This window comes from Podarcis bocagei (genome assembly GCF_964188305.1).
Source record: "Podarcis bocagei genome assembly, chromosome: Z".
Lineage (NCBI taxonomy): Eukaryota > Metazoa > Chordata > Lepidosauria > Squamata > Lacertidae > Podarcis > Podarcis bocagei.
This window is the reverse complement of record NC_138140.1, coordinates 48,922,360-48,994,146: the sequence shown is the minus strand read 5'-3', so window position 1 is coordinate 48,994,146 and position 71,787 is coordinate 48,922,360. Positions and strand designations below refer to the sequence as shown.

At 45.8% G+C, this 71,787-nt stretch overlaps 1 protein-coding gene across 3 annotated transcripts; it reads left to right on the top strand.

The window, feature by feature from the left end:
• The first annotated feature begins 41,745 nt into the window (after positions 1–41,745).
• ZIC3 (Zic family member 3) lies at positions 41,746–63,613 on the top strand. Of its 3 annotated transcripts, XM_081179030.1 has the most exons (6): positions 41,746–43,989; positions 45,488–45,651; positions 47,023–48,862; positions 51,672–51,843; positions 61,459–61,540; positions 61,922–63,613. In XM_081179030.1, the coding sequence occupies exons 1-3, from the start codon at positions 42,795–42,797 to the stop codon at positions 47,206–47,208; spliced, it is 1,545 nt and encodes a 514-aa protein (XP_081035156.1). In that variant the 5' UTR covers positions 41,746–42,794; the 3' UTR covers positions 47,209–48,862; positions 51,672–51,843; positions 61,459–61,540; positions 61,922–63,613. The 3 variants fall into 3 exon arrangements, with proteins under 3 accessions (XP_081035156.1, XP_081035158.1, XP_081035157.1); XM_081179032.1 differs by lacking the exon at positions 51,672–51,843; XM_081179031.1 differs by lacking the exons at positions 51,672–51,843; positions 61,459–61,540.
• Positions 63,614–71,787: the final 8,174 nt, after the last annotated feature.

Sequence of the window (71,787 nt, the reverse complement as noted above, 5' to 3'; positions counted from 1 at the left end):
AAGAAGAGCCAGTGTGGTGTAGTGGTTAAGAGCGGTAGTCTCGTAATCTGGGGAACCGGGTTCGCGTCTCCGCTCCTCCACATGCAGCTGCTGGGTGACCTTGGGCCAGTCACACTTCTCTGAAGTCTCTCAGCCCCACTCACCTCACAGAGTGTTTGTTGTGGGGGAGGAAGGGAAATGAGAATGTTAGCCGCTTTGAGACTCCTTAAAGGGAGTGAAAGGCGGGATATCAAATCCAAACTTCTCCTCCTCCTCCTCCTCCTCCTCCTCCTCTTCTTCTTCTTCAACATTGCAACTCTACTTCCTTCCTGCTTCCTTGCAGGATCAATGACTCCACTCAGCAGCTGTTGAGTGGAGACATTAATCCTGTGAGGTGCAGGTTGGAATGTAAGTGGCATTCCTACAGGATCTGACCCTGTATGATCCCAATACACCCAGACCCTTTAAAAACTCTATTTTAACCATATGTTTTGAACCCCTTAAAAACAAAAACCCTTAGCTATCCCCATAGTTTGGGGAAAGTATTCACAATTAGGTGGGTGGTCTCTGGGGCAGAAGAGGGTGAACTGGCCCCATTTGGGGGTCATAAATCAGAGGGTGGATCAGGGGGGGGGGTCTGTGCACAGCCTAGAATAACACCCTCCCAAAAATCAAAATCAGCACACACCACTAGACTATTTCCTAACATGTCAGGGTAAATATTATAGTTTTCCAGCTATTTATCTTCAGTGATATGTGAATTATCTCTCCTCCCACCCATGATAATTTGAATATATTTGCAAAAGCTTGAGGGAGTTGAAACTGTTCTACAGAAAGATTCCCCCCCTAAGTCATAAAGAAATGTGTCCTACCCCTATCAACCCCCCCAACCCCCCCCCCACCGTAATTCTTCAACTAGCCAAATATCTCAGGGAAATAAGGTAGTCAGATAGATAGACTTTTATGTGATATCAACATTTGCATATTTTCCCCTCACTGTCTCTCAAAGAGAAGCAATGATGTGGACAGAATGGTGATGCTTCATCTCTTTCTTTGGGGAATTTCTTATATCATACAGTACTAAAAGAATTTTTAATTGGACTCATTTTATTTTATTATTATTTTAAAACATAACCCGGCAATGCGCATATGAACCCCCATGGTTCCTCAAGGCTTCAATAAGCTGCCAAATAATATTATGGGAGTTTATAACTGGATTAATGAAAAGCATGTAACAAAATTATCATCATGAGGAGAAATTATCCTATTGGGGACTTCTGCTCAAATGGGGAAAACAAAATTTGTGATAAGATGTAAAGAAATCTCCCTCGCATAAATTGTCCTGACTTTGTTAGCTCAATAAATAAGCCAGCAAGGCGTTCCTTCCTGGGGTACCATTCAAAGTATATGTAAAGATTCAGGAACACTAGGCATAAAACAGCATTTCCCCAACCTGGTGCCCTCCTGATGTTTTGCTATACAACTCCCATCAACCTTGACTGGGAGCTGATGGGAGTTGTAGTTCAAAAGACCAGGAGGGCTTCTGCTAGGTTCCAAAACTGTGTGCTAGGAGACAGTGCCAATGCACAATGAGAAATCCATAAATTTAACTGTATGGCTTTCTGGGCAAGGCAGGGGAGCTGTCCAGCAGGCTCCGTCAGGGGCTAGTACTGAGCAATAAGGGAGCTGTCCAGGAGGTTAGCTAGACTAGGAGCAGGTCCAGGAAGACTGTTGCACCAGCAGCTTCCAGGCAGCATTAGAGGTTGGACACTTGTAACTCCCCAAATATTGTTTGACTGAAACACCTGTGGTTCCTAGAAGCTGTCAGAATGTGACAGAGGCCACACCCCGGGAAACAACTTCAGCTGGCTGGCTAAACCAGGTGAATGGATCTCAAACCTTCTGTGAGTTAGGGACTCTCCCCCCCACCCCCCGCATGTGAAAGCAGGCTCTGGTGGATTGAGCTGATGAGAGCAATGGTGGATTCAATGGTCAAGAAGGCAGTTCTGCACATGCTGTAGAGGAAAGTGATGGGCAGATGGGACTTGCCAACAGCTATGTGTAGTCTAGGACTGTGCTGTGCATGTGCCATTTATACCAGTTTACACTAACATTGTAATATTGGGTTGTATGGGGTATTAGGGAAGGGCTAGTACCTCTGGTTGAGGCACATTGTGCTCCTTCTGGGGTAGTTTGTTCACCTTTGGTCCCTACCATGGGGAAGGGAGCCCATCTAGGCAGAGGAAAACTCTTATTGTAAACCTCTGCAGCCTTGTGGGGTATCTTTGAGAGTAGAAAAGTCAACCCTACAGAAATCCGAAGTGGAGTCCTTAAGATGCTTGGATGGCACCTTGAATTCCTGCAGCCAAGTCAGTGCCAAAGGTGTTACTCTGCTTTCCTTTCAACCTCCTCTGTGAGGCCAAGGTTTTGTCTTCTGGGGAGCCCAGGGCCTCCATGCACAATGTCCATGCTTGTGCCCCAGAGAGGTAACTTTGGTGCTGCAAACACAACGATTCGACTTCACCACTGGAGGTGCACTCTATTGTCTCTTGAGACAAATGGATGCCTACAACAACAGCTCCTGAGATTCTGGCCATTGGATATGCTGGCTGGGTCTTATGGGAGTTTGAGAGATAAAACCTGGAGGGCCATAGGTTTACCACCCTGACTACCTCAGCCTTCTTGGTGTTCCTCAGCTTACCACTGTTACAGAACAGTTTCTGTTGAAGATGTTTTTTGGCATGGATGGGTGGGATTATACTGGCCCCATGCTGAAGTTTTTACCATGTAGATTACCAGCCTCCCATCAGTTAAAACAGCTGTTGACTGGAGTGGTTTGAGTGATGTCTCATGGATTGGAGAACATGGCCAGGACCTTGAGATTCCTCTGTGTTAATTGCATCAGAGATTCCTAGGCTCCCACTGTCTTACTGAGAACTTCTCTTGTAGATTCATTTCCATGCTTAGACACAACTGTCACATTTGCTCATTTTCAGAACACTGGAACCTCATGTGCACATTAAGTTTTAAATGTATTTGCAAAAGGTTTAGTCCTTCCTTTCCCTTTTTATAATTATATTGAGCTGGACCTCAGCTAACCCCACAGATCTTTCAGTCTACATCTGTTTTAATTTCTTGTTTGTCTATTGCAGTGTGAACTGGGTGTCCTTTAATATCTCCCTTGCCACTCATCCTCATGTTGGAAGCAAGCAAAGTTCTCTGCCTCTCTGCCTAAACCTGTGCATCCATTGTCCTTTGTCAAAGGCTTATTTTCTCCTTTACTGACATCCTCCTATATTTGCCAGGTCTTCTTGTTTGCACTTAACCAAATTGCAACCATCCTTTCACCTACCTTAGCCTACCTTGTCATTTTTAAAGCACTTCTTTAGACTTCTTTCTGCCATTGCAACACTTCGTTGTACAAAAGTTTTGCATCTTTTTGCACCCCTGGTGTTGGGATGTGATTAGATGCTAGAATATATATTTATTAGATATTTTCCTTCCTCATGTCTATAAGTTTAGCAGAATGCCATCCCTTTGCAGCTTAAAATGGAAGCTTATATAGGCTAGTTTTAGCCTTTTAGTTTAAGTAATCCAGGATGCTTTAAGGCAGTCTGGATTCTCCTGATACTTCCCTCCTTTTCTCCCCCTTAAAACAATAACCACTCACAAACAATTTTGAGAAAAGGTAAAAATTATGTTCACTCACTCGCTATGTTTCTTGAAGAATAACAGATACCACAGCTTTGTTCAGGCAGGCTTAAAATAGTAATTCAGTTGCAAAGACATACTTAAGTTTAGCTTAAAAATGGAGCCTGAACTTGGAGCTCAGACATGCAGATGTTGTCATGTTGCAAGCATGGTGAAGAAGAAGAGAAAGAGGGTTTGCCCAGGCAGGCAGGAGGGATATATAGCTAAGCCCTTTTCCTCTTAGGACATACGGGGAGTGTTCTCACAGAGTTCTCTCTAGCAAATTTACAGGAATACACTGTGAGGCTCAACAGCTACATGCACCTATCTGGCAAAACATGAATTGTTGGTTTGACTGCATTTAAATATCCCACAACTGGCAGTTGATTCATTAGGCAGAATGGTGCACTGCCCCACTAACCTCAGACTCTCCTCTCAGACCCTACCTTCCTGTTTCCTTACTTACAACCAGTGAGGGAGCAGCTGTGCCTACCATTCACTCTGGTTCCACCTACTATTGGTCTCCCCATCTTTTGCCCTACCAGTCCCAATGGGCACCAGCCACCACTACTCTGCCACATATGATGCCACACACACCCTGCCACTCTCCTCTGCACAGTTTTAAGAGGCTGAACACATAGTGAAACTTTTATTTGTGGGTGAGGAACAGGAGGAAGAAGCTGTTGGATGAGGGGTGGATGACCTGTGGCTTTCCAGATCTTGATGGCTTATGACTTCCATCATATGCTGGGTGGGTCTTATGGGAGCTGCAGTCCAGCAACATCTGGAGGGCCAGAAGTTAGCTGCACCTACACTAGATCAACTGCTTACTAGCAAGCAGCCCGGTAGGGTTAGTGAGATGCTGCAAGATCTCTATTTTCTCCTGGTGGCTTCTAAACATCAGAAGGTGTCATGGTAAGGATAGAGGAGAGGCCGGGAGAAGGCAGAGCCTGTCTCCCCAGGGAGGAGCAGGCAACTCTGAAGCTGGTAGCATAGCATAACTGGTTGACGGTGGTAAGAATAAGTCTCCCCTCTCTGCCTCACCATGCTGAATCCAGCTACTTATGTCTGGCAGTAAATGGCAAAAATACTTAGAAATAGTAGTTCCTAGGAGTCAGGACCCATTGACTCCCACATGCAGGGGACCGGGAGTCCCCCTGAAACTTTGATGTTCTGTTTCACACCAATGCCACTTGTTTATCATTTCTTTTAAGTATTCTATAACATCCATTATATTCCTTACATTGCCTTTGAACTGTCAGCCCATAAAAAATCCAGCCTGATCTTGATGAATTAAGTCCTTTAATACTGATTTCAACCAGTTTGGCAAAATAGATGCAAAATATCCCTAAATCTAAGTCCTTCATCCTGGACCTGACTATATCTGAGCTATGTGCGTCATGGAAATACATTCCAGTCATTCTACCCCTCTTGCCTCAGTTTTTAAAAATCCTTCCTCTGCTGTCAAATTTAACATTGTAAGCTCCATAGGGATCTGTGTTCTTGTGCAAAGTGCAGTATGTAATAATGTGTAGTAATGGAGAAGGACCACAACTCAGTGATAGAACATCTGCTCTGCATGCAGAAGGTCCCAGGTTCAATCTGCTGCATTTCCAGGTAGTCACCTGCTAGGAATCCTGGAGAACCTCAGTCATTTGGTCTGAACAATAGTGTGCTAGCTTGACCAAGGGTCTTGCTTGGTCTAGGGAAACTTCTTCAGTTCCTGTGTTGGTGATGGCACCATTATCCATACTTGTGTTGATCTTACTCGCTGAATACTATCACCAAATTAACATATCTATCTCTTGGTGATCTTAGTTCCCACCTTTGCTTAGTTTGTAGCTCAAGTTTATTTCTTCTTCAGGTCATAAGGATGTAATTACCGGATGTCAAATTAGAAGTTCAAGTTCTTCAACCAGAATGAGAGCCCAATGATTGCCAGAGGTAGTCCCTCCTAGATACACATTGACAAGAAGTAATTTTTTAAAAAAGAAAAGAAAAAAATGAGCTGGGTTGTAGTCTTTCCCACTATAAGTTTTAATTCCCTCAAATTCATCTTCAAGTTGGCCATTTTTCTGTCTTTAGACTGAGAGGTAGAGAGAGTGCGAGTGAATGAAAGTGATGACAATGAATAATTCATCGTGACAATGTCACCTCTGGTCTTGTCCACAGCTTCTCTGTAAATACAGTAGGATTTTCTCAAAACCCTATTAATTATTCAGAATTATTTGTGATCCATAACTCATTCTTGAGCATATGTTTTCTGGTTGTTTGATTCTAAAAGTGGAGTACCTTCCAAGGAAAGATCAGGAGTTTCACTTTATACCAGGGATTGAGAACATGCAGCCTTGCAGACACTGTTGGATCCCAATTCCCATCAGCCCCAGCAGTCAGGGGTGGCGGGAGCTCTTCTGACTCTCAGTGCCTGATGAAGAACTGGAACCTGAGTTTCTGCTTCTGTCAAATTATTTAATGCATATATCTGAGTGATACATAGGGAAGGCACAGCAGGTGAATGGCATGGCTAAGTGCAAGCTGAGGTATTCTTCCAACCAGCTACATGTTCTGAAGATCAGGGTGAGCACAAAACTTTGTGTGGCAAATGAGAAGTGTTTCAGCTCTGGGCAAACAAATGGAAACTACTGCAACTAGGCTAGGGCTGTGGGGTTGTTCATTTCAGTGCTGGTGTCTCTGTGTCCTTGGCAACAGAGGTGCTGCCTTAGCATCCAACTTACTCTCTGGTGCTTCCCCTCTCCTTACTGACAGGAGGGACCAGTGATGGTCCTTTTGGAGGTGCCTGATATCACAGGGGCAGGACACCACTCTGTGACAACCTGCTTGAATCTTCTGCAGGATCCAGCTCCTGATTTACTTTGATCCCTGGTCCCTTCTGCCAGCTCCAACATCTCTTGAAGCCCCAGTTTTGCCTACCTCAGTCCACTCGGGCCCTTGCCTAGGTTGTCTAACTCAGACTCCCTGATCTCTAGTCCAACAACAACTGGAGGGCCACAGATCCCCCATCCTGGCTTACTGCATAAGAAAAGCTCCACCTCTTTCCAGGAAGGGTCAGCCAGAAAGCTGCAACTGAATTCAAAGCCTGTTCCCCAGTATGAGCAATTTGTCTCTAGTGTGAATACACTACCTAAGCACACATTCCTTTTCCCTGGTTACTGGGAGGGGCCGGGGCAGGTGTGAAATTGAAGTAGGCATAGGTCAGGGGTCAGCAACCTTTTTCAGTCGTAGGCTGGTCTACCGACACATTCTACACATTTAAAAACATGCTGATTCCCAGACCGTCCGTGGGCCGGATTGAGAAGGCGATTGGGCCGCATCTGGCCCACGGGCCTTGGGTTGCCTACCCCTGGCATAGGTCATGGTCCAAGAAACCAAAGAAGCTTCTTCATTCTGAGAACTGCATTTCTGGAAGGGATATGAGCAGGGTATGTCTTTAGTTGATGCCCAGAAGGTACAAAGAAGTAGCAGGAAGACATTTTGGATTCTCTCCTTTTTGGGATGTACCGGAAAGATCTTCTGTTCAGGCTGCTTAGGCAATGAGGTAATTGGAAGAGCTCTCCACAGCTTTCCTTGATTGAAGAGGACCAGGAGAGCACTGTGGAACAAAGATGTAAGTTTATGTGCGCTGCTGAGGAGGGTCCTTTCTCTTTCAAGGGGGTGGCTCTACAATGCTCCAGGGAAGAGCAGGCTCTTCTGGATCCAGGCCAAAGAGCTCCGTTCAGGGATGCCTTGCTATACAACAGTGAGAGGGTGCTGAATCTGGAATGGCCTCTGGTGCCCAAATCTGATATCACCTCCTAGCTTGAAAAAGGTGCAAGGGGGTGAACAGGGGGAAATGGCAGGTTGATCTACCATCCACTGTCCTCTGTGGGAAGAATCCCCATGCGTTTTTTATATTGTTGATGTTTTTTAAAATGTAATTGAGCATTGCTTGTGAGCCAGTTTGGTAGGAAATATGTGCAAAGGTGGGATATAAATCATTGCAACAAACTAATTCCACATTAGGCTGTTGGTTCATCTGGCCTGCTGTTGCTTGCAGTGGCTGTCCATCAGAGGTCTTTTGCATCACCTGGTGTCAGATCCTTTTAAGGAGGAGACTGTAAGCAAAGCAGCCACTCCACCACCTAACAATGGCCGAATACATATACCAAGTCAGATCTTTGGCCCATCTAGCTCAATGTTGTCTGCACTGTCTGGCAGCAGCTGTCCAGGCTTTTAGGAAGGCGCCCTTGCCAGGCATTGAGTCTGGGACCTTTTTCATGCAAAGCAGGTGCTCCACCACTGAGCCATGCCCCCTCTTCTCAAAGTACATGCTAAACTTCAGTCTCCTTTGCCCTGCAGTGAATCAATTCTGATGCATGGGTCTGATTCTGTAAACCTAAGCAGAAGGTCACACTTTGAAAAAGAGACAGAAATGCCAACAAGGAAAAAAACCCCTCTCTCTATGTGTAATCCCATGGAACACAATCAGTTCTGATGCTAACTTAAAAGCAAACAGAGGAGAGATGTATCAATAAATAGATCTGAGCTACTGAGGGACGAGATCAGATGCCGAAGCCAAAAGATCTGAAAATGAGATTGTGTAAGAGTTATGATTCATGCACACTCAGTAAAAGAAGGCGAATGATAACAAATGAATTTACTAGTTCACATTCTGGTTACTGGATAAGACCTCCGTGTGTGGTCAGTCTTTTGGTGGTCAGGATTAAGGAATGGATGAAATATACAAAAGATTCAGGGCATTATATATAGCATAACTGCACTGTGTTGTAAGCTCTGAAGGAGTGCAAGTATAATATTGTTTTCATTTTAAAAAAACGTGCTTGTTTTCTGCTAAGTATTTGTCATGTTTCTAATGCATGGATCCAGAACTGATCAATAACCAACCAAATTTAATAAGAAGAACTGTGTTCTTGTGGGAAAGGAGGCTAGTTGCCATGCCAACCATTGATCATCCCTGACAAGCTGCCCTACGAATGTACATCATGAGTTGGGGTCCTGATGGTGTGGGCTATCCTCTAGCCTGTCTGCAGGAAATGGGTTCCTAATTTCAATCAAGCTTTTTCTCCCTGGGAGATTTATAAGGTGTCCATACCCATATTTCAGACTGCGTCTGTACACAAATTTGACCAGGGATCCCAGTTACCTTGAGTTCTCCATCATGCTGCTTCTTGTGCATATTTGAAAGCAGCAATGCTTCTGAATGCCCGTTGCTGGAAACAGCGGGTGGAAGGACTGTGCCCTTGCGCACTGATCCTGCTAGAGAGGGCTTCCCATACACATCTGGTTGGCTTCTGTAGGAACAGGATGCTGGACTATGGAGAACCATTCACCAGGTCAAGAGGACTCTTCTTATGTTCTTATGTAGTTCTTAAGAGCCTTCTTAAAAATAGAGAGTGAGCCTTGTCCCCCCACTTTTTTTTTTAAAGAACATCATAGTCCTAGTTCCCAGAAACAAGAGATGAAGTGGAAATCTTGTGTCTGGACTGTACCACTTCAGTGTGCGACAGGGAATCACATGACTGAATGCTTCTCCATAGAAAAGGAATTCCATTACACATTTTAAAAAATTATGTGCAAAGATGTTGAGATAGAAATACATGTAGCCAGTCAATTAAAAAGCTCCCATCTTAACTAAAGGAAGGAAGAAAGAAAGTGTAAATTGTGTAATTCCCTAACCAGCTAGTCAGAGAGGTACCATATTTTTTGCACCATAACACTCACTTTTTTCCTCCTAAAAAGTAAGGGGAAATGTCTGTGCGTGTTATGAAGGGAATGCCTACGGGTGGCATGCCTACGGATTTTCCTCCTCTAAAAACTACGTGCGTGTTACGGTCGGGTGCGTGTTATAGAGCGAAAAATACGGTATATGGTGTTAATGTCACAAAGGGTTGTTTTTAGACAGTTATCGCTGCCAACAGGTCCTCTCCAAAGTCCAGGAGTTGCAGGCCATTTCTAGATTTCAAGGTCCCAAGCCATTAGAAAAAATAAAAATGATGACACACTGAAAACAAATAAGGCACCAAACCACATGTCTTATTTGCTTGAATTTGCAGCTGTAAATGAAAACCAGATTGTGAATCTTAGAGAATGTAAAAAAATGAACAAATGTTTAATTTGACACCCCCTTTGGGCTTGAGACACTAGAGCACATGACCCTCCTGCCCATGGGTGTAGCCAGGATTTTTGTTAGTGAGGGCAGGCCTTTTGTTAGGGGGGGCTAGAACCTCAGTTTCTTATGTATTTTTATTGATTTGTATTGATTTAGGGGGGCAGCTGCCCCTCCCTGCCCCCTGGCTACGCCCATGCTCCTGCCCATCTCCCATTTGCACTGATTGCCAACCTAAATAGTATTTATGAAACATATTTCTAAAGGTTACACATTAACATACACACAGTCGTTGGGCCATAGCTCACTGGTAGAGCATTTGCTTTGCATGCAGAAGGTCACAGTTTTAGTCCCCTGCATTTTCTGCTGGGACTGGGAGAGGGTGCTGTGTGAGAAACCCCCGGGGGAGCTGCTGCCAGTCAGTGTAGACACCAAGCTTGTTAGACCAATTATCTGACTTTGTATAAGGCAGCTTCCTGTGTTCCTGTACCAGCTCCTGAGGCAGACAGGGGAAAGCAATTCCGAATTGTAACAGTGGCTGGAACAGTGAGAGAGATTGTGTACTCTCAGAGTCTCCCATTGCAAAAAAGAAAAATGTCATGAAGGTAGGTGAGGTAGGTGGGGATTTAATTCATAAGGAACCACAGTGGTTGTATCTCTGTACCAGAATGATCTGCCACAATCAGAAACGTAGATTTTCGACTACTCCCCGCCCAATCCATCAGCCTATCTCCAAGACACACTCAGTTTGAAACACATTTCGAGGTTTTGTGAGTTTTAAACCTTCTGGTTTCTGCCAGGCGCTGTCCTCGGTTCAGACAAAGGAGGTCAAATTCAAATACGGAGTGGAATTGAGGGGTATCTCGTCTCTCTCTCTCTCTCTCTCTCTCTCTCTCTCTCTCTCTCTCTCTGGGGCACACAACCAAAATGTCCGCTATTTTTAATTTAAGGGATTTTCACTGGAAAGGCTGTGGGGCAGGAAACCTCCTGCCCTACCCGCCACAGATTCGTTAAAGCCAGTTCCTCCACGTTAACTGAATTACATAAATACATACTTACCGGTTTGGATGCTACTGGAGGATAGAGAACAGTGGTCATTATTATTACACGGTGGAAGAGTCCCAGTAGAAGAGTTGACAGAAGACCCAGAGAAAATTCGCCTGTGTGTATTTTTGGTGGATGAGGGCGCGCAACTACTAAAAAGCGCAAAGTTATGAACGTGTGAATGGCTGATAAGGCTATCCGTAGCTATTAGCCACGATGGCTTGGCTTTGTTATCTTGCCACTGTTCGGAGGCAGTAAGCTTTTGAATAACAGCCTCCGGGAATCACAAGTGGCAAGAGCTCTTGCTCCCAGGTCCTGCTCGTGGGCTTCCCATGGGGGCATTTGGCCGCAAAGTATGAGAACAGGATGCTAGAATGGATCGGACTTTGGTTTCACGCAGCTGCAGGGCTCTTGCGTTCTTAACGACTGTTCATTTTTACTCAGCAGCAAGTCTCGCTGAGTTCTATGGGGGTAATTCCCATGTATCGGTAGCCTGGCAGCTGGGATGTACGAGCAGGTGTGCAGGAGCGCACAGGCTAGGAGAGGCACGTCCCTCGGAGACAGGTGGCTAAGAATGGGTGCGTTGGAGAACAGGAATGGGTATGTGCTGAATACATTGGGAGAGGCATGCCGCCATCTGGATGTCCATTTCAGCTAAAGTTAATGGGAGTGAAGTACCGAAGTGTGCTTGTAATGAAGGAACTGGCTCGGGCTGATTTATGCCAGAACGCGCCTGCGCCGAAAAGAATCCCTAGCGGGAAAGGCAGCTGTGTGGTGTTTAAGGCGCCACAGAAACGTCGACCAAATTGCGTTTACCAGAGGCAGAAAGTTGAAGGGCGGAGTGCTTCCTATGCCGTCTAGGCTTTGCACACACCCCTCTCCTCCCTCCCGAGAAAAACAAAACAACTCAATGATTCTGGTTTGGGAAAGTGAAGTTCTGGCGGGGAGACTTTTGACTCTCATTTGGACCAGGCCTGAAGGTCTGCGTCCCCTCGATTGGCGAATGCGGCATAAGGAAGTCTCAGGGATGGGCACTCCCCCTCCCCCTGGAACAGTGGCGTAGCGTGGGTTGTCAGCACCCGGGGCAAGGCAAGTAATTTGTGCCCCCTAACCCGTGGATTTGCGCCCCCTAACCCGTGGATTTGCGCCCCCTAACCCTAACCCCCAGATGTTGCGCCCGGTGCGGGCGGCCCCCCCTGCACCCCCCACGCTACGCCACTGCCCTGGAAGATCTTCTCATGGTCTTGGGAACGACGGAAGCTGCCACTTAGCTCAGAATTGTCTACTCTGACTAGCAGCGACTCTCCAGGGTTTCAGAATGGGGTCTCTCTCATCCGTACATGGATGGAAAATGAACTTAGAACCTTCTGCATGCAAAGCAGGTGTTCTAGTACTGAGCTGTGGTCCTTCAGACAGCTGGAGAAGTTGGCTGTGAGTGGGGCGTGTGGGATCCCTGCTTCGTCCAGACAGGCCGTGACGCAGGAGTTAACCCGGGTCTGCTTCTCGCTACTGCTTTTGACGAACTTCCGCGAACTCCTTAAGGAGCGGATTCACGCCAGGAACAGAGGAACCACCTTCAGCTCGACCACCCACATCTCCCTGGCAGTCTCAGAATAATATACTGGAGGCATCATGGGTGTAGCCAGGGAGTGCAGGGGGGTCAGCTTCCCCACCTCCAAATCAAGTAAATAAATAAAAAATATTTAATTAACTGCCCAGTTGCATCGCAGATAACTCGTTTCCTCCCCGTAACATACATCCTCCCCTCTAAAATAAATCCTGGCTACGCCCCTGGAGTCATAGAGGGACCATGATGCACTTCTGAGGAAATGGGATGACCTTTCTCTTATATGCTAGATTTCTCAAATAATGGTTTGTTTCTCATTACCGCTTCCACCCGAGGGCAGGTAGTCTATGAGTGTGCCTGTATGCGCGCGAGTTACGCTAGTGCGCGGTGGGCACTGACACACAAACCCCAGCCTGCGGCGCCGCCTACGCGCGGCTCTGCCTGTCTTCCTCTGGCTCTGATAATTTCAACTTCTGTGTGGTAAGCAACAAGTAATTCATCGCTAAATCAAAACCCGGATCTACATCCGGATTAAGATCAAAGGCGCTCTTTTTTTCTTTTTGGCAGGGCAGAGAAGCTAACTCCTCTCACACAGTCTCTTAAACCTTTTAACCTTTCCCTCGTTCTTCAGAACCTGACTTGTAAATAGCGCGTGCGCGTGAATGCAGTAACGGGTAAACTTTCCCTCTTCCCTTTATTTGGGGTGCTAAAAACAAGAAAAGGGACGCGGGTGGCTCTGTGGTCTAAACCACAGTGCCTAAAGTTTGCTAATAGGAAGGTGGGCGGTTCGAATCCCCGCAACGGGGTGAGCTCCCGTTGCTCGGTCCCTGCTCCTGCCCACCTAGCAGTTGGAAAGCACTGCAAGTAGATAAATAGGTACCGCTCCGGCGGGAAGCTAAACGGCGTTTCGGTGCGCTGCTCTGGTTCGCCAGAAGCGGCTTAGTCCTGCTGGCCGCATGACCCGGAAGCTGTCTGCGGACAAACGCTGGCTCCCTCCGCCAGTAAAGGGAGATGAGCACCGCAACCCCAGAGTCATCCGACTGGATCTAATGGTCAGGGGTCCCTTTACCTTTAAGAACAAGAAAAGTTGACAACTTCCCCCAAGGTGTGCGTATGTATGATTGCAATATATATGTGTGTGCATATGTATAATGTACATGTCCTTCTTTCCTTCCTTCCGTCCATCCATCAGAACTGGAGGGGGGGGAATCTCATTTTTTAACTCATCGTCATGGATGCTTTAGCTGAGATTCCTGCATTGCAGGGGGCTGGACTAGATGACCCTTGGGGTCCCTTCCAACTCTAAGATTCTATGATTCTTCGACCGAATAGAAATCTTTCTGTAATAACTCCTCGATTTCTGATTAGCCGGAAGTGAGTCCCACTCAGTTCCTGCAGATTTCCACCCTAGTAAGCATGCTTAAGACTGCAACTTTATTCATTGGTGGTCACTTACACTCTTCAATGTTTTATGGAAAGTCTTCGTTCTTATTTCTATGGAAACAAAAATGCCACAGGGAAGGAGATGGAACCCCCCCCCCCACACACACTGTTAAACCACTTTGAGATTGTTTTTGGAAGGGTGTTTGTTTGTTTGTTTGTTTGTTTGTTTGTTTGTTTCCTTCAAAAGTGACAGACTCAGAAAACAGTAAGAAACAAATGGATGGCAATAAATGGTACGCTTCTAGGGAAAATGTTTGGGAAGGATCGCAGGAGATCCATTTCCATCCCATTTTAAATGTGTGCGTTTGATTGGTTGGGGAGAAATATTTTGAAACCGGTAAATCAACCAGGAAATCCTCAAAACACACTAAGATTGGAAATAGGAAAGGAAGGAAACGCACGCACTTCTGAAGACTATTAAGAGAGTTTTGAGAATGTTTTTTAAAAAACAAAAAATGGTTAAGTTGAGTAGTATTGATTGACTGGGGCGGGTGGGGAAGAACTGCAGGGTCTTTTTACAATGTGCCGGAAACTGACATTTGAAGACACAAACACGCGCGCGATGAAGAGGACAGCCTCCTTTGTATTGTAGTCTACAGCCTCTTTCCCATATCTTCCTCTCAAGAGGAAGAGACGCAGCTGAAGTCGCAGCCGCGCAGTCTTAGAAAGTGGGGCGTGGTAAACACTGTCTTGGAGATTTTCGTTGATATTCTTCCTAATAGCCCACTTGAGGAGTGGTGAGTCGTGGCCTTTGCTAGAAACAAGCAGGAAGACATTTTAGGCGAGAGAGAGGGTGGCAGCGAATGGGGCTTCTTCATACAAAACGTGGATGTTGTTGTTTAGTCGTTTAGTCGTGTCCGCCTCTTCGTGACCCCCTGGACCAGAGCACGCCAGGCCCTCCTGTCTTCCACTGCCTCCCGCAGTTTGGTCAAACTCACGCTGGTAGCTTCCAGAACACTGTCCAACCATCTCCTCCTCTGTCATCCCCTTCTCCTTGTGCCCTCCATCTTTCCCAACAACAGGGTCTTTTCCAGGGAGTCTTCTCTTCTCATGAGGTGGCCAAAGTATTGGAGTCTCAGCTTCAGGATCTGTCCTTCCAGTGAGCCATAATTCAAAGCCAGAAGAAGAAGAAGAAGAAGAAGAAGAAGAAGAAGAAGAAGAAGAAGAAGAAGAAGAAGAAGAAGAAGAAGAGGAGGAGGAAGCAGCAGCTTAGATAGGGATACAGAGATCTCTTGCTAGTGCAAGTTTTGGTGCAACCGTTTGGAAGAAGGGAGGAGGGGGGAGCTTTTAAAAATAGTGTTGGGATTGGAACAAGTTCTTCCGTTGGGGTTAATTCCAGCCTTCCAGGTCAGAAAGGTAAAGCTCTCCGCCCCCCCCCCGCGCCGCCACCCCTTTCTCTCACGCACACGCCCAACACATTTGATAGGTAGAATATCCATCCATTTGGTGTGTAAATGAAAAAGAACCAACATTGCCTCTTATATGGTGGTTTTGCTGGCTGATTATAGTTTCCATAAGGTACAACTTGCGTTTATTCAGCCAAATTCCTGTACTTTTGACATTTCTTTTTAAAATTTCCTTCTTCTTCCCCCACCCCTTCTACCTTGCCTAACATCTTTTCTGAGGAAGAGTTCTGGAGAACTCTATAAAGTTTGCCACTATCTTGTGGAGTTTTCGTTGGTCCTAATAAAGGCATCGCTCAGCTGTGAATTGGGGGGGGACCCTTCTTGGAACAACGCTGCTACCTTTGCTTTTTATATCTCATATATCAGTCTACTCGACTGATTTCAATGATACTTTCTCCCAAAAAAGTGAGTATAATATTGCGGTTTGAGGTTAAGAATAACATCTGGGCGATCATCCGTAAACATGCGATGCAACCGGATCTTATGCGTGTTTACTCACAATTGAAATCCCAATGAGTCCAATGGCATTTGCTCCCAATTAAATGTGGAAAGGACTGCAGCTTTACTCCAGGGAAACGAAAACTGATGGGTTTTGCCACTTGAGTATGTTTCGAGGGCAATTCTGGCACCAAACTTCATTAAAAGCAACTAGACTTACTTCTGAATATTCAGATATTTGGGTTATAGTTTTGTTGTTGATCTTGACAAAAATGGATAAATAGGTATGTATGTGACTTTATGTATCTATGAAATAAACACCTTTAAAAAGAGAGAGAGACTCATAATAGATACGTGTAGGACTGCAGAGATGTCGTGTATGTGTAGCGGCGTATGAGCATGTAACTGAGATTCACTCACACGCACACACCACGCACAACCAAGCACTCACCCAGAAACAGATAGATTTTTCTGCTGGCCGCTAGTTAACCTGTGTGGATTCTGCGGTGGATCCTCCACTTTTCCGATCGGGCAGAAACTCCCTGGCATCCAGGAGTAGGGCAAAGGCCAAGGGCTTCTGACCCCTGGGGCATAGCAGCATGCACTTGTCTTGGCAAGGTTTCTCCCCACCAGAGCAACGCTTCGAGCCACCCTGGCACTCTGCTCTCCCGCGTCGCGTTCCGTGGTGACGTTGTGGCCTGTTTCCAAGCCTCTTCCCCCGAAGAGGCTTGTGGGTGGTGCCAGGACCTGAGGGAGGTGGTGCCGGCGGCGCTGCTGGCGCCCTTCTAAGAGGTGCCAAAGCAGGGTTTTCCCTCAGCCGCGCGCGTCTTTGCATTCTGGAAGGGCCTTTAGGACGCTGATGGTTCACTTCACCGAGACAGCCCTTTCTCCAGCTCCTGGTTCCAGCTGGCTCAGATGACCAGTGCGCATCTCCCCCCCCCCCGCCCGCCCCGCAAGGCACTTCAAGGCACTAAATCCAGGCCATGGCGAGGTCAGGATAGATAGAGGACCATATCTCATCACCGAATCGAGACGTTTTAATTTTATTTTATTTTATTTGCTAAGAATGGGGGCGGGGGAAGGGGGGTGCCCTTGGGATTATTGTTTATTTTTTCCTGGATGAGTTCTTGTCTGATTGGATCAGTCCTAACAAGTAAGATCGGGGAAGGGGAGGGAAGGATCAAAGGGTGGGCGAAGGAAATGCGGACACCTCCTTGCAGTTCCGAAGGGTCTGCAGCTACAGTGTGGGAGAACTCCGGCTTTTAAAAACAGCTGCCCCTTTCCCTCCCGCCCCCCGCCCCGCAACCCGCTGCAATCACCACACCATGAAAAAGGTGGCAGTTTCCCCATTCTGACTTGGAGGACTGGCAACCCCAGACCTGCAGGGGGTCCCCCCCACAAGACAGTGCGCGCGCGGGGGGGGGGGCAACATGCTGGAAAGGGGGAGGGCGGAGAGCAAGCTGGCTTTTTACAAAAGAGAGTGAGAAATTGCGCCTGCACATTTAGGCTCATATCGCAGGTTCTATTAATGCTAGAAACTTACTTTAAAAAAGAAGGAAAGGAAATAAATAAATCCGGGAATTATGGTTCACGGGGGAGGGGTCAACTCATCTTTGCCCCCACCCCGCCCCCGCTCAAGGACGCCAGTTGTAGGACACACAATCCTGTATAATTAATTATTATTTAGCCCCAGTTCCATTCATTCATTCATTCAGTAAGAGCAGGGGTCCACAATCAATGCGGCCCTCCAGAGCAACCACAAAACCGACCAGTCTGAACAGTCACGAGTTTGTGCGCGTGTTTATCTGGACGAAGAGAAAGAGGAGCGCATTTTGGAAGAGGGTCCCCTGTATTTTAGCCATGCCTTCCCCATCAGAGCCCCCCTTCCCTTAAAGGGGTAGCAGAGAGAACGGGGAAAGAAGGTGGGATTTCAGGCTGGAGTGGGGGGGGGGGAGAGAAGAGAAATACAGCCTCTCTCTCTCCCTCTAAACATGCTGAGGCGTGTTCCATAAAAGCACAGCGGGAAGGGTGGCTCGGAGGAGAGGAGGACGCGGATTGGCTGCGGAAGCCGTTGATGGACAGCAGCTTACTTTGGCAAAGAGGAGATACGCCAGCTATCCCAGCGGGGCATCTTTCGGAAAATCTACCGGCGTTGCCTTTGAAAAGCGCCGCGCTTTCTAGGAAAAGGAGCTTGGGGGGGGGGGTTGGGGAGGGTGAGTGTGAGTTTCTTTCCCCGCGACGGCTTTCTAGTGCGTTGACATTTCTTTAAAACATAAGGAAGATCAAAAAAAGAACTCCGATGTGGCCCAAACACAATGTTTTAATTAGTTTATTCTGAGCCGTCGCCTTTTATCCAGTGTCTGCTGAGCCCATCTACCGCTTACGTCTCCTCCTCTCCCCGTCTCTCTCTTCGACACCCTTCCAGCGCCAAAACCTTTTAATTAAAACAACTGTGTTTACCTAGGCTGAGAGACAACGCCTTTAACTTTAGTGTGTGAGAGAGAGGCGGGGAGGCGGGGGGGAGAGAGAGAAATAAATAAGATTGGCGAGCGAGGGTGTGTGAGATGCGGATTCTGGAGAGCTGCAATAGAAAGAGACGGGAAGGAACAAATGAAAAAGTGCAAGAAGACCGTGCGCGTGTATGCGCGCGCGCTGTGGGATACATCTATATCCAACTACTGTACTGTATCTATTCCTGCCTCAGTGCAAAGCAACTCCCGCCGCCGCCGCCGCCCCAACCCTCTCCTGTTCGTCCTTCTATCGTGTGTGTTTGTGCGCGCGCGCGTGCTTACTATTTATAACACAGAATCTAGGCCGACGGGGAAAGGTTTTTCGAATTCAAATTCCCCACACACACTCCGCAAAAACCCTTTCAAGACCACCCCTGGCTTTTATTTTTTTTATTTATTTCACAAAATTTATTTCCCTATATAATTATTAAAGGGTAAATGGTCAATGTATGAGGATGGAAGCGATACCTGGAAGTTTGCTATCCAGGATCCTGACCCAGCTCAGCCCCCAGCGCGCGATTATGTGATGTAATATTATACTAATGTGGAACTAAACTTTCATTTTGTTTATTTTTAATCGACAGCTGTTTTGAACTATGCTGATCTTTGCGATGTATCTCACCGAATAATAAATAGCCTGCTATGTTGGAATGTTATTTTGTGTGGTTGTTTTGGGGGGCGCGCGCGCGCGTGCGTGCGAGTGAGTAAGTAAGTAAGTAAGTAAGTGACAGAAGTCCCTGTTTCTTTTCATTTTTGTAACTCATCACCGTCTCTCCCCCGTTATTTTAAAGTATCAGGTGAAGGAAAGTTTCAAGCACTTTCCTCACAGTATATATTAATTCAAATCGCACTGGGAAGAAGAGGGGCAAGTAAAGGTTGAGACCCAGAAACTAACCCTCATGGCAGCGAAGCAAAATACACCGTGCTTCGACGAGAGCAACAAGTTAAACACACACACACACACACACACACACACACACACCAGAAAACGCTGGAAGGCAGCTTTCGGATTACACAGGAGTCCTTTCCAGGGAGAGGTGGTTTCAGAAGACTTATTTCATTCATATATGTAATATGTAAATTGTGGTGCATCTCATCACACACACACACACACACACACACACGTGTGTGTGTGTGTATGTATATGTATATACAGTATATGAGAAGCACCACAATTTACATTTACTACACAGCACCGTAGTCCCTGCCTATACACACCTGCTCCTTTGACTGAAGTGCCAATGCGATTCTGAAAGCACCAAAGTACTCACAAAGTATCTGTCTGTCTGCCTATCCTATCTCTTAGGATCGTAGAGTTGGAAGGGACCCCGAGGATCATCATGTCTCCAACCCTGCAATGCAGGAATATGCACCTGTCCCTTAAGGCGATCGAACCTGCAACCTTGGCGTTATCTAACCAACGCTCTAACCAACTATTATTACCTGCCTATCTGCCAATCAAATTTTGCGCTGTGTACCCCACTTTGTAGAAGAGGAAGGTTCTCTGTGTTGCAAAGATGGACCTGGTTAGCTAGAACCAGAAAACCCGAAGTTCCTCCTGCTCAGTTTAATGGCGCCTTCAAATTCACCACCTAGCGCTGACCTGGTCTCTCTGCGGCCTCACGTTAGGGCGGGCCTTTCCTGCATTCGTTGGCCTCACATACTCCAGTCGAAATCCGTATGACCCCCTTTGGTCCAGCTCTCAAACCTCGACGGTTCTGGGTTTGGAGAAGTCCTACTATTTTTACTGCAGGGAGAAGCCGCTCCCCAAATCACAATAGGTTGTGGGGCAGACGAGGGTGCCCTGGGAGATCTGGAAGTGAAAGCCCAGCGCTTCTCCAGCCCGGAGGAAGGGTGGTTCCAATATAACGTGAGAGGAGTAAGGGAGGAAAAGAAAGAGGAAGGAAGAGAAGGGGAGACAGGGGAAGAAAGGAGGAAGGGAGAGAGAGAGAGAGAGAGTAGGAAGAAGGAAGGAAGGAAGGAAGGAAGGAAGGAAGGAAGGAAGGAAGGAAGGAGGGAGGGAGGGAAGGAAGGAAGGAAGGAAGGAAGGAAGGAAGGAAGGAAGGAAGGAAGGAAGGAAAAAGAACGAATGTGTAGGGAGAGGAGGAGGATGGAGAAAGAGAAATAAATAAGTTAGAGAAATATAAGGAAGCAAAGAACCCGAGCAGCCCCCGACACCCAAACTAAGAGTGAAATATCTGCTACTGATTAAGGAGAATGAAATAAGTAGTCCGATTTTTCAAACCGGTTTGGCACACAAACGTTTTAAAAACGCTGTTGAACAGCACTAGAAAGCATTTTTGTTAATATTCGATTTTAGACGCGAGGGATCGTCCGTCTGTCCAGCCATCTGCTTGTCTCAGGGAAGTGCGAATGAAATGCAAAACGCCACAGTTAGTCTCCGGGCACACGAAACCTTAGGATCGTCTTAGTCACTTTAGCAGAGAGGGGAATTGACTGGGGTTCGCCAGCACAACTGTTGAGGAAAGGGTCCTTTTGGGGGGTGGCGGTGGAGTTGGAAGGCAACGGAAACCATTAGGCAACTTGTGACATAGAATGGGCGCTAATTTCTGCTGCTTCCCAAATGAACTTTGCTTTTGCTGAAGGCCAAACTGGGTCTTCCTGGATCTTTCTTTCCCTCCCCCCCCATCATTAATTACATCTAGGTGTGCAGGGGTCTGTTTAGAATTCCAACCTACTATCAATGCAGGAGGTGTCCCCCCCCCACTCCTTTGATGGGGGGAAACTGGAAAGTTGATTTCCTTTGTAACCACGTAATGACAATAATAACAACCACAAGACAAAGAATTATTTAGCTGGTTTTGGTGTAGGAAAGAAAGGAAAAGAAAAACGTGTGCCCAGGCCTGATTTTTGATTTTGGGAGATATATTGCACACATTTTCAATTTTCCTCTGCTCAAAATATCCGCCACCCCCGCAAAAAAATAAAAATAAAAAATACAATAGGTGCTCTTCAACTAAGTTCTGTGCAGAGTACACCTACTGAAATTAATAGGCTTAAATTAGTAACGTCCATTAATTTCAGTAGGTCTGCTCAGAGTACAGCTGCAATTGCATGCAACCTTCATTCTTCAAATGTGAAAGAAAACAAAATGTTGGTTCCATTGGAGTTTTGGTCTCCTTTTATTTTCATCATTCCATTTAAAAACATCTGGATTGCTAGGATGATTCCTCATCCCGCCCCAAGATCCGTAAAAGTATATATTGCTTCACCCCCCCAAAAAACCCCCAAAACCCCCAATGACGTAGCTGAATCTCAGGGCTTCTTGGAACTAATTAAATATATATTCCGACAGATCCCTTCGACTGTGGGAAGGGGAGGCAGGGGGAGAGATAAAGAAAATTAACGTCTCCTTTTAAGTGAGCGACGGCTTTTGATTGGGATGAGCCAAAACTGCATAAATTATAAAGGAAGTAAAGATGAAGCATTGTGTGAGTTCTCTTTAATTCTTGAAATCTTCAACATGTTGTTTCAAATGTTTCCTCTCTGACATCCAGAACCTTGCTGAATTCCTTGAGGGGGGCGGTGTTGCTAAATTATTTTGCAGGTACTTCACAAGGGAAACTGATCGAAAAGCAGGAAGGCTCTGTGTGTTTGTGTGTTCGTGTTCGTGTGTGGAGATAGAGACGTACACACCTCCTTAAAGCTTTCTTAGCCTAGTTCTTGGAGGTAAAAACGCTCGAGCAGACACGAGTGGAGTGATATTGTGTCATGTTCATGTCGGTGTTACAACAAATAATGCATCAGACGAAAATCAGCACACACACACACACACACACACACACACACACCCCCAAGCCAGTTTTATAGTCGAGATTGCCAAGGCGGGAAGCGAGACGGGGAGAACCCAAGACTACAGTCCGATCCACGACTCAGTTAAGCCTAAATCCTTGCTTCAAAGGCTTCTAGAGGATGGAAGGAGCCTGGAAATGTACATTCGTTCCAAACCAACAAGGTTATCGGCCAGTTCACACGAGCGCATGTTCCTTCCTTCAGCGTGGAGGGTGGAGGCGTAGGAAGGAGCCGTCACAGATTCGCCACCCCGAAGAAGCAGGTATTTCCGAGTCACCCAGTGTCAGCAGAAATGCAATACTTCCATGCCCATCGTTCAGGGAGACAGAGTAAGGAGAGACCGTGCAATGAGAAATCAAGTGATTTATCTGCATGTGTGAATCATCCCCAATTGCTAAAAGGAGTTGTTGCTGCTGCTACTGGATTTTTAATTCGCCTTTCCGCTCAAGGTGCAATACAAGCGGGGTATGCGCACAATAGCCATCTCTGCGGCAAGCTGCCTTTGGTCCTAGAAGCAGCGACGTAGCCATGAACTCCTGAACATACTGTGGTTGAAGTGGTCTGTGGCTTCCCGATGCCCAGCCGGGGAGGGTGACAGAGGCGAAAGAGATAACCCCATCCTAGCCTCAAGGAACCATTAGGTTTTCTGAGTGAGAAGCGGGTTTTCACTTTTCATGCACAGAAAGCTGCCCTCTAACCGAGTCACACCATTGGTCCATCCAGCTCCGTACTGTCTACACTGACTGGCAGCGGCTGTCTAGGATTTCAGGCAGAAAATCGTTTCCAGCCGAACCTGGAGATGCCAGGGATTGAACCTTCTGATTGCAAAACACTTGCTCCACAGCTGTGGCATGAAGACTAGCAGGATTCCAGTCCTCATGGTTTTGAGTTAAGGACTGATTTAAAGAGGGGTGTAGGACTTGTGGCGAGCCAGACTTGGTCCGCCTTGCTCAGTACTGTCAATACACCGACAATACTGTGGTTTCAGAAAGGAGTCTTTTCCAGCAGTATCTGGGATTATCATAGAAACATAGAATATTAGAGTTGGAAGGGACCCCGGCGTCATCTAGTCATCTCGGCAAAAGACTGAACCCGCTACGTTCTGCACGCAAAGCAGATGCTCCACCCATTGAGCTACGCTCCTTCTCCCAAAGGGACCGTGATCTCTTTTCTCAGTGCCAGATGCGCAGAGAGCCTGTCTCTCTTACTCCTAAGAAATCTCAACCACCGCCCCTCCTTCTCACAGACCCCGGAAGGGGCAATCGAATGGCGCCCCCTAACCTTTGTGGTGAGCCCCGTTTAAATCACTGGGATTCATACTTCTGAGTTAATACATAGGACTGCGCTGTTAAAAAGAAGACGACAGAGCATGCAGCTTCAAGAAGTAACTTCTCATCCCCCGGAAAATAATATTAGCTATAAGGGAATAATGTTCCTAACCCGCTACCCTTAATTTTCACCCCACCATCTGTTGCTCTAAGGATATAGTTAAGAAATGTTAATTAAAGGGATAAAAATTCAAAATGACTTTGCATTTCATTATGTCTTAAGAGTACAGTAAGCTACTAGTCCTCATTCACTGTTACAGAATTTTAGTTTGTTTGTATCAAGTTACAAGAAAGGAGATCCCAGCTAAACATTCGGAAAAGCTTTCTGACATCAAGCGCTGTTCCGCGGTGTAACAGGTTCCCACGAGAAGTGGTGGACTCTCCTTCCTTGGAGGTTTTAAAGCAGTTGTTGGGTGGCCTTCTGTCATGGATGCTTGAGCTGAGATTCCAGCATTGCAGGGGGCTGGACTAGATGACCCTTGGGTCCCTTCCAACTCTTCAGATTCTATGATTCTATTGTTTTTGCACGTGCCTGTTCCAAGCGGCGGTGCGTGCGTGTCTGTTAAATCAACTGCTAATACTTTTGCTGATCCTTCTCTTTTCCATATTTCTCTTTTCTGAGTATCCCACTGCAGAAGTTTAGAACAATCGATTTACTGGCAAGGGTAGTGGTGGTCTGCTTCTCTCCCCCCGTTCCCAGTTCCGCGGGTGGGGTAAACTGGATCCTCTATCGATCCTGCGGGATCTTTCTGTAGCAGATTCCGATCGGGTGGGGAGAGGCGATTAATTTGACACTTCCCACTTTAGATTAACGAGGAAGGTAACGCCCAAGGGCGCTGTCTATCGTCTTTTAGAGAGTGTCCCTCCACCCCAAGTGTGAAACGCAACTGCCCTGCGTTCACCTGTTATCTAGTATCTAGTTAAACTTTCCAGGGCACCCTGAACTGGCAAAGGCGTGTAAATCACGGTTTTCTCTCCAGTCAATGCAATTTGCCCAGGACCACATAAAGAGTCGGTGGCAGAGGTGTGAGCTGCTGTCCTGTCTAAATACAAGCGTCAGAGATAGGCATTTCCATGGTTGGAAAGCGGGGAGTCTTTCTCAGTGTTTGAGCTGGAGATGCAATTGGGAGGGAGGAGCGAGAGGGTGAAAGAAAGACCAGGGTTTGAATCCCCACCCAGCCCTTGAAGCTCACAGGGTGACCTTAACAGGTCATTGCCTCTCCGCCTATCCTACCTCACAGGGTGCTTGTGGGAACAACACGGGTACGGGAAAACCATGCGCATCGCACCGAGTTCATTGAGGAGAATGGTGGCATATAACATGCAATAAACAAAATTAAATTTGGTATGGGAGACCAAAAAAAGTGTGTCACTGCGTGTCTCACTCCACTCAATCTCAACAAAGGTTTAAAATGATGGGGGGAATGTCGTGAAAGTTGCATCTCCTAAGGAATTCGTACAAACCCTCAGGACATTCATAGATGGCCTCCAGGAAGTCATGTCTCCTCCCTCCCGCGAGATATTGAGCCTTTACCAGCTGGCTTCGGTCTTTGTGCTTCCTTGATTTATATACCGCTCACAATTTTAAAGGCGGCTTACAATTTAAAATGTTAACATAGGCAAAATACGGTTGTGGGAAATCGGAAAGAGAGCAGGGCGAGCTTCTAGTGGCATGGCTTGTATAAGAGAGAGGCAGGGAAGCGGGGAGGAGGGAGAGCTGCACCTGTTGAATTTCTGACAGCCACACCGTGGATAAAAGCACAGAGTCTTTGAAAGAAAGAAAGAAAGAAAGAAAGAGGAGGGAGGAAAAAAGAAAGGAAGAGGAAAAGGAAGGGAGAATAATAAAATGGAAAGAAGAAAAGAGGAAGAGAAGGAAGAAAAGGGGGAAGGGAAAAGTGGAATTAGAGAAAGAAAGAAAGAAAGAAAGAAAGAAAGAAAGAAAGAAAGAAAGAAAGAAAGAAAGAAAATGGTAGGAACAGAAGATGAAGAACGGGAAGAGAAAGAAAGAGGGGGAAATAAAACAAAAATCTAACACACACCCTCCGCTCATCTCGGCGCTATACACCTTACTGAAACCAACCGCAGAACTCAAATTTGAATATAGTGTACAGTTCATTCAGAAGCAGTTGCCTCCGTTCCTCGCCGCCTACGCGCAAGCAAGCCAGTAGCGTTTTCGCCTTCGAGACTCGGTTTACTGATCCTTCCTTAACAGAGAATCAGAGGAAGCAAGATTTGGGGTTGGGGAGCCTGGGTGGGGAGGGCAGGGGACACATAGGAAAGTAATACCAAAACGGTACCTCTGCGGATGTGCAAAGTGCCTTTCTTTCTCTAAGTAACCGCGGACAGCTCCCAGGCGCCTGGGATCCCAGGAAAGCTAGATCTCTGCTGCTGCCACCACCACCACTACTACTGTTGAAGGCAGACGCTATTGTGTGTTTCAAAGTAAGCGGCCCTTCAGGTCCTTTCCAGTCCTGCCTAGAGACCTTCTACATGCTAAGCATGAACTGCTTTCACTAAGCTACTGTTTCCACCGCCCCGCTTCAAGGAAAGCACTGGCTTAGGGCTGGTTCACACGATCCCATTCACCGCTTGATAATTCCAACACTAGGTGATGACCCGCGTGCGCGAAGGGAGCCCATTCGTACTACCGCTACAACTCTCGAGAAACTCGGAACTCGCTCCCAGCCGATGTTAGGGTCCTGAGATATCACTTGCCTGTTTCAATAGCCCTCAGCAGAGTCCAGCGACGACAGAGATTCTGCATACGTATACGTACAACGTCCTAAAGACTGGACGTGGTTTCAGCTGGAGGAGCGCACTCCTAACTAAATGTTATCTTTACGAATAATCCATACTAGGCTTAAATCCTGTGGCAGCCCAAGGGATTTCATGGGTTTAGCACTTGCTGCCAACTTCTGGCTTGTAGCAAATGCCACTATGAACTCTATGCGTGACAGGGAGGGTGTGGTGGCAGCATTAAGGATAAAAGGCCGTGATCTCAAGTCATGGAAGAGTTATAAAACCCACTGTAACAAATGGAGGATAATCATCATCATCTGAATACGATGTGTTTGGAAATTTGGAAGCAAAAAGTCAGCTAGCTGCTGGGTCAGGCCAAAGGCTCATTTAGTCCAGCATCCTGCTCTCACAGTGGCCAACCTGGTGCCTTAATGATAATGTCTGCAAGCGCCATCTGAGGCAGATTGCCTCCAACACTGGAGACAGCACATAGCCACCATGGTTAGTAGCCATTGGTAGACTTATCCTCCACGGATTTGCATAGTCTTCTAACACCATCTCAATGTATCAGCATGGAGGAGCAACATTAAAATCAGAATCTGATATTCCCCGTTGTTAAAAGGGGGTGGTAATCCTACAATACATCTGTATTGCTCCATACCTACTTGAAGCTTGCTCCAGAGGCATAAAGTAAAGGATGCCTGTTTGTGCCTTGATTTGGTGCCCAGGTGCTCTCACCTGGACACAAAGGAGAATAATAATACTTAGCACTAAAATAGTGTGTCCAGCTGCCCAAAGCATTAAGCTCACCTATATTACCTGACTGTAACCTTTACAACAATCCTGCAGTGCAAGTCAGTATTATTACCTCCCATGTTGCAGATGGGAAGGACTGAGGATCAGACAGAGCAGCTTGCTTAAGGCCATTGTGGGAATTCCTGGCAGAGGTAAGGTTTGATCCATGGACTTCCTGATTCCATGGTTCAGTCTTTAGCCACTATGCTACACAGGCTGAATGGGTGTCTGAGAGGTAAGGATGCCTGGTGTATATTTACTTGGAAGTTAGTATCACTGAAGTAAGCATAGGATTGCATTGGGTGCTTTATAGGTCAAAGCCAGAGCAGGTGCAGGAGCACTGCTCTAATCTTCTTCCACTGCAATTAAACTTGTGATTCTGTAAAGTAAAGAAGGGTAGCCCCATGCAGGGGGTCAATGCTGGTAGTCTAGTCTGGTGTTTTGAAGGCAGCCATAGAAAGTGTGATTGTAAGACATTCTGAATCATCTCTCTCTCTCTCTCCCCTCTCTTTCTCACTTTATACAGCGAAAAATGGGGATAAAGTAAGAATAAGCAACCAAATACTTGTGTTTAGCCAAATCGTTGCAGCTCCTGGGATTATTTGGATCTCTCAGTCCCATTCAACATGGACCCCTGTCATGGAACAAAATGTTCCTGGCAGCTACATTCACTCCTAAGGTAAATTTTGCCACCTTTTGTCACTAGATAAGACTTTCCAATTCTGGAAGACCTTTCCATCAGTTTAAAGTTCACAAGCTGCTGAGAGGGGACATCCATAAAGAGATCTAAGCTGAACTGGTTATGTTTAGCTTAGAGAACAAAAGACTTGGATGTGGACGTGGCAGTAGTCTTCAAATAACTGAAGGGCTGTCAGACAGAAGAGGGCAAATACATGTCCTTTGGTGCGTCAGAGAACACGACTAGATCTTTTGTGTTTAAGTTATAAGAGAGTCAATTTTGGATGAATGTTTCAGCCAAGAAACTTTGTGGTAAGAGTAATTTGTAGGTGGAGGCAATTAGCTGAAGGAGCAGTGATCTCTCCCTGGCTAGAAGTCTTTGCCTGCCTGAAGTTGTCAGCCATCTCCTGAGGATGCTCTAGTACTGGAGTTTAAGCACTGAACAAGGTGTGTGGATGAGCTGGCCTTCACTGACCCATTTAGCCTGCTGCTTTTCCATCTGATTCACCATTAGGTTATTTTATAGAGAAGTTGTATTACCCTGCAAATGTGTATATTTATTTATTGCTTTTATGTGTGCTGATTTTGGGGATACTTTTAAAGTAGGGTGGAAATGACCTATAAAATACAATTACTGCCACCACCACCATGACCAGTGCTGAAAATAGTGACAACAATAAAATCAGCCTGACTGGGTTGTGGATGAAGTTCAGGACCTGATCAGCACTGGCAAAGTTCAGCGCTCTGATCATTCATTCTGGAACCAGGCCTGGGGAATCAAAGGAAGTGTGTTGTTGCATACAGCAAGTGATTAGATGCTAGGAGAGGAGAAGATACATTTATTATATATTGTTCTTCCTTCCTTCAGTAGAGTGCCATCCCTTTGCAGCTTAAAGGAAGATCAGACAGGCTAGTTTTAGTCTTTTAGTTTAAGTAATCAAGAATGCCTTCATGCTCTGACTTCCTCAAAGCATCTGGGTGGTCACAGCTGAAAACAGGTTTCTGGACAGACCTTCTTGTCTGATCCATCAAGGCTCTTCTTATGTATGTGGTTCTTTGATGATCTGGATCAGGGATGGGAAAATTGTAGTCCTCTAGAGCAGTGTTTCCCAACTGGTGTTCCGCGGCACACTACTGTGCCGTGAGACATCGGCTGGTGTGCCGTGGGAGGGAGGCGGGCGAGTCGGGCGGCGAGAGGCGGCGGCGGCGAGGATCCGCGTCGAGCCGGGGCGGCTCCGCGGTGGTGGTGCCGAGTGGCGGGGCAGCGCGTGCAAATGGAGGAGCGCGAGACAGCGGAGGAGGAGGAGGCCGGCATGTCCGGGCAGCAGCAGCAACAACAGCAGCAGCAACTCCCGCCGCCGCCCCCTCCTCCGTCCGCTATCGCCGCCACCACCACAACAGCCGCCGCCGCCTCAGCTGCCGCCGTCCCTCAGTCCCTCGCTCTGCTGCCTCCTCCCACCCCGGCAAGGGGGAGGGAAAAAACTTTCACTTTTGTGCGTCCCTCCCGGCGTGACGCTGCGCACTGATGTCACGGGGCGGGGCTTTAATGGTGGTGTGCCGCGAGATTTTTTTCCGGTAAACAGGTGTGCCGTTGCCCAAAAACGTTTGGGAAACACTGCTCTAGAGGTTCCTGAGTGCCATCTCCCATCAGCCCCATGCCAGCATGGCCAATAATCAGGGAGCTGGGAGTCCATCAACATCTGGAAGGGCCAGAGCCTCTCTATCCCTGATCTAGATAGTAGGACAGGAGTGGGGAACCATTTTCAGTCTGAGGTCTGCATTCCCTTCTAGACAACTTTCTGAGGGCCACATGCCAATGGTAGGTGGAGCCAGAGCAGCAAATGTACATTTTGCCTTTACGTTGTAGAATAGTTTCTATACACATTTCACCTCCTACCCTGATCCTGAAGCAAGAGTCATTATCAATACTCAATAATTTGTTCTGCCCTAGCAAGAACACTCCGGTTTTAATGTAGGGCTAATGAAGGGTGTGGCCTAGGAAGAGTTCTGAGGGTCAGATTAAGGGACATAGAGAGCCATATTCAGCCACAGGCACAGAGGTCCCCAGCCATGTAGTAGGAGTTAGCTCTAGATGTAGGAGATATTAACTACTAGTATAATATCACCTTGAGCAAACCACATATCAACAGCATTTGGCACTGGGGGTGTTGGGAATGACTTCAGGGAAGCCAATATATCCCCTTATCTGTGTACAAACAGAGACATACCTCTTCCTTCTCCTGACCTTTTGCGTGCTCAATGCAAAAGAGTAAAGAAGAAAGGGAGGTGCTGTAAATGATCAGTGGCAAATACCACAATTTTCTAGTGAAGCAAGTTAAGTAGTATACATTTCCCTCTCGACATTTCATGTAAGCCATTAAGTCTAGAATTTAAAACTGCAGCCCTGGCCCTACAAGCCACAAACCCTTGGCCTAACATAATAAGCTGCCTTATTATATAAGCCTTATTATTTGTCAGTCTATCCCAGTGTTGTCTACTCTGACTGCCAGCAGCTGTCCAGGGTCTAAGGCAAAGGAAGGTCTTTCTCATCACTTGCTGTCTCCATATATATGTGTGTGGAAATTCTGGGTATTTAAACTGGAACCTTCTGTTTGTAAAATACCACTGGATTTTCACTTCTGTCTCTGGTCTAACTCACAGGGTTGTTGTATGAATAAAACGAGTGGGAGGGAATGCCACATACAGTTCCCTGAATTCACTGGACGAAGGCAAAGGTATTAATGTAATAATAACAAAGGCAATCTGTGGTTTGCTGTTACTGCAGAGAAATGTAGTGTGATTAGCTGTGCGTAACTTACGCACATGTGTCTTTTTTGAGATGCTCCTCAACCTCAGATGGGGTTCTATGTGTTGCCCAGGAAATGTGTCTGGAAAGGGATTTCCTTCCCCATACACACTGAAATATGGCTGGTTGTGTGTGTTTAGAGCACAGGATCAAGCACACTGAGTCTTGGTTTTGTGAGCATGTAGTGGACAGTATGTCTGTGTTTGAGCAAGCGCAGGCTGGAGAGTCATCTGTGATTACCGGTATATGCCTTTGAAAAGGGAAAGGAAGGGTTGTGGCCTGTGGCCTACAGGGAACAGATGTGGTTTGGATGTTTGCAAGCACTTGTTTGATTTTCTTGGGTGTAGGTTCCATGTGGGAGAAGAAACCCATACACACAGATGTATACATAAACTTTGCATGCCTGTAAACCAACCACCCTGGTTCAAAAACTGCCAAGAAAGTGACTTACATGTTGAGGAAAGCCAGGTTTCTTGGTTAATTCAGTCTAATGTGCCTTAGCAGTGTAACAACAGGGCATTAAGTAATGTCCAGAGCAAGGAGAAGAAGAAGGGTTTGGATTTGATATCCCACTTTATCACTACCTGAAGGAGTCTTAAAGTGGCTAACATTCTCCTTTCCCTTCCTCCCCCACAACAAACACTCTGTGAGGTGAGTGGGGCTGAGAGACTTCACAGAAGTGTGACTGGCCCAAGGTCACCCAGCAGCTGCATGTGGAGGAGCGGGGAAGCGAACCTGGTTCACCAGATTATGAGTCTACAACTCTTAACCACTACACCACACTGGCTCTCAGCAAGTTTAAATACTGAGTACTCAGAATGATTTATTTAAAATATTTGTAGCATTGTAGTACACATGCCAACATATGAGTCACTTCAACCATTTAACAATAAAATATAAGGGAACCTGGACTGATTATAAAATACTAACATGTTCAGTGAGGTCCGCTCCTCAGTAAATGTGTTTGGGATGGCAGCCTGAAATATGGCAACCCTACATAATTTGTAATCTTCATCATCATCACCATTATTTCAGTGGCCATACTATTGCAATAGGAACAAAGGAAGCTGCCTTAAAGCGAACAAAACTATTTGGTCCCTCTAGGTTAGCACTGACCGGCAGCTCTTGAGGATTTCATATAGAGACCTCTTTTTGTTCCCTACCTGGAGATGCTGGGGATTGAACCTGAGTCCTTCTGCATGCAAAGCAGATGCTCTACCCCTGAGCCACAGCCCTTCTCCGTGGTATTATTACCATGTTCATCAATCTGGATTAAAGAGCCACCACTCCCAGATTCACAGACACAGTGGAACAAGGCAATGTGGCCAATAGTTAGAATTTTGTATGCAAAAGTGGGTGGAGATGTGGTGGAAAGGATCAAGTTCCACCTCTGCCACTCGCTAAGCCTTGGACACCTTCTCCAGATGTTCAGCCAGTGATTTTCTGTCTCCCTGAGACATTGGCTTAAATGAGGCAGATGACCCATGGGATTTTAACACCCAGAACCAGTTAGCTGGCTCGCCTGAAAAACCTCATGGTGGTCTCATAGCTGACCTAATCAGCTGCAGGAGTAGCAAGGAAGCCCTATAGTACCCTATGCTCCACTGGGGGCTTTGAAGCACTTCTGCCAGTCAGAGGAGATCATGGAGGTCTGGATGGATCAATGAAATTTGTTGGTTTCATAAGCTCCTATGGTGTGGACACCCTCAGAAGGGAAGAGGTACAAGGGTATGAGATGGAGGAAGACAATATTGCTCCATGAAATGAACCTCCTCCGCTGAGTTTGCCACAATCCCTCCATACATGCCTGAGCATGGGAGAAAGAAATGGGGGGGGGGAAGGACATCCCCTCAATCCTCCCCCAATTGCAAAGGCCTCTTTTCCGGTTTGTATGCCGCTGCTCCCCATTCTACTTGGCATATAGAATCTGTGAAAAGGTGAAGAGACAAACAGCCTACATAGCAAAGGGCTTTTAAAAACATAAGTCTCCGGAGCTCCAGGAGTCTCCTCCTGGACCATTACAGCTCACGTAGCAAGTGGTGGAAGTAGGTGGAAGTCCTACGCATCAGCTTCGCCCACTCCCGAAACCCAGAATTCTTAGAAAGAGATACTGATTTAAGGCAGCTGAATCCGGTGCTGGAATTGGAGGGGTGCAGAAAGACCCATCCCATTGGCTTTTTCTAATGTTGCCTCAACAGACAGGGCTTTTTTAGAATACAGGGCGCAGCATGCTTTGTGGGGGTGGGTGGGTGTCATTATGCACTCTTCTTCTGCTTTCCCCTCAAGAGTTTGAGCACTCCGCCTCGTTTTTGGCCTCCTCCTTCCGACCGACCTCCCCTTGTCCGTCTCCGACGATTTCCTCTAAATACAAGGAGGAGGCGCGAATTTAAAGGCACACCTTTCCTCTCCTACTTCGTCGCTCAGCCCGTTTTTCACATTCTCCAGCCGTCTCTCCTAAACATCCGCGCGCACACCCTCCACACACAACCAAGAGCAACGATACCACTTAAAAGCAGCAACACGCGGCACTTCTCCAATCTTGTTTGTTGAAAGAAACACCCCCTCCTCTTTAAGAAACGCAGTTCCACCAGAGCGCGCCCGGGCGGCGTCTACAAAGATGCACCGAACTTTCTCGCGACTGGAGAAAAAGATGAAAGGGCCGCAGAACCTTCGAGTCCGGGCAGATCGAATTCGGAACTTTAGGAAAGGGCGTGAATGGGCGAGCCGAGAGGTCCGAGCTGGCAAGCCCGACTGATCCTCCTCTCCTCAAATCCCGTTTTAAATTCCAGGAAAGAGTGGCGGTGCCTCCGATGATCGCAACCTTCTTTATTTCGGACGGAGCCTTTGAACCCTGATCTATCCCAGCCGCCGCATCTCCTTCCCTCTTTTGATGCACCCCCCCCCCGCAGCCCTTTCGGGTTTCCTTCAAACCCCAAACAGCAAACAGGCACGGTTAGTTTTGGGTTTGTTTTTTTTGTTTTGGTGGGGGAGCTGCCTCCTTGGGGCTCGGGGGTGGGGAGCCTGTCTGCCCAGACAGAGGCCAAGTCTCCCAGTGGCTTTCCAACTGATCCCGGAGGAAGGATGGCGACTTCTCTCTAAGCCCCACATGCCTGCGGAGGGATTGTTTGCTCCGGTTGCCCCTCAGGGCTCAATCAGGCAGAAAGGGTCAATACAGTGTATGTCCCACGCAAAAGGAGGAGGACAATAAAGCCACCCTCCGGGTCACAGGTCACTTCGTCACTGATTGAGATATTCGCAAATTTCTTTCCTTCCTCTTCCCCACCTCCCCCATCTCGCTTTCATTCTCCTCCTCCTCCTCCTCCTTTCTCCTTCTTCGAGTTAGCGCCGAAAAGAAAGACCGAGAGAAAAAGAACAAGCAAGAGTTTTGCGGCGCCTTTAAGGACCAACAGATTTGCGACGGCATCGGCTTTCGCGATCCACAGCCCACTTCGTCATAAGATGCACGGTCAGAAAAGCTTCTCTCCCATAACAAACAAACGCGTGAGCCTCCAAGGGCCCGGAAAGAGACTCCTGGCTGCTCTTGCTGCAGGAGAACTCTAACAAGGTTAACCTCCTTGGATGCAGGGATATTTGCCATATTCACACGTGTGCGCGCGCGCGCACTGAACCTTAAATTGGTGTCTGTTGCAGAAACATTGAAAGCTATTCCCGACAAACACACAAACGCAGACAGCCTTCTATTAAGGAGGGTTCAGTTCCAAACTGTGGGTTCCCCTTCATGCACCTGATAAAAGTGGATTTCAAAGCACAAAAACATATGTCACAACAACACTGGACAGCCCACCAAACCTTTAGTTCAGTGCGTGCGTGCTAATATAATTTAACGCCCCGTCGTGTAAGGATGAGCGTCGATAGGCACATACATAAGATTGTTAGATTACGTTGCTCATGGGGAAGGCAGTAATATCGGGTACAAACATTCAGAAGGATGTTATATTACCACACAGATGGAAAGATCAGAGACAGATAAAATAGACAGACGGACAGATAGATAGATAAATTAATAAATAATGGGTGGGGTAACTTTGTAACAGGGGTGGGTGCGTTTTAAGATTTGTAGTGATCAGGCACCCCCGATTTATTTTCCATCGTTAATTGCGCTCAAAATTATATTGCGTGTAAAATGACAAAGAAGGGTTATTGAAAGGGAAGACGATATTTTTTGTGGGGGGGCAGAGATTGACTTTCTCTAAACTGGGGAAGGCTCTGGTCTCATCCTTGGCTTCCGCTCCCCATCCCAATTCTCTCTCGCTTCATAACTGGAGACGTGGGGAGGGAGATATCATAAGATAGGTTTTTGTTTTTGTTTTTAAATGGAATGGGTATGAGTAGTCTGTTGCCGTAGCAAGAAGAGTGGCTTTGAATCCCCCTCCTGATGCGGAGAACCCCAAGGCCTTGGGAAGAGAGGAGGAGGATCGCCTGTTTATATAAATCACAGGCGAAAATCAGTAGCTTGGCTGTATGTGACGGTCGTTCTATATAGGAGCGGAAGGAAATCGCCTTTCCAGAATTGCGCGCAGAATTGTTGTGAATAGAGGTTCAAATATGGCAATAAACTCTTCTTCCCATAAATTGCTTACATGTCGCAGTGTCCCAACACCAGCTGTTTGCAACATCATCAATCATAATAAAAGAATAAAATTTCATTTATGGAACATTTTATTAGCCCATTACAAAATCCAATAGCCCACATTCCCAGAGGACAGTGGAACGTTTCCCGAATGCCTCGATGGAACCAGCATTTCTTACTCAGGGGCATTAATGCGATGCCCCCTTCCATTCTCTAAGATGCAAATGCTACACTCAGCCTTTCCCACGTGCTACTTAACCCTCCGAATACCTGGATTTAACCGATGTAAAAAACGGAAACATCAGTCCAAAAATATAAATAATTATTAAAAGCTCTTTTATTGGAAACGCTGTCAATGACGGAAGTTGAAGTGATCTTCACGCAAACACTTCCATTTGCCTTTTTCTTTCTAAGGAGGCTCGCAGCCAAAATTATGTTCACATGTTTTGACACTGGTGCCATTGGTGGAACCTCAAAGCAATGGTACGTCTGAACCCGCACCTTAGCAAGCCTGGCATCTGAATTTGTGTGGGATGATGGTGGACCAGAGTTGGGAAAGAGAAAGGAAGGGAGCCGAAGAGAGGGTCTGCACGGATTTTTCAAACAACATCTCCCCCTCTCCGGCCCCCACAAATGGACGGAGGAGACTCTATACAGATTTGGCAAATTGTGTTGTCATTTTTCGTAGTGATTCTTGTTCTAGACGTATTCGGTGCTTTAGCAAATAAGATCGGGCTTCTCAACTGAGATGATCAAAAGGACAGCATGGATGCCCAAGCCACATATGCGAAGCTTATCTGTGACATGTTTGTCTATTTGTCTGTCCTTTAACCCTCACAGCCCTACATCCTACTCTTTTCTTAAAAGAAGAGATGGAGAGATAGAATATAAAGACAGGAACTCATATATCAAAAATAGGACAAATTTCCAGCGATTGCATGATAGTTGATCCGCTGGCGTCTACATACGTATTCTAGTAAGACTCTTGTGTCCTTTAAGCAACAATAGACAGCTTGAAACTTGTACAGTATGTGATAGAAATTGGCAAATATGGGTACCTGTGATCTATCTGCCACCTATTTTATTCCCTTCTTTCATAAAATGTCTGAAAGCGTCTTGCAAACCCTTGACTATATCAGTTTAATGTGGACATCAAAGCGATCGAGTTTAGATTCTTTTCCTTGAGCATTTTGCTACGTGTCACATGGGTGTGCATATGTGGAGTGCAGATAGTCTAGTTGAATCCATAAATGGGACGTGGTTTTTGTTTGTTTGTTTGTTAAATAATCGTGTTTATGATCTTGGGGTGAAGGTGCCTGGATGACTCTTAAGAGTGAAAGGCTCTCTTTATCCGGAATAGATATCTTCAAGATAAGTAAATAATTCTTCCACGCTCCCATCCAACCAATATTTAAAACGTTGCCCAGGAGTCTAAATTAACCACCAAAGACCAAAAATAAAAAACCAAACACCTTTGCAAAGTTTCTCCTGTTGATTTCATTATTTCTCTCCAAGGACCAGCCATTCATTCAGCTTTTCATTTTTGCCTCGCTTCTGTAGGATATTGCCCCATAGCACTGGGCCTATAGGGCGTCTGATTCCCACGGATCACCCCCACGCCCCAATTTTAGATGTGCCATTAAATTCATTGCAGTAATCTGAGGATTGACGCTCCAGACTGACACCCCAAATGCTAACCGAGCGGTTTCTTGCCCCCTTTCTGCGCTCCCAAACTCTTTCCTCGATTCTATTAGCACTTTGGTATCTCACCCCACCTCCTTCCCCATCCCACTGCACCCCCTCTATTTTTTCTTTGTCAGAGTTCAGACTTGTTTATCCCAGCTCAGATCTCTGAAGTTCAAATGTACACGTGATTCCTTTTGCTCTGACTGAGCGCTACAATGAAAACGTCTCGTTCGCTTTGTGGTTTGCATTTAATTACGCCGGAATCGCGTACATGTTTATGGCAGGCGAATAAACTACTTCCTCGAACGTTTATTAGCCGACGCCTTTTGGCCTGCGAGCTGATTAAAAACATTGGACACATTTTGGAGAGGTTATGATTGGTGCTTTGCAGTTATTCTACCCAACTTTTGCACTGGGGGTGGGACAGGGTTGTTAGTTTATTGGGAAAGCAGCCCGGGGCTTGGAGATGACGTCCTGGGCAGATCAATAACTGGGAATTTCACCTGTAAAGTCCCCCGAAGTGAAATTGCTAGAAGAACTCGGCTAGAAAGCGAATTTGAGAAGAACGAATATTCTCCCTACTCTTTAAAAAATGTTTTAAGATGTGTTCTAAGGGGAAATTAAATCAGCAGAAAGGTTTTAAATGATGAAAAATTTTACAATATTCTTCTTTTTTCTCGGAAAGTTATTAAATTATTAACATTCTTGCCTCTTTTTGGAGAGAGGGAGAGAGAGACCTCTGAGACCCTAAGGAAACGGGAGAAGCGGATCTCACTATTCATGCCACCTTCTAAATGTGTAATATATCACTTTCTGGGATTTAACAGGAGAAATGGGAGAGAGGCAGAGGTCTCTCTTAAGGGGGTGGAAAAAATGGGATATCAAGTCCACTTCAGCCAAAGAAACGAGCTAGACTCTGGTTTCTGTTGTTTAAGAGTAAATAACTCACGGACGCGCTGTCTTCTTATTTTTCTTCTTTTATTTTTCTCCACTTCTCCCCATCTTCTCAACACATTTTTAAAAGCGTGGTGGTGGTCTCTGTGTGCATTTTTAAAATCTTTATAAGGATGTCTAGGTCGTAGCAATCGGATCGTGTAACGCACACAGAGACACACAGACACAATACACAAACACATACAAATGTCCTCTCCTCACTCCACGATGCAGTTGCGAAGATTGCACCCCTGAACAGATGCATGAAGAGATCTGGAAAGGGTGGTAAATACGTGGCCAGGTAACCAACCAATTCACAAAATACCTTAATAATTAACCAACTAATACTAAACAAGCATCTACCTAACTAATGGCGATCCCGTCAGGTTAAACACGTATAACTCCCTGCGATCTTTAAAACGGGAAGCACGTGCTTAATTTCCCCACTGAAATCAAGACTTAAAGACGGATTTATTTTGGTTGGAGAGAGAGGGGGGGGGGCAGACAGACAGACAGACAGACAGACAGATACTGAGTAGGAAAGTAGCACATACAATCGAGCACATTTGTAAAAGCAAACTACTTTGGGTTTTAATTGGTGAGGGGTGTGCAGAGAGAGAGAAAAACGAGGACAGATTTCATTTTACAGTCAACATCCAGAGTTTTGCTTTAGAAACCTATCTTGGTGCGTGTTACATAATACGCGCTGCTCTTTAAAAGAGGTTAGGGGGCGGGGTGGTGAAAACGCACTTTCTTCCCAAGCCTAGGTAAACTACTTCCAACCGCTCTTGTCTGCTCGTATATTATTTCCCCAGTCACACAGTCGCTGCCGAGGGGTGAAATGTATATATAAAAAGATTTATAGGTTAATTTATGTTGCCTAATCTACTTGTAGTGACTCCACTATGTCAAATCTGTCTCCTCCCCCTTCCCACCCACCCCACGCCTCCCCTCTCCTCTTCTTAAGCAATAAAATAGTTCGAAAGGACCGCGGTCCCTTGTTTAAAGCTACGATTTATTTCCGCCGTCTTTTGAAACACACCCTCTCCTTTCTTCTCAGGGAAACGTTTCTCCTCCCAAAAGAAATCACGATTTCTTTGCACTTCCTCCTCGCAGAATAAATCAAGATATTCGGCGAGGTCGCCTTTCTAGCGCGCACAAAGGTGTCTTTCGCTTTCCCCTCTGCAAAAGGACTAATTCGGATTTTCCTTCTCCTCCACCCCCCATCTCGGATATATTAGGGTAACCATGACGCAATGGAGAAAATAAATTCGAAATTTTAATCTGATTTTTACGTCTTCCCTTGTAACTTGGTCATAGAAAATATAGGAATGGGGGTTAACCCCCCCTTTTAAAAATAAAATAAAAGGACTATGCTTTTGAAGGTTCAGGGTGTATATATCTGAAGAAATGTATCTGTTAGATTCGCGTAAAGAAAAAAAGAAAGATTTGGGGCTTCAGTGCCCAAGCGAAAGTTGCTCTCGAAGCGGCCCGAAGTCCCAACTTGTTCTACATCACCCCAGCGAGCCAAAGACAATGGGCCACCAGGCCAACACGTGAGGCCTTTTGCCCTAGCAAAGGTCATTCGCCCCAGCGTGCCCCACGACGCGGCTTCACAGACATTCCCTAACCCAAGACTCCGTTGATGATCTAATTGAATTACGCCTCTTTTTTTTGTTATAGAGACAACAGAACACGTGCTGGAGGTAATTAATTATCTGATCGAGGGCCTCGCAAGACAGGCCCCGGGATCAGGTAGAGCGACCGCTTGGGACAGTGTCAAGCTGGTGGTGACAAGGAGGATGAAAAACTAGAGGGCAGGGGGGAAAGTGGTTTTTAGAGAAGGACCCTCCTCTTGAAATAAAATAAAAAGTACGCGGGGGTGGGGGGAGGAGTGCGCGCGCGTAGATCTGTGTGTTTGGTGAGCCAACTCGATTCCTTCCATGACCTTGAGGATCCACCGAGTCATCTCTGCCGAGCCAGACCCCCTTGTGTGGCCATAAGAGGCCCTCGTTTGCTTCGTGGGAAACCCCATATTCTCCGGGATTCTGTGCGCCTTCGTAGTGCATCCCGTGGCCCAATTTTCCTCCAGCCCTGTCCACGCCCCCCCCTGCAGTTCCCCTTCCCATACCAGACAAGCATCACGGAGGCCCAGAGAATGAAGAGGTCATTTTAGTCGTTTTTATAATGGATGAATAATAACAACAGCAACCTCTCACACACACATTGCCCCGTTCGAGTGAAACTTCCAATAGGAAGGAGGCGAAACCCCAAAACTTTCCCTTCCCAAACAAACATCCCCTCCCAGGAAGAGAGAAAAACAAAGCCTTTCGCCACCGCCCCCTTGCATTTTCTGTCTTCAGAAGCGAAGAAAGGATTGGTAATAAGTAGTTCGGTAGGTAGATAGGTAAGTTGGTCAGTAAAGTAATAAAGCAAATCGGCAGCGATTTCTGAAAGCAACAGACTCACCTTCCTGGGCTGCTCTGGAGGGAGGGGGGCTTTGGGGATTGGTAGGATGTGAACTCCAGTGACTAAATTTTATAGGTGGGTGTATGTATGTGTGTGTGTGTGTGTAGAAAAACAATATATATGTAGAAAAACAATCCCTCCTGTCCGAGTCTGTCTTCAGGTCGCTCATTCTGTCTCCTTTTAGCCAGACCCCTAAAATAAAGAATGTGAAGTCTCTCCCCCCCTTTCTGAGGGTTGGTGTTGGGTGTGGGGGGGGAGGACGTGAAAAGGGGACTGTATTTTATAAAAGCGCTGTTTGAAGCACTCCCCCCTTCCCTTCTTCTTCTTCTTCTTCTTCTTCTCCTTCTTCTCAACGCGCTTCTGAACTTGATCAGATTGTATGTTTCCTGCGGAGAGGCGGCGGCAAATCCTGTGAGGGGCCTTCAATGGAGAGACTTCGGGGCTCGGCGAATCTCAGGATATTACAATTACTGGCATCTCTCTTTCCGAGCCCTTTTCTTTCCACACTTGCTTCCCCCCCATCGTTCTTTGCAAATGCTTTCCAGAACGAGAAAATGAGTGGATTTATTGAGACTTGAAGGACGGTGGGACGCGAGCGGGGGGTTGGGAAAATGAAAGGGGTGAAGCCGGGCTGCCACAGAGGACCGTCATTTCCCAACATTAAAACGTTGCGTTGCAAATAAATTAACAGATAAATAAATAAATACCAAGCGTGCCTTTGATCCGCTAGCTTCAGGTTTCGGGATAACATTATACATTCTCTGCTCGAAAGAAAAGATGTGTATATATTTGCCTTGGAGATCCATAAGCAGAGAACCAGGGACCCTAAACTACAGACACGTTGCCTTGTCTTTTAGATGTTTCAACTCTTCCTCATCTCCCTCCTTCTTTCTTATGCTCCCCCTCACCCCCCCCCCAAGATTTTGAAGTTTCTTCTTCCACTTCGAGCGGGAAGATGGGGTGGGTGTGGGTGGGGACGACTAATAAAGAAAGACTCAAATGATTCGTAGTAAAAATATAAACAAAATAAAAAATCTATCTATATATACATTCTACACATGCAAACAGATTTTACTCCGAAGGTCGCTTTGGACATGTGCAATAAGGAAAAGGATAAACAAACGAAGGATTTTTGTCGTTTTAAAAACAATTTTCTCAAGCACCGTTTTTCTTGGGAGTGTGTGTGTGTGTGACTGTGTGTCCTTCCTTACGCCATCAACATCATCATTACTTTTTAAATCTGTTTCTTGTCGTTGCTCTGATTATGATGATCATTATTAAAATCATCTCAGGTTTAAAGAGTCCCCGCTTTGAACGCGGTGCCATCGGGGATAGACCCGCGTCCTTCCTCGTCGGTCTCGCTGCCATGCCTGCCCCAAGGCACGAAAATATGGGGAGTTCTGACGTCTTTGGAAGCATCTTGCCCTGTCTTTTAAGTTTTTTATCTCTGTAAGTTCAACTCTCCCCCCACTCCCACTCCGGTTTTCCTCCCCTCCTTTTCTTTAAAGACTTTTCTTGTTATTATTTTATTTTACAAGAGAAGTGTGTTGCTACAGTGCTTTCGAGGAATTGTTACAAAAACAAACGGAAATGGTGAGGGCTGAAGGGAAGCAAAGGGAGTCCTATAAGGGGCAAATGCGCGTGGTGGGGGCAATGCAGGGACAGCTTCAAAGGATTTGGAATTTTCTTCCTAAATATTAACGGCGCAGCGGTTGATGGAATCGGACTATACACGCAGAGCGTCATCCTTTCTCCCCCTCCCTTTCTGCTTTGGGCTGGGTAAGAATGATGCACAAGTAATTTGCCCCTAAACCCAGGACCATCATCTCCACCCCCAAGCCCTCTTCTCTGCTCCCCCGCAAAAGCCCCCCGTTGCATCTCCAGTAAACAAAACATTTGGGGGTTGGCGGACACCCTTTAACCTTACCTGCGCCTCACTAAACCCAGCCGGGCCAATCAGAGCGCAGGGCTTAAACGCAGCTGCCATATTCAATGTTAAACGCTGTCAATCAGGCGGGTTTGGTCCAATGGGCAGGCCAGCTGGGGGTCAGGTGACGGCTAGCCAGGCGGTTCCCCATTGGCTGGCAGGGAAGCTGCCTCTCGGAGTTGGGTATTCTCCCTCTCAGCGTCCCTCGCCCTTCCTCTCCCTCTCTTTTTTCTTTCTCCCCCCCTCTCCATATGTGTTAGGAAGGGAGGAGCGCCTGACTTTAGCCAGTGCAAGGACGTCGCTCAGTTGGAGTGGAGGGCGCCCTCCTGGAAGGCAGGAGGGGAAAGAGGCAGCGGGGATCCCCCCAGGGGTTGTGTGTGCGAGTCTGTGGGGGGGGGGGACAGAGGGTTCGTAGCCCTTTAGGGCTAGTGGGTGGGGTTTGGGGGGACTGTTTTTTGGGGAGCGGGTGTTGTTCAGTTGTTGTTTTCTCTACCCCCTCTCTTCTTCTCTCCAACCCCCCACCCACTTATTTGTGAAAGGTTTGGAGCGCGTGTGAATGCGGGATTCGTGGGGCTGGCGCGCGAGCCCTCCTGCCTGTCTCTCCATTGTGTGGGGCTGAGCTAGTAGTGGGGAGGGGAGAGAGAGAAGGGGGAGATCGAAAGCTTTGAAGAGCTCGTGTTGTTGTTATTTGGAAGTTGGGGAGGGGGGCAGGAAAGGGGGCGAAAAGGAGACGCGGGAGGAGATCGCCGTCGTGGGGCCGCCTCGTCCTCTTCATCTTCCCCGCGGTTCCTCTTCCTTCTGCTTCTGCTGCATCTCTCAAGGCGGACTATGACCATGTTGTTAGACGGCGGGCCTCAGTTCCCCACGCTGGGAGTCGGGGGCTTCGGAGCGCCGTGCCACCACCCGCACGACATGGCGAACCGCGATGCCGCTGCCGCCGCCGCCGCTGCGGCCATGGGGCTCAACCACCCCTTCGGGGACTCGTCCTTTAAAATAAGCCCAGCGCCCCACGAGCTGGCGTCGGGACAAGGCTCTGCTTTCACGCCGCAAGCGTCGGGCTACCCGCACCATCACCATCACCGCCACCCTCCGCACCCGCCTCACCCTCACCACGCCGGCCAGGTGCCTTCCTCTTACGCCGCCGCAGCCGCCGCGGCCGCTTTCAACTCCACGCGGGACTTTCTCTTCCGCAACCGCGGGGGATCCGCGCTCGGGGATTCCCCTGCCGGCGGCGGCAGTGGCGGAGGAGGGGGATCCGCGGCGGCGGCTGCGGCTGCAGCTCAGCACGGCCTCTTCGGCGGCAATGCGCCCAGCGGGCTCCACGCTCCTCCGGGCATCCCGGACAGCCCTGGCGGCTACTTGCTGTTCCCGAGTTTGCACGATCAGAACCCCAGCCACACCTCCCCGACCGGGCACGTGGAGAACGGGCAGATGCACCTGGGCTTGCGAGGGGACTTTTTCGGGAGGCCGGAGACGTACCGAGGAGTCTCCAGCCCCCGCGCGGACCCTTATGGGGGCGCGGCTCAGTTCCACAACTACAGCCCCATGAATGTGAACATGGGGGGCATGAATGTGGCGGCCGCCGCCGCCGCGGCTCACCACCGTCACCACCACCACGGCGCGGGAGCCTTTTTCCGCTACATGCGGCAGCCCATCAAACAGGAGCTCTCCTGCAAATGGATCGAGGAGCTGTCGCAGCCTGCGGCTCCTCCGCATCAGCAACAGCAGCCTCACCAGCCGCCGCTGAGCCGACCCAAAAAGAGCTGCGACCGGACTTTCAGCACCATGCACGAACTGGTCACCCACGTCACCATGGAGCACGTCGGAGGCCCCGAGCAGAACAACCACATCTGCTACTGGGAGGAATGTCCCCGCGAGGGCAAATCCTTCAAAGCGAAATACAAACTCGTCAACCACATCCGCGTGCACACCGGCGAGAAGCCCTTCCCGTGTCCCTTTCCCGGCTGCGGGAAGATCTTCGCCAGGTCGGAGAACCTCAAGATCCACAAGAGGACGCACACAGGTAAGGCGAGGCACACCCTTGGCACACCACCCTTGGACATGTATATATGTATGTACATATGTATATATGTGTGTATATATATATATGTATGTATATATCCAACAATATATACCCACCAATACAGTTGTATGCATCTATCTATCCAGCAATAATCCTGAGCAGAAGAGCAACAAAACTAAAATTCCAGATTCTTATTTTTAATATTTTTGGATTTGTTCTGGGTAGAGATTTTTTTAAAAAAAGCAGAGCGCGCCAAAAGGTTGCTCTGTATGGCTCTGGAGGTCCGAAGGATCAGGGCTTGGGGAAGGTGGGGTAGAAATAATCTGAAACTATATAAAACGAGTGGTTTGCTTTTGCCTATTTGTGTTTAGGCGTTTAAAATACTCTTTTCACCCCCACGCGGTGAAAGTCAGTTTCACGGAGGTTCCTTGCCGATTTCAAACGAGAAGAGAAATAATTCCTGACTGATTTTTTTTTAAACTTTCCTTTTACTTCTGAATTGATATTTCCGAAGCTTTCTTTTCATCTGCAACTCTTTAGCCACCCCTGTACACGCCCCCCCCCCCCGCATTCGTCCCTCTCATGGAGTTCTCTCCCTCTGGATGTAATGCGAGGGACACAAAATTCATTGGAGCTGTGTGTGTGTTGCTTTTTGCGAGAAAGAGAAAGAGACTGAGCTCTCCTCAGACATCCTGTTGAGGAAACCATACAAATGCTAATGCAATCTAATTTTCGGTTACTTCCGCTCTCGTCCGCTCTCTTAATGCCTTGATTGGCACATCTTCTAATTAAATCACTGATACTTTTTGTCCAAAGCATTCTTTTTTTTTAAAAAAAAAAGCATGGAAAAAAGAGAAATAAACGGTTCTATCCTCTACAAAAAAACTAACGTAGAATTAGACGGAAACAGCAATCCAACACACATTATTGCCTTCTTGAGGACATCTTATAAAACTGTCTGGATGTCCACAATTTATCTTCAGGGGAGTTTTCTTCTCCGCTTTCTCTCTCTCCCCTCCCCTCCTTTTCTTCCTGCCCCAAATCTAAGCATCCAATTCTCATCTCATTTTTAACAGTCATCTTAAGGAAAGCCCGTAGCATTTCAAAGGCAGAAATTAAAAGGGCCCTTTAATTGAACTGCAAAGTTTCAAAACTCTGTTGTCTCAGAACTGTCTGCTGTTCCTTCACCAGCCCAGAGCCCTTGGCTCCTCCTTGCTCTCTCCTACTTTTAAAAAAATTAAAATTCAGAAACCTGTCTGTGTACAAAGAGCGAGAGAGTTGAGGCAGAGGAGCAGCAGGGAGCCCAAAAGCTGCAAAGAAAAAGAAGAAAGTTTTGCTGTAGGCAGAAAAGGTGTGCTTATGTGTGATAAGAGAGAAAGGGAGTGGGGAATTAGTGGGAAAAGCCCTAAACCATTCTGTACCCCCATCCTACTACTGTACCTCTTCTTTACGAAACAAGTGGCCCGATCTCTGGTTATTTATTATTTTTTACTTGCAGGAGAAAAGCCCTTTAAGTGTGAGTTTGAAGGCTGTGACCGGCGTTTTGCAAACAGCAGCGACCGAAAGAAGCACATGCACGTCCACACATCAGACAAGCCATACATCTGCAAAGTCTGCGACAAGTCCTACACCCACCCCAGCTCCTTAAGGAAGCACATGAAGGTAAAGGATTCCTCCTGGGGACCTTGCTTTTGCCATGGCTCCCTTAATTTGGTGAGATCTGACCACCCTCTTCCCCCGCTCTCATGTAGTGTGTGGGCATATAGAGCGAAGGTTTACAGACACATCTGTATTTCTGTTTCTGTTTCTATAGATATAAATAAAAGCCACGTGTGTGTGGTTTATAGTTATATATGCTTATCAATTTATCAAATTTTTATTAATTTATTAATTTGTGTGTTTGAGAGCATCTGTAATATTCCTGAATGCATACCTATTTATATTATACATGTGTACAAAATACATAATATGGCTCTATAGTTATTTATGTTTGCCCATCTGCTTATGTAATTGGAACTATATATGCATGTGCCTTCATGTGCATTTATATTATGTATGTAATTAATTACACATGTATCAATCTATATAGTTATACATGTATGTATATTTTATGCATAATCCTATGCCCATATGCTGATTTTGTGTGTCTGGACATATACACCCATGGAGTGTTTTTCTGTGTGTATAACCTTCCAGTTTGATACATTTCCATATTGAAAAAACCCCTGGCTATTCTGCTGGTGAAAAAGTAGAAGGCTCTTCCCTGGGCTTTCAAGTAATGATTTTCTCAGTGAGATGGAAATAAAAGGAATTGCGCATGCTGTTTTTAAATTTTTATTTTTTATTTTGTAATTTTCAAAAGGCTTTGGCTTGGCCAGAGAGGGGGCCGTCTTGCACAAGGAGCAGTTTGTCTCAAGTGCCTGGTTTGTTCTCCCTTGTTAAATAACATTTCATCATGTATAGTTGCTAAGCTTCCAATCCTGGTTTATGAATGAGTAAATTTGGCCGCTGAGTTTGTGAGAGTGTGGGGGGTTGGAACGGAGTGCAGAGTCATCTGATATCCATCCACACATATTTAAAATATTAAGTGCATATACATATATAATCTGCTCCTGAAATATAAAATCTTTTTTAAAAATCACTTATAGCGAACAGTAGTGCTTGAAGCCACTAGGTATAAAACAGTGCTCTGATTTCCAGTATAGTGTGCTAATCTAATAATGTGCTAATAATGTTTCTGTTTTTATAGAAGGTGTTGTTGTTGGGGATTTCTTCCAGAATTTACCCTTTCCATCCCATATTTAATTATGGGATCAGCTTGGCAGGTTGGCCATATTTTCCACTTATCCAGTAATTTTCTAAAAATAAACAAATAGGTAGATAATGAATTTTGTGTTTGTGTGTGTGTATATATACACATACACTGATTGGTGGCTCACTGTAAATCAACTCTCCCCTTCTGTCCACTGGCAAAAAAGAAGAGAGTTCCTTGCTCTTGGACTTGTACCAATTGTCTCTGCCTTCTTTTTTCAGGTCCATGAGAGCCAAGGGTCGGAATCCTCTCCGGCGGCTAGTTCTGGCTACGAGTCCTCCACCCCGCCAGCCGTTGTGGCTGCCAGCAGCAAGGACTCCAGCAAACCACCACCAGCAGCTGTTCAGACTGCCAACCCCAGCCACAACCAAGAACTGCCCCCCAACTTTAATGAGTGGTATGTCTGATGAGGACAAATTCAACTCCTCTCCTCCCCCACAAAATCAACAACAAAACCCAGACTAACCAGACTGTACCAAAAGCATTCCTGTTGACATCAAAGGACACTGGATTCATCTTTGGCCTGTCATTGGAGTTTGCAGGACAAAAAATAAAAAATAAAATAAAATAAAAATGAAGGAGGAACAACTACAGTAGCAGCAGCAGCAACAACAAACAAGTGGTGGCAAGGGTGTGATTTTTTTTTTTAACCCTATCCAAAAGCCGGAGGCTGGACTTTGTCTCTATTTTTCTCAGGATTTTTCTGCATTGATGGTTATTTCTTTCTTTTTCTTTTTTTAAATCCCTCTTCCAACTCACCTTTCAATACCACTCCCTTTATTTCCCAACATTCTTGCCTTTTGTAAATATATACTTCCAATAGATATATACCCACTCCTTTTTGGGGTGGGATGTTGAAAAACAACGAACTGACTTTTACACTTTATGATTTAACTTCCAATAGATATATACCCCCTCCTCTCTCTCTCTCTCTTTTTTGGAGGGGTTGGATTTTGAAAAACAGAAAACTGACTTTTCCCCTTGGCCTTAGTTGTGATTATTAAAAATAATAAGAAAAAACAACAACCACAGTCTTAAAACTTGCCAAAGTCCTGTATTGTCTTGAAATCTTTCTTTCTCTCTCTTTCTCCGTCTTTCTGTCTCTTTTTCTCCTACCTTTTTCTCACTCTCTAAAACATTACACTTGTGAATGTATTTCATCTGATTTGAGAATGGGCCAGGGGTGTTCTTCAGTATGTTTTTCAGGAGGGGGAAATGTAATCTTAATTTCACTCAGCTCATGGCGGTTTAGTATAAACAGTTGCCTTTTTGTAATAACTTTTTTTTGTAAATACATATCCATGATGCCATATTTATCAATTGTAATTTAATTATTGAGAGAAGTGCCGGAAACGGAAACATATTTATGAGGAAAAAAACAAAACAAAAACCCCACAAAAAAGAAGAAATTTTGTTTTCTAACAAACAAACAAAATCCAGACAAACTCTGTACAGCTTTTTGGTTATATAACTGCTTTAGCATTAAAAGTTTATTGTTTTGGAAATAACACAGTAGAATCCATTTCTTTCCAATGTTCTCCTTCTATCTTTTCCCTCCCTCAACCCTTTTTCAAAATTTCTGCCTTTTTTGGGGGGGGGGGCTCACAGCTGCAAAAAGCAAATCTAAAAAGAAGCAAGGGGTGTGTCTTCCATTTTGTAAAATGCTTCCCAATTTGCTAGATCTCATCACCTCACTTCCAATTTTCCTTTATTTATGTGAAATGCTGACCACCCCTGCCTCCCTTCCACCCCTGCTTGAAAGGTTTATGGTGTTTGGTTCTTTCTCACCACGGGTGGGTCGGAGGGAAGAAAGAGGGTTCTGTGTGTGTGTGTGTGTGTGTGTGTGTGTGTGTGTGTGTGTCTCCCTGCTCCCACCCCTGTTTAGATGATGACCTGCCTGTCCTCACTGCAAATGTCTTATAATGGTTTCTTGGAATCTCCTCCACCACACATGGGGTTCACAATTCACTTAGTGGCCTGGACATCTTGAACTTCAAACGAAGAAGGGGAGGAGCTAGAGGCTCCAAATCTGCCTTGACAGACACATGTAAACACCAAAAGGTAAACGGAATTAGTTTTCTGAATTATGGGTGCCTATGGGAAATATGCTTTATGTGTGTCTTTGGTGAATGTGAACAAAAATACACTCCCAAATTAATTTCACAGTCCCATATTAATATTCTGCCTGCCTGCCTGCCTTCCTGCCTATCTAGGTAGTTTTCATGTCTTATTCTGTGTCCTAAACTAAACTAACAGGAGGCAAGGCTCTTTAATTTTTCAGTGGGACTTACTCTCAAGTTGGTAATGGTTGATGTGGTTCTCTATTAACTGAGCACAGAATGTGAATTATTGTTTCTTTTTTTAAAAAAAATATATGTTGCACTTTGAAGCATTCCATTATTATACAGCATTGTAAAGAATATTGATAATAAAAACTAAAATGTCATAGAAGGGGAAGTGGGGGCTATGCATGGCTGCATCTGTAGTTGGCAGCTATATTGTGAGTGTGTGCGTGTGTAGGGGGTTGAGGAAAATGTGCGCAAAAAAATTAGGGCCTCTTTGTAGTACAGCATTTCTACTGATTTATTGCTAAATACACTTGGTGGAAAGGGTCTCACTAGGTGTCTTCCATCTGTTGGTTGGTCAAATATAATCCATGTTCATCTGGGCTTTAGGTCATGTTCCTCTAGCATTGTGATATCAGAAATATGTGTACTGAAAATGCATGGTAGCATTGATGCCTAAATAATCAGTCAAGAGGACTTGCACCTGGCTTCAACTCCCCCCCCCCTTTTGAATATAAGGTATCCAGGAAACAACCACATGGTATCCAGGAAACAACACATGGATTTTGAGAAAGGGATTTTGTTGTTTTGGAGGTAGAAAATTTACAAAGAAGCTAGTACTAATTAGAAGCCTCTTGATTTTAGCCCGTTGAGGATTCTTGGGAGTCAAATGAATGAAATTGGCTTGTAGGCTAATTTTCTGGCTCAATTGATCTCAGTTGGTCATTGCAGTCTCCGGGAGGCCTCTCGCTTGCGCTTAAAGTTTTTAAAAAAACTTTTCTCCGAGTTTCAAAAGCTAGCCCCGCTGGCTGCCAGAGACCAGGCCTGCAATTTTATTTTATTTTTAAACCCGCAAATCTCCCGACCACGCATTAAATCGGATTTCCTTGCCGGCAATGCTTTTTTTTTTTTTTTAACACAAACAAACAAACCATTCGCGCTTTTGTATAGCCGGATCCAGCCCTAGGGGGGAAACCGAAGCGGTTTTGCACAGAAACCTGAGGGCACGTGGGGAATCCGTGGCTACACAGAATACAACAAGGGACTCAATTCTGGACTGCTTTGGTGAACTAGAGTCTTAATGATTTTAGCGTTGGCTTTTACTCGCTGGGAACCGTCGGAACAAACCGAATCAAGGCCGCTTCGGATTAAACGACCAGGCTTTTCTTTTTTTCTTTGAAAGGAGGGGTGTGTGTGTGAATATCCTGGCGGAATATCCTGGAATATTCCGATTCCAAAGGCGTTCGTGTGTAGAGACAAGAGCCGTTGAGTCTAGGGAATACAGTAATCTGCTTCCAAGGCTGTTCTCTTGAAGGCGTGGGGGGGGGGGGGGCGGAGGAGAGAGAGGGAGGTGATCGGGAGGGCGAGAATAGACCCTCCCTCCCTCCCAGCCACTTTGGCTGTTTCCCCCCCTGCTCCAGGCAACGGTGGTGTTTGGATGCTTCTCACGGGGAGGGGTGTGTGTGTGTTAGTTCAGTCAAAGGAGGGGAAGATTGTTAATAAGGATGGGGAGACTAGGCTTCCCATCCTGACCCGCCACCTTCGCAGAGGCAACTCAGAAAGTTACGTCCACCCACTCTTCCCGCCCCCACAACACACACTTCACTTTGCAGACCCAGTTGGCTTGGGGGTAGGTTGCCTCGAGCGGCCCCTGTACCTCAGTCTGAACTTGGCAATGAGGAAAACCTCCTGGCCTGCTCAGCCAAAGGCCCCTTCCGCAGTTCAAGCCCTCGGCCAGGCAAGGGAGATGGGGTGAGGAATAATTATGGAGCAGCTTTTATTTTTGTTCAGTGACAGCCAGAATCTTTACTCAGAAGTCCGTCTTGCAGTGCAGAGTGGGGCCTACTCTCTAGTCAGTTAATTGATTGGATTTATTTATTTCCATACACCCCACCTGCTTGCTGCTCTCCCCTTCCTCATTTTTCAATCCTCACAACAACTCAGCCAGGTAGGGTTCCAAATGGGGGGGGGGCTGCCCCAAGGTCACCCTGAATGCTTCATGGCTGACCCGGCACCTGAACCCTGGTCTCCACCCAGACACTACATTGGTAGTAAGGCAGGGTTTCCTTCCTATGTACTTATCTCTTGAGTAGACAGGCATGGGCTTGTGATGTGAGGCTGCAATCCAAGTCCTATGGAATGCAGTAGTGCTTGCTTCCGAGTAGAAATGCCTAGCATTGCGCTGCAACACTTTTGTACCGAGCATGTTGGCTCAGAGATAAGTCCCCGTCCATCCAACTCAATGGGGCTTGCTCCTTGGGAATGGCTTTACACTGCAATCAGTATGTTTGGAAGTGTGGCCATGCTGAGCTGAGGAGGCACCACTAAAGCCAGTGGGACTTCTGAGTAAATGTAGGTACTAGGCAGCAAGTGGCATCACTGTGACCTTTTGTAGTGAAGTCTCACAGGCTGGATCTACAGAGGATACAGACAGAGAGATTGGAAGTTTGCCTCTTTGAAATGGAGAATTTTGCCCTTTTAATCTTTTCTTTGCAATTTATTTCTCTCGTTCCCCATTTGTTTAAGCACATACATAAAATATGTAATTATTTTTTATTAGTATATAATATATTTTTTTCCTGCAGCATTTCTTTGTGGGCTTGCTGTGAAAGTATTTCCTTTGCTATGTGCAGAACAGACCAGGAGGAAATCACTCCCTGTGGACCTGATCACCATGTAGGATTTTTAAAATTATTATTACCAGTTTTGCAGTTCAGGAAGTAACTCTGCATTTGGATAAGGGAAAATCTTAAAAAGGTGAGACTTTTTGTGAACATAGCCTCCCTGGAGGATTTTTTTTCCTGGGGGAGGAATTGGCTATAAAATTGCTGACTGGTTGCAGTGGACGGTCTGTTAATCTGAATCCCATGATATGGAACCCTTCCTCCACCTATTTATTGTTTAGGATTATCATTATGGTTTTATTTTCCAGTTTCTGACATTTCACACAAAGAAATCAGATATTTAATTCAGGGATGAGGAACCTGTGGCCCTCCAGGTATTTGTTGGACTACAACTCCCATAACCCCTGACCATTGGCCATACTGGCAGGGACTGATGGGATTTAGAGTTCAACAACATCTGGAATATTGGTTTATTTAAAAAAATCAGGGTGGTTCTGAGCATAATGATATAGAAGTTAGTCTCACTAATTTAAGTGGGACTTACTCTCATGTCAGCATTCATAGCATTTGCAACTCAATAGACTACAATTCTGTACCCAAATCCCTAGCAGTAAGAGCTTTGCAACACAGTAAGACATACTTTTGAGTAGACATGTAGAGAGGATTACACTTTAAGCACCTGTGTGCAATTCTTCAGCTAAAAATCAGTGGGATTTAGAAAGGCATCACTTTGGATAGAGTGGGCCTGATATTATAAATAAGAAAACACTGTGTATGTTTTGTCATTGATGTACAATTATTTTTGACAGTCTACTGTTACATTATTATGTCTTGTTGTTAATGCTTCCTGTTCTTAAATATGGCCATAGCAACAATGTAGATGTTTAAGGGTTACTGTCAACAACGCTCTTGAGGTTACTGGATAAAATGCTAGCCAATGTATAATCCAATGCACGTTTACTCAGAAGCACACACCCAACTTTTCAGTGGGGTTTACTCACAAGAGTGCAGCCTTTATTTCAATAGATCTGAACTGCACCACTTTTCTCATGAAAGCTGGTTTACTTATTAGTTTGATGCATTCTGTGGCCTGTGGGCATGCTCTTGTATATCTCCCCATCCCTCATTTCCTTCCCCATCCCCAGGGGATTGTTGCATGGCCAGAAATCTGCATGAGGAGACTAGTACTTGAGTCTCTTCCTTTGGATTCCTTTGTGTTGCAAGTGGGGATGAGGCACTTGGATGGATGGTGCAATATGCAGAGTCCAGGAAAAGGTGCTACTGATACTTGCCTGTCTCTGTGAATGAGATTTTCCAGCTCATCCATGTTTGTGTTCCATTCTGGAGGTTGAGACCTTGCTCAGGAAGTAGAGAAATATGAAGTGATGGGAAAATTAAAGGTGGAAAGGGTCCTCCCCCCCATACCACATTCCTTCTAAATTCTTTGATGGTTCCATGAAAAATTGGCTTGGTGGGGGCTATAAAATTGGTGTACGGGAGCAAGAGAGTACCCTTTCATATTTGAATGTTGAAAAATATTTCTGTGTGTGTTGGAAGCTTTACAGCAAGGCTTAGGTTGCAATCCTATTCTCACTCACCTAGGAGTAAGTCCCACTGAGCTCAGTGTGATTTATTTCTAAGTAAACATGCCTAGGTTTGCATTGGACAAGATCTGCTCTTAGGTATGTCCAATGTTAACAGTACAACCTTATGGATGCCTTACTAGGTGTAATCTATGTGGCCTGCTCCCAGGTAATTATGTGTATGATACAGGACTGTAGCCTAAATTGCCAGGGCAGATATATTAAAGAATTCCAGTGCATTTTGAAAGTATGTTTCTGTGGTGTAGCTTTTTCTTAAATATCTTGTATTAGTGCAATATTTCAATCCCAGGTCAGATATCCTTTATTTCATTTAGCAAAGGGCTATGGCATTTGGCATGCACATCTGGTGCACCCTGTTCATTCTTTGTGTGTTAAGATCCACAATAAGCATATATATCAATGCTATAAGGATTGTCATTTATTGAACAGTCGATTGTCCAAACGTGTAGGTATTCCTTAGCAATAGTCTGAAATAGATGGAATAATCCCTCCTTCATTGATGGCCTTTGTATGGGTATGCAATAGAGTAAGAGAAATACACACATAACTAAATTTATCTGATCCCAGTACAATACCACTAGCACTCTTGTCTCTCTGTAGCCCTGAATCAGAAAAGTCAGAAGTCAGTCCCACTGAGTTAAATGGGACTTTACTCTCTGCCTGGTGAACCTGAATTGGATAGCAGCCTTAGCAGCCTGGCCTGGCCTATTTATGTTTACTCAGAGAGAAAGCTCTGCATTTCGATTCCATGCATTGAAGTAAGTGTGCCTCTGGCCACTTACTCAGAAGTATATCCCATCAAAACAAGTGGTGCTTATTTCCTAGGAAACACAGAATTGGGCATTTTTTGCAAAGAGGATTGTGATTTTAAAGTGCAATGGATCACATACTTTAATGTGGAAGTAAGCTCAGTTGAAATCCATGGGATGTAGCTCTCTCTTGTGCTGGCTCTAGTGGATGGTGGTGGTTGTCCAAAGCCTCAGGTTGGGGGAGGCTAAGATATAGGCTGCCAGACTCACCCACCTGTCTTTGTGCATGTTTATACTTGCAAAGGTGCCTCGCTAAATTGCATGGTGCACACCTTAACTTTGGCCCAAAATGAGATTGCATCTATCTTCTTAGCAGCTGCCACGGAGGAGAAACCAGCTCAACACAGCTATTGTGCCTTTCGCAGTACAGAAACCAGTAAGGAAGGCTTTTCACAGCATGGTGAGAGAAACAGGATGCCTTGGGAATATTGGTCCCTTGAGCTGCTTTTAAAGATGCAGCTGCAGGTCCTGCTGAAAAAGCTGGCAACCCTATCACTACCCCCACACCTGCCCTTTGCCATTAGTGGCTGCCTGGATTGGCTTGTATTTTCATTCCACTACAAGTTGCTTTCAGGATTCTGCTAAGACAGCTTATTTATAGATAGACAAGGGCTTAAAAGCCATGGGCACCCAATATAACTCACCTTTCTCCTGCACGCAACAGGAAAATACCATAGCTGGACACACAGAGAGAGGCATCGCCAGCAACCCCTTCCTCCATAAATCTGCAGTTTCTTCCCATTTTGCCCTGCTTAAGTCACTGATGATTAGAAATATGGCAATGGTTTTGAGAGCCAACAACTTTATTTGTTTAATACAGCAAAAATTTAACCAGAGGAGACTGATTCAGAATTCCAACTTGCAGACTACATTGCCAGGAGTGTGTCTGTGTGTGGAAGAGAGAAGCCCCCCCCCCAGCTCTGTCCCCTTTAAAAGCAATTTTCAAAGGCTCAGTTTTGGTGTCCTAGGTCATCATAAGTACACGAAGCTGCTTACTGTGGAGAGAGATTGCTGGGTCTTGCAAAGTCTCAAGCCAAATGGCGGAAGATTTTTCGGGGGGGGGGGATACCCTGTGGAGTGCGGCGCAGGAGAGAGAGAGAGGGGGGAAGTTGTTGTGGTTGCTGTCTATGGCCTCCCCAAAGCAGCTGCTCTCTCTTTTTTGGCAGAGAGCCAGGAGAAAGCAGCAGGAGCCAGACCGATCAGCAATGCTGTGGGAAGCGGGTTGACCGAGGGGGGACCTTCTGGATGCATTTTGTGGAACTCTATGCCAGGCATCTTAATTTCAGCCAGAAATCAGGATTCAGCCCTCGAATCATAATCATACAAAGCGACCGTTGGTAGGAGTGAGCATTTTAAGAAAGGAACAGAGCTGAGAATGCATAAATGCCCATTGATTTCAATGCCTATTGCTGGGTTGGGCTGCTGCCTTGGAGCATGTGCAAAGTTTCTGAACAATTTGAAGCCTCCACTTGGCTAGAATTGAAGGGCTTCTGTTAGACAAAGGCAGGGGTGGACAATCCTTTTCTCAGACTGAGGTCTGCATTTCCTTGTGGGCAACTGTTCTGGGTGCTTCATGCCAGGAGTGAGCAGGGCCAGAGAGTGAGAAAGGTGGGTGGAGAACTGCATGATGGAGTTTTGTAGACCAGGATTTCTCTGTTCCAGACAATATACAACAGCTATATTTGAGAGTGCATTGCTATGCGGAACACTGAACAAATATCTGAATTGGAGAGCTGCTCTGTGTGGTTTTATGGAAATGCATGTGCCTTTCTCAAGGTTTTGTGTCTCTTGGGGCACCCAGTGGTGGAGGAAGGAGGGTGGAGCCCGCCCCAGGTGTCATCACTGAGGGAGTGTGTGTGACAAAATAAGGTGGGTTTTTTCTTTTTTAAATGGGCTCATGAAACTTTTCAGGAGTGACGTGGTGGCTTAGGAGTCAGCAGGTTCCACACTGCCTGAAACGGCAGCGTGGGACTTATGTCTGCTTACTGCCTCTCCCTCAGCCGGGCGGAGGCTCTAACTGTGGGAGAGGCTTGCCCCGCCTCCATGGGTCACCAGGCACCTGAGCGGCTAGCTACACTGCTGGGTGACCTACTCTTTGGGCATATAACACACTGTGATTTGTCTTATTAATGTGTATAAGGTGCAAAATTCAATCACTGGCATTTCCAGATGGGACTGAAGAAGATTACAGCTCTGAAATCCTAGAGCTTTTGGTCAGCATAGAGAATACAGAGCTGGAAGGACCTATGGTGTAACTTCTATTCTTCATCCACTATTGATTATCCACAGTGATTATTGACTCCAGGTATTAGAGGGCATTTAAGTAGTCCCCACCCCCACTCAGTGAGTCTATCATTCTTATATTCTGATAAGAACACTCTGCTGGATCAGACCAGGGCCCATCCAGTCCAGCATTCTGTTCTGACAGTAGCCAACCAGACACGTTTTGGAAATCCCACAAACAGAACCTGTGCACAACAGCACTCTCCATATCTGCAATTCCCAGAAACTAGTATTCAGAGACATACTGCTTCCAATAGTAGAGGGGAAATCATAAACTTCATAGCTAGTAAGACACTGATTTTGCTGTATGCTAAATGAATTTGCCTGATTCTCTTTCAAAACCATCTAAGTTGGTGATTTGGTGGCATCTTCTGCAAGAGAATTCCATGGTTTTAACTACCATATTTTTGCTCTATAAGACTCACTTTTTCCCTCCTAAAAAGTAAGGGGAAATGTGTGTGCGTCTTATGGAGTGAATGCAGGCTGTGCAGCTATCCCAGAAGCCAGAACAGCAAGAGGGATTGCTGCTTTCACTGCACAGTGATCCCTCTTGCTGTTCTGGCTTCTGAGATTCAGAATATTTTTTTTCTTGTTTTCCCCCTCCAAAAACTAGGTGCGTCTTGTGGTCGGGTGCGTCTTATGGAGCGGAAAATACGGTCTTTTATCCCCCCACCCCTGTTCTAAATCTTCCAGCATTCAGCTTCATTGAATGGCCCCAAGTTCTAGTATGATGAAAGAGGGTGAGAAACATTTCTCTTTACTGCCATTATTGCAGCTTGTCAGTCAGAGAGCCGAGGAGCAAGCAGGCAGTGGTTTCTACTGCTGCTCTTTCGCACCACCTCTGTTCTTTGTGTCAGAGTGAGAGGTGGGTGAAAAAGCAGGTTGCAGTGGTGAAAAGGATGAGCTGGTCTGGGCCTCACCTGCCTCCTGGCTATGCTGGCTCTGTGGGAGAAGGCTTTGTTCAAAGGAGGCCAAAGACCAAATTAAGACAAAATGGAAGACATGGCTGTTTTTATTTCAGCACCCCTGCCTGTCTTCTTAGTGAATGTTGAAGTATGTTTTAATCTGCTATTTGAGATGCAAATTTGCTTTTTAAAATATTCATCTTAGTTCTAGTACAAAGCCAGGGGTAACAGGTTAATTAATCCAGAAGAAAAGAGGACCAGCTTGAGCTAATAAACAACCTTCTTTTTGGGTATCTATGCAATAGTCCTTCTGATAGAAAATGCTGGGATAGTAGAACAGACCATGTTAATGTTGCTGTTGGCATCTACCTGTCATGAGATAGATACCCCTATGGGGATGACGCCAAACTTCTGTGTTTACAGCACCGAAGTGACCACCCCAGGGTGCAAGCCTGGGCAGTATGTATGGAGGTCCTGGATTGCCCAAATGACAATACCCTCCTCTTGATGTGGTCCAAAGGAAAGCAGAGCAATATGTTTGGCATCAGCTTGGTTGCAGGAGTTACTGGAAGGAGGCGTACAAGGTGCCATCCAACCATCCTAGGGACGCCACTTTGGATTTGTGAAGGGTTTACTCAGCCTTTTCTTCTCCCAAAGATGTCCCACAAGGCAAGGGAGATTTAGGGTCAAAATTTTCCTTCTCCTAGATGGGCTCCCTTCCCATCCACAGTGGACAAACTACCCCAGAAGGAGCCCCCACCAAAGGTACTAGTCCTTCCCTAATACCTCATATACCCCAATATTACAATGTTAATGTAAACTGGTATAAATGGCACATCCACAGCACAGTCCTAGACTATACATGGCTGTAAGTCCCATTAAGTTCCGTGAGGCTTACTTCTAGGTAAAGGGTATTCAAGTATCTATCTCCATAATGTGAATGCTGGTAACTAATTTGAATGAAGAAGATTTTTACATTACTGTATTGTGATGTTTCACTCTTGGCATTGGACTGGTTTTCATCCAGTCCACTGGCATCCAAATAAACAGAGTACAAGCAATATCTAGCTTGTAAACCCAAAGTGGATCTTGCTTGCTTTTTTCCCTCCAAAGCAACCCCCCCCCAGCAACTTTTCTGAGAGGGGTGCAGCTGAAGAACCTAGTTAGTAATTCTTGCTTTGGTTATTTTGAACAAACGCATTTTAATCCGAGGCAAATTATAACTGTTGCTCTTGCAATAGAATAGCACGTGTTGCTTGGAGTAAAAGGCATGTTATAATCCTTTTGGAATTAGGATGATCAGCTGACTTCATGAAATCCTAGGAAGTAATTTACATATATGTGGACATATGACTGGGTTACTATTAGGTTCAAATATAAGCTGGATGCAGCATATTAGCTCAGGATTGCTTTACCCTAAAAAGTGACATGCTATTTGTGGTGGAATCTATCCATTTCCATTAACCTTTAGGTTTAGGAAAAAACTTTCAAGTTTCTCTTCTGCCAGAATGATGGCAAGAGAACTGTACTGAATACATAATTTGTCTACACTGAAATCTATTGGTTCTGAATTTTGATTTCCTTCTAAAAAAAAAATCCACCACCTTCTAGAAATGCTCAGCAACTTGCACTGAACCAGCCTTCTCCAATCACATGATTTGGACTACACCTCCCAAAACCTTCAGCCAGTACGCTTGATGGTCAGGAATGAAAGAAGTTGCAGTCCAAAGCATTTGGAAGGTAGCAGGTTGGGGGAGGCTGTGCTAAGCTAAATAATTGAGGATAAGGCCATCAATGACTACGATGGGCAGGAGGCAGCAATGCTTCTGAAAGCCTGTTGCTGGAAACTATAGGACAGCAGAGTTCTCTAGGGCTCGGGTCCTGCTTGTATGTTTCCCACAGGCATCTGGTTGGCCACTGTGAGAAAAGCATGCAGGACTAGAAGGACCATTGGCCTGACCCAGTAGGCTTTTCTTAATGTTCTAACCACTCATCTCCAGCAGAGCTGTATGATTGATTGATTGCTCCACACTAAGGCCCCGTCTGCACCACACATTTAAAATACAATGATGCCATTTTAACAGCATCCTGGGAAATGTAGTTTAAGATCACCAAGCAGTGTTGGGAGACCCCTATTCCCCTCAAAGAGCTTCACTTCCCAGAGTGACTTAGCAGTCAGTCCCTCTTCCCAGGAAATTCTGGGAACTGTAGCTCTGTGAGAGGCACGGGGCTTTCCTAACAACTCTCTCTTAAACTATAATTCCCAGGATTTTTTAAAGCAGTTTAAAGCAGTATAATGATGCTTTAAATGCAGAGCTATTTTAAACCCATTATGAGCCTTAGCATTCACCCTCTCTTTTTAGCAGGACTTATTTCTGTGTCAAGCATTTTTTTTATTGTTTTAGGGTTGAAGCCTAGCTCTCAGTGGTGCTGCGTCCTTTGCTGGCTCCCAGGGCATGGCACGGAGAGTGAGCAAAATCTGCTGCACCAGCTCAGCCCAGCCCTGGCTGCCATTGCCACTAGGTGGGCATGGGACATGGAGAGTTCATGGGGCTGCAATGCACCACCTGCTTGCCCGCACAGTGGGGAGCCTGGCTGGCTGATGTGGCCCTTGGAGAGTGCACCCCCCCCAATGCTGGCTAGGTGGCCATTCAGCAAGTGGGCGAGGGATGTGGCGGCCAGGCTTGGCTATGGGGCCCAGAGGCCCCTGGCAGCAGGCAGGGTGGAAGAGGGATCCCTACATGGGGACGCCTGGTTCGTGGCCCCTCAAAATCGTGTGCCTGGGCTATGGCCCTCCTGGCCCCCTCACTACGCCCCTGCTAGGTCTACAATCTGTGCTTGTCACCTGAAGCCATTCTGTAGGTCCCCATTCCCCGAGAGGTTTGGAGGGTAGCAACACAAAAACAACCTTTTTCCATGGTGGCTCACTGTTTGTGGAATGCTGTAAATGCTGTCCCCAGAGAGGCTCGCCTGGCACCACCATTACATGCCTTTAGGCACCAGGCAAAAACACTTCTCTTAAACCAGGACTTTGGTCATTAAATAATCTATGGCCTGTTAAAGGTGTGTGTGTGTGTGTGTGTGTGTGTGTGTGTGAGAGAGAGAGAGAGAGAGAGAGAGAGAGAGAGAAACAGATAGAGAGAGGAGAAGGGACTGTTATTATGATTATTTTATCATTATGTTGTCTATTATTATGCTTTGTATTGTTTTTTTATTGTCATGCTCCATAAAACATGTTCTTAATGTTGTACACTGTCTTGAGATCTTTGGGCGGTATATAAACTGAATAAATAAATAAATAAACTAAATAAATAAATAAATAAATAAATAAGTGTACTGTTTTTAACTTTTATGCAGTTACATCCTCCCTCTCCCACATAAAACAACCTTCAAATAATATTTTTACAATGTCTAAGCAGGAAGGTTGCCAAAAGCTGATGCTCCCATGTATGCAATAGACTAACCAGTTGGCAACCGGGTTCTCTCCAGTTGTTTTAGACTGCACTTCCCATAAGCCTGGGTGCTGGATGGGGTTGATGGGAGTTGGAGTTTGATAATAACTATTATTATCAAAAATAATAGTTGGAGGGGACTGAATTGGAGAAAGATATAATTGATGGTTTGCTTGCTCAACTCTTGATGACTTACAGCAGAATAGCTTATCTTACTCTGTTGAAAAGGATGATATCATGAGATATGAGAGGGTCTAGTGTGGCACCTAGACTGTGGGATGCTCTTTGGGGACAGAGTTTCCACATTCCTTTCCCCTTGAATTATTATTATTATTATTATTATTATTATTATTATTATTATTATTATAATTTGTTAGTCGCTTTATCTTGCCTAGGGCAATCCAAAGCAACAACCAACCAACCAACCAACCAACCAACCAACCAACCAGAAAGGCCCCCCCCCCCTTAGATAACATCAAAGCGAAGGGGGGGGGAAGAAACACATTAAAAACATCCCACCCTCTTCTAGAAGGCAACAGATGTTTTCTGGGAGGCTAGCACTCACTTATTTTTTAATGAAAACTTTGAATTTCACCATGCCAAATTGGTGTGTGTTTGAGAAGATTTCCCCCTTTTCAGCTTTGTGACCGTTTTCTGCTTCACTTTATCCTGATTCCACTTTGCTTGAACTTCAGGCTGTGTATGCATGCGTCATCAGGGCTGGCTCAAGCCAATTTGCTGCCCAAGGCAAAGGACAAGACAGCACCCTCCCTCAAGGTATATGAAGCTGCCCCACATTGCCTCACTGTAGGGCCAATCCTATGCACCATACATTCCTCCAAAGAATCCCGGGAATATTAGTTTACCCCTCAGTGTTCCAATTCCCAGAACTCTTAACTTTCTATAGTTACCAGGGGTTACCTTAGCAGAAATCTCCTTGCCACAGCTTCTACCCAATGAGGTTGAATCCAACCAAGTTCTACTCATAGTAGACCCATTGACTTTCGGTCTGTGTCCTTTAATTTTAGATGGTCTTGTCCTTGAATTTTAGATGGTTCTACTCCTGTCCTCTGGTGCTACAGAGAACACTTTTTTCTGTGACAATCCTTTTGATATTTGATGACCACCGTAATCTCTTTCTCTTCTTCTCTTCTCCAGGGTAAACATACCCAGCTCTTTCAACTGCTCCTCATAGGACCTGGTTTCCAGATTCCTCACTATCCTGGTCATTCTCCTCTGGACATGCTTCAGGTTGTCAATCTCCTTCCTAAATCATGGTGACTGGAAGTGAGACAGAATACTGCCAATGCACCCCAATCAAATTCAGATGCAGCAAAAATGAGTTATAAGGACAAAAGAGGAGCCCATCTAACCTGGCAGCCTGATCTCACAGTGGCCAACCAGATGTCTTGATGGGAAGAACCTGCAAGTAGGACCTGAGTGCAACAGCACTGTTTCCTACTGCAGTTTCTAGCAAACAGTATTCCCTGTTCACTTTCTCCAGGCCATGTATGTACACTTCTGTCATATCTTGCCACCTGGTGAGATATAGGGAAGGCATAAACCTGAACTTCAGTATGGTGATAGGCAGGCAGCTTAGGAATCTGCCTTCAACCAGGGCAGACTGCCTTCCTGCTCTGTCCAATACTGTTTGCTTTGAATAATGACAGCAGCTCTCCAGGGTTCCATGCAGAGAGGGAGCCATCTCCATTACCTGCTAACAGAATATTTTGGCTGGGGATGCCAGGGAATGAATCTGAGACCTTATTCATGAAAAGCATGTGTTCCAGCCCCAAGCTACAATCTCTGTCACAAGAATGGGGTGTCTCAGGAGCTCTGCACATTTTTTTTAGTATTTGCCTTTGTGGTCCTGATGGCAGAAAGTCTAGCCCTATGGAAGGAGAAGGGCCCGTCTCAGTAGGCAGAGAGGGGTGCAATACAAGGACTTAGGGCAGGGGCCAGCAATCTAAGGCCCCTGGGCCACAAGCGGCCCATGGGGGTCGTTTAACTGGCCCATGAGCCACCCCGAACCGAGCCGCCTGCTCAGCGAGTCCCCGCGTACTGCGCTAAACCAGCACAGAGACTCGCTTTTGCAGCACTGGAATTCACATCTGCGCAGACACAGATGCCAGAAATTGCAGGTGGGCACGCTCATGTGCACACACAGAGGGATCTCCACTGGAGTTACCGGTATATCTATTTGGCCATTGCTAAGTTGGGATAGGGAAGGTTTCTGTTTACCAGTGACAGAAAGGCTGTGCACCCATATCCACTCCATGCTCCTGATTTGTGGCCCCTGGATCAGGTCTATTGACCCTGTGCCAAATCAGAGACCATTCCATCTTCAACATATGTTCAGGAGGGGGTGGAGAAGGAAGGGATTCTACCTCTCCCTCTCCCAGTGGGGGAGGGAAATCTTGTGGACTATTCACTTTAATGTTAAGATTGCTTTATAGATCTGCTTGCCTTCCAAGAAATGAAAATGCTTTTCTAACAGCACAATGCCTTGTTAAATGCACTGAACATCTCTATTGATGTCCCCTACAAAGTCTGAAGTCAAAGCTATGTTGGTGAATGTTTTTATTGTACTGAGATGGACAGGCTGTCTCCCTGCACCTGTCAACAGGTTTGATAATTTTTGGTTCTCAATCTTGACCAATCTTTTTGCATAAAAGCAAAAGCTTCAGTGTTTTGTGTAAGTTGTGCTCTACTGAATGCAAACGACATAATGAAAAGGCGTACAAGAAATATGACATTTCATAAACACAATTGCCTGAGCATTAAGGAGAGCAAACATGTGGTTTTATGAAGAGAGTTATGAATATTTAAACATGCAAAATGAAACTGTTACTAAGTGTCTGTTTTTCATTATCTTACTGCGAACATTTTCATTTCCAGGAATGTTAATAGCTGTCGGCAGAATGCAGTTATCTTAGTAAAAGAGAGAGAGAGAGAGGGAGAGGGAGCTATGAGGAAGATGGAACAAGAGTTTAAAATGCTCACTTTGTGATGATGGCTTTTCAACTACATTCCTCCTGTTGTGTAAAAAGTAGGGTGCTTCTGCTCCCCATCACCTTATCTCTATCTGAAACCTTGCTACTGGGAAATAATGGCTTTGTCAGCAGTGACTGGGCATAATCTGCACACTGGGGGCAAATTGGACACCTGAGCTTTGTTGGTATTATTCCATAGGGTTCGCAATATTTGATGTAACATTTAGAACAGTGATGAGGAGCTGCTGCCTAGGGACTGAAGGGAGCCTGCCTGAACCTCCTATATGACCATTCAGACTCTCTCCAGACCACATCCCCCCCACTCACCCCAACTGTCCCCAGGCCACACTCCTCACTGGCTTTTTTTCGAGTGTTTTTGCCTGGATGGAAATGTGCCCTTCAACTCTGATAACAATCTCTTGTGCGTCTGCATGGAGGACAGAGATGGGTGTGTGAGTGTGCGTCAAAATTTGGCTGCTGTAGAAAGGTAACATTTACATTCGTTGCCCCACCTCTTTTTGCCTTCCCTTCTGCCACAATGTGGCCCTCAGAAGGTTGTCAGGAAGGAAATGTGGCCCTCGGGCTGACAAAGGTTCCCCATCATGGTTTAGAGTGATAGGATTAAACGGGGGAGAAACAGATTCATATCTGTACTCTGCCTTAAAAGTTTACTCTCAGCCTAACCTACCTCACAGGGTTGTTGTGAGGGTCATATATGCCATACTGAGCATTTTTGGTAGAAGAAATGGGTGATTTTAATATAATCATAGAATTGTAGAGTTGGAACTGACCCCGAGGGTCATCTAGTCCAACCCCTTGCAATGCAGGAATCTCAGCTCAAGCATCCATGACAGGTGGCCATGCAATCTCTGCTAAAAAACCTCCATGGAGGGAGAGTCCACAACCTCCCAAGGGAGACTGTTCCACAAATAATGAATGGAACGGAACGGAATAGAATACAGTGGTACCTTGGGTTACAGATGCTTCAGGTTACAGACGCTTCAGGTTACAGACTCTGCTAACCCAGAAATATACCTCTGGTTAAGAACTTTGGTTCAGGATGAGAACAGAAATTGTGCTCCGGCGGTGCGGCAGCAGTGGGAGGCCCCATTAGCTAAAGTGGTACCTCAGATAAGAACAGTTTCAGGTTAAGAATGGACCTCCAGACGAATTAAGTTCTTAACCTGAGGTACCACTGTAGAATAGAATAGAACCTCAGTATCACAATTTGCAGATAGTTGCACATCTAACACCACAGATGGAAGGTTGAAAAGTCTCCTCATGCACAATCCTGTTCTCACTGAAGTCACTCCTCTTTTTTTTAAAAAAAGATATTTATTAAGTTTTTGCAAATTATAAAATACAAACAAACGCACACAAAAACAAACAAGTATAATTTCAAGTCCTTATTCTCCTAAACCTTACTTCACCGACCCCCTCATACCTCCCCTTTCTGCATTCCAAGAAGTCACTCCTCATTTTCAACTTCCAGCCACCAATTGTCTGAGAAGCCATGCGTTGGAGATGCACATGTGAGTCCACCACCCAATCTAAAGTGTGAAATTATCACAGGATGGCTGCAGCTGTTTCTTGATAGGTAAATACAGGGGTAGCTGTAGCTCACATGGTGCCATCCATATGTTTTAGAGTACAACTGCCATCATTCCTAGCTCTTTGCTGGACTGGCAGGGTCCATGAGAGTTGTAGTTCAAAACATCTGGAGAGTGCCTGGTTGGGGAAGACTGGGCTATGCAAAAAAGATCCTTTGAGCAGCATTGTACATGACTGTAATTCAAACTGAAAAGAGCTCAAGGGTCCACCCCCCCATACAACAATATGTCATCTTATTAAAATTCATGGGTATAGAACACCATAGAGTTGTTCTTCCAGCCCACCAACAAGTGCAGAAACACCATATGGTATAGCTCCTGGAGCTATACCATTCCAGAATAAATCTGCTTTGTCTGCCAAATATCTAAGTGAAATGGGCCACCATATAAAATATAAATGATACCTGTGCATCGCCAGCCAGCACATCAAGGGAACAGCCTAGGCCAGAATTGTTGTCTATTGGCAAGGGGTTCTTTATAGTTGGGAGCACTGAGTTACCTAAAGCCTGACCTGTGTTCTGAAGTAGTGTGGCTTAAAAGGGCTATAATATACGTTCCTCCCCGATATTATATTGGTATTCGCAAGGGCACACGCCAGGACTGTGGCTTCCTGCTCTCTCTCAGATGGTTCCTCCAACATGCAGGGTGGGCCATGTAGGAAACCTTTCCTATTGGGCAAATGTCTGGGCTCCATGGGGCGAAGCCAACCACTTTGGGCAGGGAGGGGGCACAGTCCCTGCTGCTCCCACACCCCTAAGTCCTAAGGGGAGAAATGGCAGCTCAGTCACCCCACGTGGCTGAGTTTTGGGGAAGTGGAAATGCTGATGGCAGCTCTTCCAAATTAGAGTCATCATAACATGCCATATGTTGCAATCAGGAGCTTGTTGACAACGTTTCCATCTTTGCTGCACCCTAACCATTTCCCCACCCTACCTTCACTCAGCCAAATGTTTAAAATAGGTTCTAAAGATAGGCTCTGCAGCATCCTCCTCCAATCAGTCCCTCATGCAATTTTATCACCAAGGTCTTGACGCCTTCGCTCTCGCTATCTCACTGCGAATTGCCTCATTCAGGGCACTCTCCAAGCATTCAGGAAACAGAACACCGTGCTGGTTCTTTTCTTTAGTATTTTTTTTAAATACAGCTCTTCATTTAAAGGCAACAGCCTATTAGCAGTTGACCTATTGACCTCTAGTATCATCTTCACCAACCTGGTGCCCTCCCAGTGTTTTGACCTACAACTCTTGTTGGCTGTAGCCACCAGAAGAGAAGGTTGTCAAATATCCACTACTTGCATACTTCACCTTGCATACTCTTTGTTTCCCTGATAGCAAACTCAGATGTCTAGTATGTTTTGAAAAGGGTAACTTGATAGGCAGAATTTGCTACTTAGCCCTGAAGAAACCTGGCTCTTCCTCAGCATGGTACCCTCCAGAAGTTGAACCACAACTCCCATCATCTCTGGCCATATACCATGCTGGCTGTGGCTGATGGGAGTTGGAGGCCCAACAATAATGTATGGGGAGGGCACCAAGTTTAGTAGCTAATTATTATACTATAAACAGCAACTCCCTGTTTGCATGGGGTTTGTGTTCCAGGTAATCATGTGTGTTGGCGGAGTGTGCATAAGCCTGCCCCACTCTGCCTCGTTCCATTCCCTTCCAGGGCCAAAAACAGCATGCACGTTCAAAATGTTTGCTGCTTGTATTAAAATGTGTGTTCTTGGGAAGCCACTGATATTTATTTGGATGTGAAATGTGAACTCCTATTAAGGATACCATTTGATCCCATTTAACTGCCTCATTCTAGCATATCCAGGTAGAGCTGGGAAATGATCCTGCTTAAAACCTTGGAAAACCGCCAGCCAATGGATAACACCAACCTAGATAAACTCAGTATAAAGCAGTTTCCTATGCTCCAACGGGGCAAGAAGTTCAGCTCTGCTTACCTGTGCACAGTGCTATTTTTCTAGAAAAAGAGGTGCTGGAACACACCATGAACACCTCTGTTATTCTGTTAGAATGGCAGTGGCGCCCACCTGAGAGGTTCCGGCATTGAGTTCCAGTGAGTTCTGGCTGAAAAGAAGCCCTGCCTGTGCATACATTTTATTGTAAAATCTGGCCACTTGTGGCAAGTTTGTCATTTGGCGAACGTGGTTGCTGCTATCATGTCTAGTGTGGCTCTTGGTGAAGTCTGAATATATGTTGATGGAACATCCAGGAAGGAAAACCCAGAATATCACCAATAGCTGTGGTAAAAACATAATAGGCTAAATCACTGACAGCTTGCCTTCTTCAGTGGTGCTTCTCTGAAGCAGACTGGCTCACTCGCTGCCCTGTGGCAAAACCAGCCCTGCTAGGTGGTGCTTTGAAATCTTGTTTGCTTCCATGGCCATGAAAACAGGAAGTGCCTGACTGGTGGAAGGAATCTTCTGATGGGCATTGAAAATAGGCATTATGGGAACCCCAAAGAATGATAAAGACCCTGTTACCTCAAACGACATTGCTGTTCTCTCTTTCCATGGTGCACCAGAAATTATCAGAGGGGGTGCTTGAGAATTCTGAGGCTGCCTGTCTTACCTCTAGATTAAAAATGTTCATCGAGGAGGGCTGGCTGCCCAATTCTAGGTCTGCTCCAGCCCCAGTGAACGCAACCATCATTTCACATCCCTCTTTTTTAGCGCAACAGGGCTTCTTGCAAAGTAGAGGCTCCCCAGAGCACATGTGTTAGCACTCTACCTAATATCTGGTCATTGATATATTAAATGGAAGATCTGCCTGTGAGTTGCATCAGTCATCCTAATTGACTCATCAATTGCCATTACACAGAACTCCTTTGTGTCATCTTTTGCTGACAATCCAGTCTTCTACATCTGATGCCAGCCTAGACAGCCCTTCAAACAAATAGCATGTATGACGGAAAAACCTCATTTGATACATTAAACACTCTCTGTTTTCACACCTCCTGCAGCATCTGTTACAGCATCTGCTACAGCATCGTAACTTTCCTTGATCATATCTGAGCCCTCTGTCGGTGTGGGTGGGAGAGTGGGTGTTTGGTTCTGCTAACTGCACGGAATGCAAGAGAAATGAGGAATTCAAGAATCACCTGGGCATTCAGGGAAACCAAAATGCCTGGCATATGATCCATTGAAACTTACCTAATGGAATGGGCAGCATTCAAGTAATTGCATCCATCCATGGACAGAAGAAAAAAGGCAATGTGGAGGAACTGAGCACCCAGCTTGTGATGCACGGAGTCAAGTTTCCTTTAATTCTACTGGAATTGGTGCATTTCCTACCTGTTCCCTACATACCTGGATTTCTGTTGTATCCACATAGAAACATAGGGAGAAACATAGGAGGCTGCTGTATACCAAGTCAGATTATAGGTCCAGCTACTTCAGTATTGTCTATATGCAGACTGTCAGCAGTTCCCTAGGATTTCACACAGGGAGTCTTTTTTTCTGCCCTACTTGGAGATCTTGGGGATTGAACCTGGGACCTTCTACATGCAAAGCAGATGCTCTACCGCCAAGAAGAAGAAGAAAAGTTTGGATTTGATATCCCACTTTATCACTACCCGAAGGAGTCTCAAAGCAGCTAACATTTTCCTTTCCCTTCCTCCCCCACAACAAACACTCTGTGAGGTGAGTAGGGCTGAGAGACTTCAAAGAAGTGTGACTAGGCCAAGGTGACCCAGCAGCTGCATGTGGAGGAGTGGAGACGCGAACCCGGTTCACCAGATTACAAGACTACCGCTCTTAATCACTACACCACACAGGCTGACCTGAAACCTAAGAAATTAATGAATGTCAGTATCTAGCTAATATTTGGGATAGGAATGTAAAATGCAAACTACAAGGAATCCCTGGGCCAGCTTCTGCAAACCAGCCTGTTCTTGAATGCAAGCCATTATGAAACAATTGCCAGGCATCCACACATCAAAGAAGGTACGTACGTCTGGGGTTGCCAAGGTGATGGGAAGGACCATGAGGTGACAGGAAAAAATCTCAGTTTTACAGGAGGCTTAGGGGTTTGGTGAGAGGTGCACTGGCAAGAAGAAGGAGGACAAAGGCCAGAACTACATGTGGGAACCATCCTGGCACTGGCTGGAGGAGGCTGCACAGGAACTATGACTGGCTGCTGCTTTGGACCCAGGCTTGCTGAAAAATGTGAGGGGGAATGAAAGACACTCTCTGCCTTCAAAGTCCAAGTTTGATATCAGTAATGAAGTAACAAGCAGAACCATTAGGAAATTTCAAATTTTACAACATTCAGAAAGGAGATTTACCCATTTTAGTACCGTAAAAAGTTATCTTATAGGATTAGACTCTATAGGGTTAAGAACACAGGAGGCTACCTTATATTTGGTCAGTTTATTGGGTCCATCTAGCTCAGAAGCTGTCTGTGGACAAACGCTGGCTCCCTTGGCCAATAAAGCGAGATGAGCGCCGCAGGTTTACAGGTGGTACATGACCCCAGTCAAGCTGGCAAAAATTTATCATTTGCCCAATAACAAATGCTGGAAATGTAATGAGACTGAAGGTACTTTCTACCACCTTTGGTGGACATGCCCGAAAATTAAGGCTTTCTGGGAAATGATCTATAATGAAATGAAAAAGGTACTTAAATGTACTTTTCCTAAAAAACCAGAGGCCTTTCTCCTGGGCATTGTCGGCCAATTGGTGTCAAAGAGGGATAGAACTTTTTTTATGTATGCTACAACAGCAGCAAGAATACTTATCGCGAAGTATTGGAAGACACAAGATCTACCCACTCTGGAAGAATGGCAGATGAAAGTGATGGACTATATGACATTGGCCGAGATGACAGGCAGAATCCATGACCAACGAATAGAGACGGTGGAAGAAGAATGGAGAAAATTTAAAAGTTATCTTAAGGACTATTATAAACTTAATGAATGTTAAAGTGTTGTGGTTCTCAGAAACAAAGGGATACAGTGATACAAGGTCAGAATATGGAGAGGACTAAGATGACAGAGGTTGGAAAGTAACAATCGGGAGTTGCTATAAAATTATGGACATTGGGATGCAGAAAGGGGGGGTATGGGGAAGTCCGAGAAAAGAGGTTTATGAAAATAGGTGATGAAATTATACATGTATGTTTGTCCTTTTAAGTGTTTGTTTGTTTTCTAAAATTTTGTAAAACCAATAAAAATTTTATAAAAAAATAAAATAAAGCGAGATGAGCGCCGCAACCCCAGATTCGGCCACGACTGGACCTAATGGTCAGGGGTCCCATTACCTTTACCTTTAGCTGAGTATTGTCCACACTGATGGGTAGTGACTCTCTAGGGTTTCAGTTATGAGTCTTTCTCAGTCTTACTTGGAGACATGCCTTAAGCATCTTACTGTGGCAGTGCTCTTCTGTTTCAGTTTGGAGCTATGTCAAGCTGTCCAGTAAGAGATCCATAGTGGCACTGGACATGCACTTGTAGTGGTGAATCCAGGTAATCAGCAGTAGATAGCAGGTAGCAAACGTAGGATCTTGGAGAGCTCCTAACAAACAGAGATATTGTTCCAAGAATCCAAACATTGCTTTGTTCATTGGGGCATCTGCTAGCTGCACACAAGAGGTTTTATTTGCTACTGAGTTACAGTAATAGCTTTCCTTGTACTCCAGGTTCTGGGAAGGAGTAGAGTAGGAGTATACAACATGATGCTCTCCATATGTTGCTGGACTCCAGCTCCCACCATCCCTGACACCATTGCCCATGCTGGCTGGGGCTGATGGAAGTCCAGAAACATTAGTAGAGCAGTGTTGGTACCACACTAGCTACTCCTGGAGTAGTCTATGGGATATCTCAGTGAGAGGATTGAAGATCTTAGGTTGCTCTGGCTGTGTGGGTGTGTGCCTGCATAGATCTAGTGGGCATATTGCCTACTGCCACACACTAGTTGCAATAGCAGAAATCTTCTACCAAATAAAGTTCTTGGTCCTGGTGACCTAAAAATGGGTATTTTATACCATTGCCTTTGTAGTGTGGATTGATCTCCCCTCTGATGTAAATGAAGCATCACCTACTAGGTATTTCAGACACCTTATGGAGATGTGGCTTTTTGCCCAGACTTTCCCTGATCCACAAGATCGGATCCTGTTATTTCTTAACTCCTGTTTCTAACTGTTCTTGTTTTTATGATACTGTTTCATTGTTTTTATGCTATTTGTGTACATTGCTTAGGGATTTTATAAATGTTAAGTGGTTTATACATGCTTTTAATTAGAACAGTAAGCTTATAGAACCTCCAGAGTCAAAGGCACTATACCACTGAATATTAGTGGCTGTGGCCTGCGCAGTAGGAGCTTCCAAGCCTTGCTTGCAGGCTTCCAAAGCACCATCTGGCTGGTCACTGTGGGAAGCTGGATGATAGACCAGATGGGCCCTTTGGTCTGACTAT

Coding starts and splice junctions, on each gene's coding strand:
- ZIC3 (XM_081179031.1), top strand. CDS start 42,795: ATGACCATGTTGTTAGACGGCGGGCCTCAGTTCCCCACGCTGGGAGTC. Junction 43,990..45,487: donor CCACAAGAGGACGCACACAG/GTAAGGCGAGGC, acceptor TTTTACTTGCAG/GAGAAAAGCCCTTTAAGTGT. Junction 45,652..47,022: donor CCTTAAGGAAGCACATGAAG/GTAAAGGATTCC, acceptor TTCTTTTTTCAG/GTCCATGAGAGCCAAGGGTC.